Here is a 53,321-nt window from a genome sequence, read left to right on the forward strand (position 1 = left end):
CCATCATGCCTTGTTGCCACTGTGCAGGCTGGTGGTGGTGGTGGTGTAATGGTGTGGGGGATGTTTTCTTGGTACACTTGAGGCCCCTTAGTGCCAATTGGGCATCGTTTAAATGCCACGGCCTACCTGAGCATTGTTTCTGACCATGTCCATCCCTTTATGGCCACCATGTACCCATCCTCTGATGGCTACTTCCAGCAGGATAATGCACCATGTCACAAAGCTCGAATCATTTCAAATTGGTTTCTTGAACATGACAATGAGTTCACTGTACTAAAATGGCCCCCACAGTCACCAGATCTCAACCCAATAGAGCATCTTTGGGATGTGGTGGAACGGGAGCTTCGTGCCCTGGATGTGCATCCCACAAATCTCCATCAACTGCAAGATGCTATCCTATCAATATGGGTAATTTATTTATTTATTTATTATTATTTATATTTGTGTGTGCAAGTAGTATATTAGTGACATTTAGTGTGATTGTGTGAATTGTGATGGGTTCGTGAGATAAAACGTGACTTGTCGATAAAACTTTTCAAATTCTGTTTTCTTTCACGAAGCTACGGAGAGGCAGAGAAATATTTGAGATAATTAAGCCCTGTTAGACTATAGAGAACCCGAATCCAATGTCATAATTCCCATCACATCCCACTTCGGTGACAATATTTGCTCTTTAATAACATGTTGGTTGCCTATATATTAGAATCAGTTATCAACAGAATATCGTCTCCCTCAACCCAAAAACAATTCCAAGATTTACGCATTTCAACTTCATAGCAAACGTCAATAAAATTATATTGAGTCATCAATAAAATCAAATAAAAGCTCCTAAATATTTTCAATTGTATTAATGTAATTTTGTTGAAGAAATTTTGTTGTGAAATTGAAATGCGTAAATCTTAAATGTGTTCAAATGTTTTGTTTGGGTGTTATGCGCAGCTTCTGTTGCGCATTGACATTTCTGCATATAGGAGACTGTTTTAACACTTTAACTGTTTAATTTGCCATTCCTAAAGATCAGAGTGCGTTGAGGATGCTACAAGACAAATGTAAAAAAAAAAAAAAAAACATAGCTGATAGCTGATAAGCATATTCTGGACTGACGTGACTAAACCAACCCACAAACCTGTCACCCTGTAGCCTGTAAATGGGTGGGGTAGTGAAAAGCATTTAAAAGTTCCCCATTCAAACTCCCTGTTCACTGGACTCTTAAGCTTCTGTTTAAGACACTTAGTCTGAACAACACAAGCCTACAACATGGTTGAGTGGACAGAGTTTGAGCGGAACACCATCCAGGACATCTTCTCCAAGATGAACTACGATGTCACTGGCCAACAAGCTCTGGCAAGGTAGTGAATTCTGGCAATTACACGAACTTTAGTGAACATATGTTGCTTCGATACTTTGGTTTAAGAAAGTAACTCATTTCCTTCTCCTAGATGTCTTGTTGTGTACCCCTGGACCCAGCGGTACTTCGGTAAATTTGGAAACCTGTACAACGCCGCTGCTATCATGGGAAACCCCATGGTTGCGGCTCACGGTGCCGTTGTCCTTAACGGCCTCGACAGAGCTGTGAAGAACATGGACGACATCAAAGGCACCTATGCCGAGCTAAGTGTGCTGCACTCCGAGAAGCTCCATGTAGATCCTGACAACTTCAAGGTAATTTGACGCCCACATTTCATATCCTGCAAATAAGTTTTCTTAGTAAGTCCTGTTCTTTGAATTGGCTTCTCATATCTATAAAACATCTCACTCTGTCCTCCCTCAGCTTTTGGCTGACTGCTTAACCGTCGTTGTTGCTGCTCAAATGGGAGCCTCATTCACACCTGCAGTCCAGGCCGCTTTCCAGAAGTTCCTCGCTGTTGTGGTCTCCTCCCTGGGAAGACAGTACCACTAGAGGCTAAATATGCTTTGACTGATACACCACCTATCTTGTTTCAACAAAAGAATCTGTTCTTCAGAGTGAAAGCAAATAAATGTTTCAGTATTCAACATTCAGTGTATTTTGTGTTCTTTTCTATTGAAATGTCTTTATGGGGTTGTTGCAGCTGCAGACACTTTTTATTTGAAAACAAAACATTTGTATAAACTGTTGCTTACACATCAGTTATTAGTTGAAACATATACAAAGCTAACTATGAACTAATACGATCACCTCTTCGTCTAATCTTAAAATGATATTGATTTATGCCACAATAATACCAGGCTGGCTTAGAATAGGCTACAACTAAAATAACTTTATATGTCATTATTTCACATGCTTCTCAAACGAACAGACGAATGTGAGGCCAATGCGAAGGGTCGCTCTATCTTCCATTTCTATAGATAAAACACGTTCTTTATTAATTCATTTGTATCCACTTAATATATATATTAAATATATGCTGGAATACAACAATGCCTTTTTAGAGGGGTAACAAGGTTGATTTACAGGTCATGCCTTTAAGGCAAGTGACCTTGCAAGGTTTTTATTATAAACAGATACAAATGCATCAACACATATTCACATTTACATTTATGCATTTGGCAGACGCTTTTATCCAAAGCGACTTACAGTGCAATTATTACAGGGACAATTCCCCCAGAGCAACCTGGAGTTAGAACCAGTGACCATCTGATTAACAGCCCTGTGCTTTAGCCACTACACCACCACCAACCTATGGTAATACTGGTCGATACTTTAGGTTTGCATGCACGCTACTGACGTACATTACAAATTGTATAGGCCATAGATCAAAGAGGAGACATTCTTGAAACGATTATGACGTCAAGATGGCGTTCTTTGATGGTATAAGAGAGATGATTCATATAGTCTGAGCACACGATTTCTAAAAAAACATTAAGAGTAAGAAATAAAGATGACATTTCTCAAACTGGGAAGTCTCTAACAGGACTCAATGTCTGTAACTGTTTTGTTTTTGTCTTTTTTTCGTTATGAGTCTCTAATATGATAATATTATACATAGAAGATTCACATCTGCTACATATTAAATCATTTAAAATCTTCTATCACTAAACTGTGTAAGCTGATGTCAAGTACAACGATTTATTGGTGTAATCAAATCTAAATTTTCAAAATAATTGTCATAAAATAGTTTTATAAATTATTTTATATATTGTATATATTGTATTATTATTATTATTAATAATAATAATAATAATAATAATAATAATAATAATAATTTTGCCTATTTTTACGCATTTCACTTTCATTACAAAATTCCATCAAATTAAATTGTGTAATTTTTCTAACAATATGAATTCAAGTTATAACATTTACATTTTTTAAATTAAAGTTTATTAAAGATTACTCAATTCAATTTGATAGAATTTTGTTATGGAATTAAAAAAATGCGTGACTCTTGAAATAATTTTCCTGCAGTTGCTGCATTCACCAAATAGTATTTTCTTTTATATTAATTTTGTTTACTAATTTTGGACGTTCTACACCTCATTATTTTTACTAATTTATTCCGTTTTTTCTAATTTATTTAGATTATGTGCATTATTTAAAAATGAATCGTTTCAGATGGAAATGTCTTATGCAATTGCAGCAGCAATCCTTAAATCGTACAAATTCACTGAAATCATGTTAAGTGTGGCCTTTATCAAATTCAACAAGATAGTCTGCGAATTCACATGAGAGTACATGTTCTGCTGTTTAACGTTTAACATCAAAGCCAGACGTGACGTCAGTTATACTTTCTTGCCTCAAGATATTTTTGTCTTGGAAATGCTTTATATATTTTTTAAACAGACTTAGAACGTCTGCTGTCACCTCAAAGGGTGCTGGCTATATGTGATAGTGATTTCACCTATATACTTTGAACTTCTCTACGAATACAGACCACATAAATAAGAAGGGCAATGCAAAGACTGTACATTCTCAGAAAGCTGAATAGCCTTTATGTTAACAAAAATGTTCTTGAAATGGTCTATACAAGTCTTGTAGAGAGTATCGTGACCTGAGGTAAAACATTACATGTTGGTATGGAAATCTGGGGGCCAGTCACAAGAATGAACAAGAAGTGAATATAACAAGTCAAATCTTTGCAAACCCTCAAAGGAAGATGCATGAAATAAATAATTCAAAGACTAGGAAAGCAACACTGACAGTGAATGATCCGTTACACTCTCTATTTAACGAATTGAACAATTGCCAAAAGGAATGCTCTATAGAGCCACTAAGAGTATCTTTAAGAGATCTTTTATTCCATCTTCAAGCGTTTTATTGAATAATTGCCATTATTTTTATTATCTGTACTTTTTATGCTATTGTTATTTAATTAGCGGAATGTATTGCCCTTTAATGTATTTGGCATATTGAATCGTGTTTATTTTATTTGATATTTGGTGGTATGAGGTGGAGCAGGCTACTGAATGTGGGGGGCCAAAGACAAATTTCCATGACAGAGCAAAAAAGAGTCAATTCAGTTCTTTTTAACGACAGTTGCACAAATGCATGCTGTTTAAATAATATGCTATTTATTATGTATGATATTATTCATAGATTTGCAGACATCGCTTATGAAAGTGAAAGAATATCTTTAAAAGGCTTGAGAGAAAATGTTGCGATAGGGCCTATGCTTATTCATTGATTTATTCATTTTAAACACCAGACGTCAAATTATAGGCTCAGGCCCACAGTGTAGCATGTATTCAAATGTTGTATGGTATCTTGCTATAGAAGCCAAACATTGTGAAATAGAAATTGCAATTCCATGGAAGTGTGAACACCCCTGTTTAAATCATACTTCACTGACACCCATATGTTTTGCAAAAGGTATGCATCAAAGACATGAAGTCAAGTTCAGATTTTTCATGATCATTTTATTGCATCATCATAAGACATGATCTTGCTGGCATTCGACTGACGCATCTGAAGTGATCGCACTAGCGAGTGTTCATCGGTACTTCTCAGCCAGAGCCAAAGCCAAGGCAGAGAGGAACTTGTCCATAGACACATGAGCCTCTGGAGTGAATTCGTTGGGGAACATGATAGCCAGAACCACGAGTATGTTGTGGGACAAAATCTACAGAGGAAAAATAGAAAACAAATAAGGTTACCTCGGCCAAGAAAATATAACTGAAAAACAAAGACAGGATACACGTTCAGTTCACTTGCCTTGAAGTTGGCAGGGTCAACCCGCAGCTGGAAAGCATGCAGCTCGCTGAGGTTTAGGAGCCCACCAGTGAGGTCATCGATTTTGCCGACAGCCTCTCCAACGCCACCCATTACAACCGACCCGTGCTTCCTCACAGGGGCCGAGCCGGGGCTCAGGTCCTTCCAGTGAGAGAAGTAGGTTTTGGTCTGGGGATAGACCACCAACATCCTGGGCAGACACAATGAAATACATTTTAGATAGATGCCGGATAAAAATCATTAAATGAGAGACATTAGAAATGAACTTACCTAGAAAGAGCATCCTGACCAATATCATCAGCCTTTCCTGAGATCTTGGCCCAAAGAGCTTTGACGGCAGCTTTGTCTTTGGCAGTGAGACTCATTGTGGAAGGATGACTTTGCAGCAAACTTCTGTGAGCTAACAGCAAAAGGATTGGCTTTTTATACTGTGGCTAGGCATAAGATAAAGCCAAAGACCCTCCTTGAAACCCCAAAGTTGACTTATTCTGGGCCATTGCCAGTGATGCATCATGTTCCACCTTATCTCCTGATTTTTTTTTTTTTTTTTTTTTTTTTAAAGAAGGCTTAGCTGTTTTTATTGTTTCCTCTACATGAATATACTGACAAAAGTGGTAATTTGCAATTGTACCTCAAGGATCTACTTTATCTAACGCATTCAGGTTACTTTCGTTGGTGGGACCTCGTTTTTTGGGGTAAATTTAGTCCGAATAAATAACACTTTGGACTTTGATAAAGCTCGTTATGTTACCACGTAAAACACATTTTTGGTCTCTTGACAAAACCTTTGTTATAGTGAAGTAGTGAATCTATTGAACAGCATATAAAAACGCGGTATTACCAAAAACGACAGAAAATGACGTTGTTTACCTCCGCGTTCACCTAAAGAGACAAAAATGTATTTTTTGTTCTCAGAGGAAGTAAACACCTTTAAAGGTACACAATATGTCCTCACCTCATGATACAATGATGTACCCAAAACAAGTCATAATGTTTAACCAGAGGCACAAATGAAAAAGAAAAGAAAAAAAATGTCCTCTGTTAGTGTAAATTTGGAAAATAAGCACTGAACAAATGTCCTATATATATATATATATATATATATATATATATATATATATATATATATATATTTTTTTTTTTACTTTTTAGAAATGTATAAGGGTTCAATTAGAAATAGTTACAATTGCAGATTACCACTTTTTAAACTGTAAACCAGTGGTTCTCAACCAGGGTCCCGGGACCCCACTAGGGGGCCTCAGCACACCTCAGCACTTCCAAGGGGTCTCAAGATGACGTCAAATTAATTTAAAATCAGAATTATTAAAACAATTAAAATGCTAAATAATACTTTAAGATGTATGCCCACAAATTATAAACAGACTCTTTCTGAAACTTCTACAATCAAAAATGATCCACGATTATTTATCTTAATCAGACACGTCTAGTTTCGGGTGTAAACGACATTTAAGTAATTGTTTTAGAAAAATACAAAACACAAATATATAGCACTTAACACTCTTGATCAGTGTGTTTTGTTTAAACTTAAAATATTTGCTTGGTTTTGTTCGATGATCTTACATTTACTTTTACATTCGCTTGTTAATTCAACATGGTTTAATTCTGGCCACGCCTTGTTGAGGAAATGTGTGTTTTATCATTGCATTTGCCTGTTTGTAAAGAAGTTTCTTAGGCGGTGTCACTCACTGTATAGATTATTCTGGTACACAGCAGCTTTTTTGTGGCATACTAGTTGTGTCGAAAATAAATACAAATAAGCTTTTATCCATTATGCAACAACAGTCATGTTGCTAGGAGTATCTGGTCCAATTCCACTGGTTTATTTCTAACTTAGCCAAAAACAGCTGAACCCAGTCAAATAAACTCTGCAGATCTCCGGGAACTGGATCAAGCATGACAGCGTTACATGATGCTGTAGAACTGTTTGCTGGCGACAGACCAGATCAGTTGTTCAAGTCCGAGACATTATTGGCACAGTAAAGTTCCTCGTGTTAACACACTGATAAGTATAAAGTGCACAGCTAATTTACAGATTGGATGAACGTCATGATATCAAGAAAACCTCTATAACAGAGCGTGCTGCACTCCGAGAAGCTTCACGTGGATCCGGACAACTTCAGGGAGGGAAAGAGGCGGAGTTCATGTCACATGGTCTTTCTTTCAAATCTCAACAAGATACATTCCATGTTTAACACTATGTTTGTAATGCCATACTAACAAAGGCTACTAGGCCTACTCCCAACATAGGAATGCAGTATGCAGTACGCACTATTTAGTATGCAACAGACAGTACTTTAGTAGCTTATAACGAAGGAGACGCGAAAAACGTGCTTGTTCAACACTTGTTCTGACGTCCCCTTTTAAAATAAATTCTTGACCTTTTTTAGTTCTCTGTTCCATGTGCTGACCAGAGGAATCTGAATGTGTAAGCAATACTTTGCGTTTGGTAGAGATCTTAGATTACCAGAGTGATTAATGGATAAGAAATGGCCATTTGCTGTGTCTACGACCTGCCTGTTTCAGCACTGGACAGCTCCACACACAACCTGTTTGATGATCCCAAATACTCAGCAGTTAGCAACACAGACTGCCTGAATTAGGTAGACATACCTACGAGCCGAAGTGAGTGCTGTTACTCATTTGGATGACACTTATTTGAAACATTTTGGAAGTTTGCATAGCCATTTTTTCCATCTAACCTCTGATCTGATTTTACAGTGTACTGGATATGGACACCAAACAATGGACAATTAGTTTTGCATAGCTTCCAAACAAACATACCATATTTACCAATCACCACTGGCCTGCAGATGTTAATTTATAAAATGAAAAACAGACATTGAGGTAACACTTAAAAAGCATACTGTAAATTAAATGTTTTAAGAGATGCTGTCTTGTCATGTCATTAGCTATTTCTCTTTTTAATGTTATAAAAGACTTAATAACCTTATCATCTACCTCATTTGCTAAGAATGAGCCAATACAAGGTTCTGAAAACATGAAAGGTCATTGATACACCTTATTGTAATAGAAGATTAAAAGGGTTAATAGGTTTGAATACTAAGTAATTACATTGGGTTTGCAAAAGTTTTGAACACTTAACAGTAACGTCATCATCTTTAGTTTTAGAGCTGTTTGAACTGAATATTTAGTTAGAAGATTAGCAAATTTACCTGTCGTCTGGACGAACATGCTGTCAAGTTGTGGATTCTGCAAATATGCATTTTGCATGCAGTACAGTAAGACAATTTGTGCAAGTGGCGGTCGCGGAGAAGTAACTGCTATGTCAGCCTTTAAGAATGGTTAACCAGATAAGAAACCTCCTATCTGAAAATCTCTTACAATCTTGGCACAGTACAGTATGTCTAATTCTGCAAAGCAATCTTTCCCCACCCCTTTCTAATAAGTCAAGAAGATGGAAAAACAAGATAGTTTTGGGCTATTTGTGGATTCCTTGCAACTGTAAAGCAGGCTAATGTACACACAAAATATTGCAATACTATTTGAAGAATTAAAACATTCAAAACTAGCTTGGGTCCGTGCATGGACTTTCACTCCAAAAAATATTTTAGCCGTCTTTTTTTTAATTTGTTTTATTTTTTTTTTAGATTTACGCACTTCAATTTCATAACAAAAATTAATTGTGTAATGTTTCACAAAATTAAAATAGTATAACAAACTTATATTTAGTATAAAACATAATAAATTGGCATTTAATTCACAGACTGCCTGGGTGTGATAAAACATCTGACATTAGTATAATAGTTATAATACATTTTAATTTGAAAGATTATCCAATTGAAATTTTGTTATGAAAATGAAATGGGTAAATCTTAAGATTTACAGAGTGCATTCTTAGAAATAAAAATGGAATAACTAAAATAAGACAAGAACAGAATGTTATTGTTTTGTTATGTGAGCATGAGGAAAATGAACTAAATTGTCTGACTGAACTGATTGCATAATCTTATAAACTAAAGCAGCAGTTTTGAGCATCTGAAATGACTTTGGACCCTGCAATGATGTCACACTCTGTGGGCACTGTTTTTAATAAATAACACTAGTACAAATAACACAACAAACAGTAATATACAAATGCTAGAATGCAGCGTTTGTATGCGCACGAATGAAAGTGAATGGAGCGCAAGGTCTAGTGTGACCGCACTTTAATACATTTCTTTATTTACATTTAGACATACAGGAGAGAAACCTAATAGGTTGAGTATTTAACATAAGAAACTTAACAGCTAAATAATGCAAACAGTTGTAGCTAATTGTAGCACGTGGATCTATTGTGCAAAATAATAAATAAAGAGGAGAAATGTTTCCTCTAATATCAGCTGTGTCCTTCCTTTAATGAACTATTTTAACAGATGTAAACAACTGGGGTACTTAAGCCAAATCGGAGAAAACAAGCTCCATATTTTACATTTCAGTAATATCATGCTTTCTGCCAAGATTCAGCATTTGTGGAGGGGCTCTTTAGAAAAAAGATTTACTGATCGGACTAAAGATACAGTGCTATTAAAATACAGCATATACACCCTCCTGAAAGCAACACAATCACAGTCTGAAAATGTTTCATTCTCCAGCAGTTTAAGATAAAACTAAATCTGCAATGTATAATAAATGAATGCATTGCATTGCATTGCATTTCATGTCAGTACTGAGGACCACAGTTTGTTTTAACCCAGGAAACATTGCTTTTTTAACAGCATTGAGGAATTTTTGCATTTGAAAACGTTTACAAATGCAGTTTAGCGAGAATGGTAAATTACTGTCCTATCTGTCACATGTGTTTTGGTGCACAGACACAAAAAGGAGATTGCTTGATTTCATGTATATCATTTTATTATTTTCATCCTCTTAAGGCGAGTACAATGAATACAGAGTCCACTTTAGCGGTACTTCTCAGCGAGGGCCAGGCTGACCAGAGCGAGGAACTTGTCCACAGAAACATGCACTTCAGGAGTGAAGTCTTTAGGAAACATCATGGCGAGCACCACAAGGATATTGTGATTGATGATCTGACGACAAAACAAAAGTTCCCATTTTATGGTTGCAGTTCACACACGATATCTGATATCAAAACAATGTTTTTTTCTAAAGTCTAGACTATATGCAATGGTGTAAATAGATACAATTGTGTAAATTCAAATAAATGTATTTTCAACAAAACATACCTTGAAGTTAGCGGGGTCGACGCGCAGCATGTAGGCGTGCAGCTCGCTGAGGGTGAGCAGACCGGCCTTGAGATCATCAATCAGATCCACAGCGGTCAGGACCCCCTTCATTACTGTCAGCCCATGTTTTCTCACATTGGGTGAGCCAGCGCTCAGGTCTGCCCAGTGGGAGAAGTAAGTCTTCGTTTGAGGGTAAACTGACAGAGTCCTAAAAGGATTTGAAAAGGAGGAGATAGAAGTTACAAGATCCCCAAATGTCATAAATATCCATTATTGATCGAAACTTAAACAAATGTTACCTTGACAGGGCCTCGTTGCCAATGTCCTCAGCCTGAGGGGCAACTTTGCCAAAGAAGGTCTTCACCGTCTCTTTGTCTTTTGCAGAAAGACTCATGGTTAATGAGGTTGCTGTTGACAGTGTGCCAAAAAAAACTCAAGCAATCTGGTGTTTTGGCAGGGCTTTTTAAAGCTGAGCAAGACACTGTTTTGAATACAAAGTTTAACTCCACCTCCCCAAGTTGTGGACTACTGAAAAGAAAAAGTGGGGGGCAGGGCATTGGGAGGGGCCTTGTATCTAATAAGATAAGCAAAACACAGCTGACTGTTTCATTGTCAATCATAAGAGCATTTTAAGCATTTTTTATTCAAACTTTTTAGAACAAAACTATGAGACAAGCGTCCATTTGAGTGCACTTGTTAGAAGGCATGATTGCCAAGCCTTTTATGAAGCACATGGTTTCATTTATTCATTACTTTTATTTTGTAATTTTTTTGAGGGGTCTTTTCATTTGACTTATCTAAGAGATAAATTATTTAAGCTTTAACGCACTGCAAAAATCCATAAATTATCATAAGTATTAATACATCAAGTAATGAAATGGACTATATATTCTGTATGTTGTGTGTGTGTGTGTGTGCACCTTAAAGTTCAAGGCATCAACACATTAAGACAAGCTACTAAGAAAATTATTTTTTGTGTGTAAACCAAACTTGGGTTGAGTCTTTCAAATGAATGGAATAGTTTAATAGTTCAATAGTTACTGAACTAAAAAAAGAAGAAAAAAAACTAAACATAAAAACAACAACAACTGTAGATTATTCAAAAAGAAAATAATATTGAAAATTTGGGTCTTCGTAAATTTAGCGTATCAAGAATTTGGTCAGGATGATAATGCAATTATTAATACATTCATTCCAAGTCTTTGTTTCCCATGATAATCCCCAAATATGTGTTTACATAGTGTCTAGTATATAGCATTTCAGTCAAAGTCTTAATAAAAACCTTCACAAAAACCTGAATATTTGGACATGAAAAAAGATATGCTGTGCATGCATGATGAACGATTAATATACACTTCTTGTCTGCATAAAATATATACATAACAGAACAATATGTGTATGTTATTCAAGATAGCAAGGCTCTGCCTATTTGTGTGTGGAGATAGTTTGACCAAGAATAAATACAATGAAAAACACAACAGACCAAATCTAAACCACTAGACCTCCAAATAGACAGAAAATATTAGCATGAGAAAAGTCTTCACATTTACTCATATTTTATACCTGAGGTTTTGAAACTCTGCATTCAAATATGAGTCACATTACGGGTCACTCATGGGCATGTTTTCAGCTATAAGAGGCTTGAGATCTCTCGGACCTAAACAGAAAGACTGCTTGCACACACCCGATGGCACTAAAATCACTTATTTCAAGAATGATGCCGTGATTTGTAATCATAAATTGGCATTTAATTCACAGACTGCCTGGGTGCGATAAAACATCTGACATTAATATTTTTACCAAACAAGCCTTTATTTCTGTAGAGAAAAGGGCTGGATATCAAACCTTATCTACAGAAAACATGAACGGGGTTTATCAAGTTTAGCTGGAGTTCCCACCCATGGCTGGCACTGATCCTGTTTACAACGAATTTGACAAGGGTAGTACTTCCTGCTTTTTGCTGAACCATTTGGTAAATGGTTCTTCTGAGGACCCAAGATGTCAAGATGTTTGATGATAAATAGGGTGTGGCTTAGATCATATGTGTTGTGTTAAAGGCAAGCTGCACTTGTACATGTCATTATCCATGTTGGTTGTAAACTTGCTCTTTTTTTAGATAAATTAGTACTTGGCGTTAATGTTTGTAAACCGCAAACAATGTAAACTGTTTTCTTGAAAGTGTTCCATTATTTCCCACATGTCCTAATTATGTAAAGATCTGACCATGGTCTTGACCAACTTTCAAGTGTTCAGTACACTTTGTGTAATGTGAGATTTGTGGATTTTTGATATTGTATGTAATTAATTGACATTTTTCACAGTTTGGAGAAAAAGTTGGAATAAGCCAACTCTGAATATAAAGTCTAAAATACTGGTTATGTAATGACACAAATTAGCAACTCTCATGATGTAAAAGTCTTTAAATTCATTGCATTGGTCTTCAAACTATTTTATTATTACGCACTCTGGCATATTAAAAGGAAAGTCTGCAAGTTGGACCAATTTCTTTTCTAAATGGCCTCCAGTAATCCCATATTGCTTGCACGTTAAAGAAATACCATGTACCATGCGACACATTTCCACTTATATAAATTTATTTTCTTTTTCAAAACGAGGAAAAAACAAACCAATTTCAATGTGAGCACTTCACGTAAAAGGTACATAGCAGGCAAATGTGCCAAAAGATACACAAAGGCTGTGAACAGATATTACACATGTAAAGCTATTCAAAGAGTGTTAAATAAATCAAATACAAAAGAGAATAAAATTAATTAGTGACTAAACTGGTTATGAGAAAGCACGTGTACAATGTGGGTAAACAAAACAAGTCAAAACAGTCCTTCAAATTAAAACAAAGCTCTTCCATTTAAAATGTTAAAACCACCAACTCGTGTGGTTAAACACGTCTACAAAAAATTCTATAGTATTTGCACTAAAACTTTGGAGATGACATATATTATTCTCATTTTTGGAAAACATCTTACATTCATCAGAGACAATTATGAGCTTTCTCGCCACATTCTGGACCCTAAAACCACCAGCCACTGAGCAAAAACATACTAAATCAAATGTTTAATAGTGCTCAGTGAAAATGTGCCAGTACCAAACTATGTGCATTTTACTGATACCTGACTCAGTCCACTCGCTAGACTCCATCAGGTCTCATCCACCAAATCTAGAAACTTCTACATGTAAAACTTGCGTACCTTCATATTACCTTCACTGGCTAAGTATCATTGCAACTAGCAATCTTATACACAAAGATTCCTGTATAACCTTTTTGAGATCTCTCTGAATTTATCTATAGGTTCATGTCTTTGGAGAGCCATCAGTCAATAAAGTTTCAATACATGTCATTGTCGACACTGAAGCACACTATAATAACCGCTGCAGTCTTTATATTTTCACAATAGAAACACCTTGAGGTCCTCAGGCTAAACAAAGTACGTCCTCAAGAGACTACACACTTTTGTAATACTGCACTGGTTGTGAAAGAATGTATGGTCCGATGCTGTCCATGATTTACACAAAAACAAGCCTACAAACGCTACAGCAGGTGGAAGTCTCACACTGTGCATCTATTCAATAAAAACACTAAAATACTGTTTTACTGCTTGTAAAAGATATAGCTATACAAATCTCCTAGAAAAGTGACCTAACCTCTAGGTTTCTCTCCGTAGGATGAGACAACTGCACTGTATAATTAAAGTTAGTATCATCATCACAAACTATCACTATGTAAAAGCTTTCAAATTGTATGTTTTGAAAACAGCTGGTGTGAAAACAGATACCTCTTGTCAAACTCTTATTTTACTGAGGATTGTAAAAACTTTGAAAGGACACTTGATCAAGATACATGATTTTGTAATTGTTTACACTACACTTTTACAAGTTCAATCAGTTGCTGTTTGACTAAGACTGGATGATTTGAATGTTAAACATAGCTGGCTAGTTAAAAGTAAATGCAATTACATCATTTAACTCTATAATGTAACACTTGCTACATCACAACAAATTATATTGCTTTCACACTCATTTTTGGTAATTCATACTTGAATCACATCTATTTAAATGATCTTTTCTTCTGCAGCTACCTGTGACCTGTGATCTGATGACTGAAAACTAAGATGTCATGTGGAAAAAGAAAGTTTTATACTGTCAAATTTGAACAGAATTTTGAAAAAAAAAAAACAACAGAAAAAGGCCAATGGTATCAAGTGCTATTTTTCTAAAAGAGTCTTAAGAGAGTCTTTTCAAGACCTGTAGGGGGGCCTGGGTAGTTCAGTGGTAAAAACGCTGGCTACCACCACTGGAGTTCGCGAGTTCGAATCCCAGAGTGTGCTGAGTGACTCCAGCCAGGTCTCCTTAGCAACCAAATTGGCCCGGTTGCTAGGGAGGGTAGAGACACATGGGATAACCTCCTCGAGGTCGCTATAATGTGGTTTGCTCTTGTTGGGGGCGTAGTGAGTTGGCCGTGGATGCCGCGGTGGATGGCGTGGGCCTCCACATGCGCTATATCTCCGTGGTAATATGCTCAACGAGCCACAGGATAAGATGTGCGGGTTGACAGTCTCAGACGTGGAGGCAGCTGAGATTCATCCTCCGCCATCTGGATTGAGGCGAGTCACTACGCCACCCCATGGACTTAGAGCAAAATCGGGGAAAAGTGGAGAAAATTCCCCCTAAAATTTTTTTACATGTAGGTACCTATACTGTACACATCTATACAGATAGACACAAAAACTCACATACACACACAGTGGAATGGACGAGGAACTTCTGCTGGAAGAGTTGACATCAAATTCATGAAATCCATTTGATTAAGGGGTCACTTCATTTCAGAGGTGGGAGGAGAAGATCCCAAAATTGGAGACTTTGGTGACACCTGTTGAAAAGGAAAAACTTGTTGACTGCACCAAAAACAAATTGAAACATGCAACACTTTGTGCTGAAGTCTGCCATTTGGCGGTAATATTTTTAAAGAGCACTTACAGGGGAAGGCGGCTTTGCAAAATTAAGGTGTGCATAAAGAAGCACAGCGATGTCATTTTGACTGGCCTCCAGGGCAATGGAGAGAGCAGTGCTGCCATCCTGTGGAACAGCAACAGAAAATTGACAATATGGTCATCAACCATAACAAACCTTTTTGTGAGAGCTAAATATACAGTGGGGTCCAAAAGTCTGATTCATCATTTAAACTTTTGAATTTTTCAGATGTATTAAAATATAAAATAATATATTTGTATAACATATTTTTTGGGTATTGTTACAAATTAAACTGCCTGCCCAAATCGTGCATACTCTAAATATATAGTTGGACTGCCTTTAGCATTTAGAATGGCGCTCATTGCATTGCATAGCATTGTTTCGACAACCTTATGCAATGTCACATCATTTATTTCAGTGGCACTATGCATAATGGGTGCATCACTTCATGCACTTCCCTTCTTTCCCTGACGCACCCATCTCTTTTGGAATAGGGTAAATCTGAACTCATCAGACCACATGACCTTTTCCATTGCTCCACAGTCCAATCTTTATGCTCCCTAGCAAACTGAAGTTGTTTTTTTCCGATCAGCTTCACTAACAAGTGGCGTTCTTGTGGCCACACAGTTGATAAATGCAAATCCTGCAAGTTCTCGTCACATTGTGCATGTGGAAATGCTCTTACTTTCGCTATTAAATATAGCTGTGAGTTCTACTGTTGATTTTTTGAAATTTTACTTCAAGAGTTTTAGTGATCTCCGATAAAGATCATTCAAGATTTTTTTCTGACCACATTTCTTCCACAAATCTGACGGTTCACTACTATCCTTCCAGGTTTTAATAATGCATTGGACAGTTCTTAACCCAATTCCAGTGATTTCAGAAATCTGTTTATCTTTTGTTGTTTTCTTTGCTTGATGCAGGCCAATAATTTGAACCTTCTGAAACACAGTAACAATCTTTTCCACAACCACGGCATATATCTTCCTACATGGCTGTTAAGAAATTAGAAGCTACACACTTCATCAGTTGGGGGTTAAAAGAATTGTTGCCAGCTGAAACATATTAATGACTGCAATAATGTTCAAATCATAGCCTCTTAAGTATCTGCTTATTTAAATCCAAATGGAGACTTTTTTCTTTTGGCCAGGCAGTGTATATTATCAGACAAATTAACCTGAATTTCTGCATTTCTTAGTAATAGGTATGACCCTCCTTCACTTTAATTACAACATGCACTAAAGCTGGCATGGACTCAAAATTGTTGAAAACCAGATGATTCATGTTATCCAGCATTCATCCTCATGCATTTGAGAATGTTATAAAGAGTGGATGTTAACATGATCAATGCCACAAATTTGCTTATTGATGACTGACCAAGAAATAGTGCTGAAACTTAAGTATTTATTATTCATTTTAAGTTACAAGTTTTCTTTTCAAAATGCTTTTTTTATTTCAACGTTTGAATCAGATTTAGCATCCTATATTTTCACTGTGGTCTCAGACTTCTGGACCTCACTGTATTTCAGTCAATGCACACAGTATAACCTCCTAACATGCACAATTGGCTGACATAGAAAAAAAGACAGAATTTAACAGATGCAATAACAATTATGGAATCAGGCTTGAGAAATGGAAAAATACACACATTGTCAGTAAGCGTAGCATCACAGCCTGGCACGGACAGCAGCTGGCGCACAATGTCCACATGCCCATGCTCACAGGCACACATGAGTGCTGTGGATCCATCATCATCACGCAGGTTGACCTGGGCTCCACAGGACAGTAGAGCTTTCACCATGTCCCCTCTGCCATGACTGACTGCCAGCATCAGCGCTGTCTGCCCTGCCTGCAACCCACAAATGCATAAGTGTAATGCAGATTAACATACAGATCTTATATTGACTGCTAGAAGAGTAATGCTCATTCAGACTGAGAGTATGAGCCCCTTCTGATTCCTGTGAAAAAAGGTCAGAGCTTCTCTTTTCCATATACTGCATCAATGTAGTTGTTTTACATAATTACATACAATGTATTGGGATTTTAAACCTGGTCCTCTTTAATGCTAAACAAAAACTGTACCATTGATTAGACCATCCCATCTTACACATAGTTGTCCAATTTGTGTTTTTTTCCCCTTAATTTTGGTCATGTCTTATCTTGCTTAGGGTACAAAGTGAGTCAGGAAAGGCACAGATAAAAAAAATATTTCATGATGTCCCTGATTACTGCCACATTTTGGATTTTTTTTCATAGTGAAGTATACTAGTTGACCAGAAGGAGGCACACCTGGCTGGCCTTGGCATTGACGTCGCCAGTGCGGAGCAGCTGTAGGACGGTTTGAAGGTCACATTCAGAATTGAAGGCAGCCAGAGCAGTCAACATGATCGCTGTGTAACCAGCCTTGTTCTGCTTGTCAGCATTACAAAGACCTGCGGAACAAGGACACAGCTGATAAAGGTACAGATATAGCTTTGTCTCATGCTAAAAATAAGTTACAGACATATTTTTGACACAGATACGTGCATGAAACACAAGAACACAAATACACTTCCAAATCACAAGCACTATTAAAATGGCTATATATATATATATAAAAACAATTGTAATATTAAAGGCAGACACTATAATTTTTTACTCTAAAATATGTTTTTCCCCAAATGAAATGAATGGTTCTTTTGAAAAACACTTAAAAAGTCTTGTCTGAAAGTTTAAACTAATTTTAAAAGTTTTAAAGCGATATGACATGAGGAATCATGTCATCATCTTTTGACATATAAGATGTCATTGTACTATAAAAACATACTGTAAGTTTCAGAACAGAAAACTTCCTCCAGAAACAGCTCGTTTGGAATTTGTGGAATTTGTGATGTCACAAGGGCCAAATCCATCTGCATATGACTGCCTCCAGCAAGACATCAATGGCTATTTTTCATTATTGCACCCTTGGCCCCACCCACTGGTGCTCAGTCTGTCACAGACGAAGAGGAGAGATCGGCCTGTCATGTAAGATTTATCTACAACAAAGGGGACTTACACAGAACATGAACTGGATGAACTGCTTTGACCGTTATCATGCATTTTGTGCCTTTTTAAAAGACGCAATGCTCAAGTTCTCTTTCATCATCTCGAGTTCTAGATCCACCTATGGAAGGGCATATGCACCTGACCTCTGCAGAGGCATCCAATTACACCAAGTCTGGCTCGACACAGGAGTGCATGTCCAATGTTCCCATAAGGCCGCCTCTTTACCTCAGGGCATAAAAGAACCTATACGAACTACTTTCCATAGTTGACATTCACTTTTCTCGACCTCTATACGGAATACTCACAGCTCGACTGGTTTTCACATTTGGCTCTCTCTTAACAGTCTGTAGAAGGACACATCTTTGTGCCAGGCGTGACTGCCAAAGGAGTTTTAGCTGAGTTTTCTGTTTTATTCAGCCTGCAAGCCACCCACGATCGCTGGCCTTCGTGTTTCTTTATGGTCCTGCCTTTCCTCGTAGCCATTTTCCCTGCATCCGACTGTGATTTCGGAGGATTACTGCTCAGAATATTTCTGCATTGTTACCACACACCATCCATCTCGAGGTGTGTGAGAAAGCGGCCCTCCAAAATGCTGCTGATCAGGAGAGGGATGTTTATGACGGGAAACTGCTGGGGCCGCTGCCTGGCCTGAGAAAACATCTCCTGCCCATCCTTCCTGCATGCGTGAAGCACATGAAGCACTATTGACCTTAAGCACGGTCTCGCCAGTTTGGAGGTGAAGGATATGGCCGCGCTCGGTATGGGTGACCCTCCCACCATCGATCCGTCAATAGCCAGACACCTAAACCCCTCACAGAGAGGTTTGCTTTCTTTTCATCCTCCCTAACAAAATGGACTGCTTCTCTGCCTCCATTTTTCAGCTCTCGCTGTTCAAGCTCTGAATGTGTCCTCCCTTCTTTCAGCCTACCAGGCTGAACTCAAGGAAGATATGGTTAAACATTTCGGAGAAGGGCTCCCCTTCACCGATGTTGTGCAAGGAATTTGTCATGGTCAAAGGCCTCATTCTTCATAATGCCCGTCAGGCTGTCCAAGCCTCTGGCCATGCTCTGGCTCTATCTGTCGCGGGTGAACGCGCACTGTAGCTGAATCTCCGGTCTGTTGACATTGAGAAGAGGCACACTGTGGGAGACCCAGTGGAAACTGGACAAGCTCTTTTTGGTCCGGCTGTGGTCCTAATGGAGTAGTGCTGTGATGACAAAAAGGAGGATGAGGCTTTTAAATTGTGCCTTTTCAGAAAATCTGCACCCCACCAGGCACCTGCTGTACGACCTGCGCAGTCTCCGACTACTGGGTGTTTTTACCACAACATTGCCTGACCTAAACCCCGGTAAAATGTCCTTTTCTGCTGCCACATCCAAGAAACCCCATCTGACTCCAAAAGAAAGTGGCTTGCCAAATGTACAGGTTCAGGGGGTTTTGAATCCTGGTTCCCAGGTTGTCAGCCCCATGGATACAAGTTCGGATTTTCCCATCCTTACTCCCAAAAGGAGGAAACTCTCATTCGGTGCTTAGAGGTCTGCACGGGCCTTAAAATGAAACCCGAACTGTACCAGAGACCATGTGGCCAGACAGTACCTGGTCCGAACGATACTTTCAGATTTTAAGACCAAACCCGGAATAATATCTGGAATAATATAAAACAATACAACGGTCCTCTTTATGCAACTTGTTTAGAATGTTGAATCTTTGAGACAACTGCGCTAAAAACAATCTAGATGCAGCGGAAAGAATGAAACAGAGCGCAGGCATCTCAACATGCATTTTTGAAAATGTTAAGTTCTTCTTAACTTGACATGGTGTTTACAATATGCCGGTCCTGCATGAGACGCTGAAGAAAAAGCGAGACGTGGTGCAAATGTCAAAGACATTTGTCCAGCATGTGTTTAAACAATGATAAAACAGAATAGACGCCTGCAAAAACACATTTGGTATAAATGGCCCCTAGCTCATCCGTTAACGTGTGTCTATCAGAGTGCGTGCGCAAAACAAGTTTGGTAAGCCTGTTTATTTTTTCATTAATTAAAAACACGAATCCAAAGTCCTACTTGAAAAACTGACCTAAACCCGGCCCGAAATCTGTCGGTTTCTTGAGTCCCATTGGGCCCGATCAGTTCCAGATCTCTAGGTCCTGACACAAAGGTTCCCATCCTTTGTTTAGTAGCATAGCTCCAGTTCAATGAGAATTTACACTGGAAAGAGACTCAATAGACACAACGTATGCACAACACCATTTCCATACTCTCAATAAAGGCTTCGGACAAAGTGTTTGAAAATATAAATTTTAAAGAATCGAGAAAATCAACTGATGAGAGTGAACAATTCTCAGCAGTCCCACATTCTGCCCCCAAGCTGTCCGCTAGATGGCACCATTGCATCAAAAATGAGCATGCTGCCCATGATTGCAGCCAAGTGCAATGCCCCAGTTCAGGTGGCAGGTGGGAACACTCACAAATCACATACAAGCTTGGCACACTGTGTCGGCTCCCGAGTGGGGGAGAGGCTTCAGTTTGCCACGAAACCCCGTTTTGGTGGTGTTATTTTTTCGTCGACAAATGAGATCTCTACTCAGTTTCTGGAAGAGGTCATTTCCTCTCTCTCAGAGAAAGGGGCAATTTGGGTAGTTCCCCCCAGACCAATGACAACAGTATTTCCATTATTTTCTCTTTCCAAAGAAGGGTGGTTCCCTGCACCCTATTTTGGATCTTGGAGTGTTAAACAGACATTTAAGAAAATACAATTTAAAAATGTTAACATACAACACTCTCTCTTGTTCAATAATACATCAATGCGATTGGTTCACATCAGTCGATCTGAAAGATGCTGTTTTTGAGGGGCTGCATGATCTAAGCCAATCAGAACATGGGGTGATTTCATTGCAGTCTTAAAGGGCCAGTTAGCTTAAATCCGATAATTTTAGACAGAGGGCCAGAGACAGAGTTGAGAGTTTGAGTCCACTTGTGAAAATGTTTAATTTTTCTAATTTAAATGTTTATTTTTCATTACATATGATATTATCAGCATAACAGTTTGAGTGAAAAATGTGTACAAAACACGATGATATATTCATGATCCTGCATCTTGAGAAAGTGATTTAATGAAAGAAATCCTGTCCTTTTGGACAAAATGAGTTAACACAGTTAATGTCACAAATTTGCTTATTTGATTACTGATCACAAAATTGTGTGGAATCTTAAATATTTCTTATATTTCTTATATCATTGCAATGATGTAATCACTAGTACGAAGCAACTGTGAGACAGGAGCAGGCTATATTTATTTATATTAAGTTTTTCGCACCTGTATTCCAATCTAAATCTTGATGTAATTCCTTCGTCATTATCAAGCAGCTTGTTTTCATCAACTGAATGGGAGACTAAAGTGTAGTCAAGGGCATATGCCGGTATATGCCGTATGCCGACCTAAAATAAGTGATGATACGTATGGCTGCCAGAACAACAAGTAGGCTTTTGACCCAGAACTTTCCATCTACTATAATGATTCTGCAGCACTAATGAGTGAAAAGAGTACAGAGAGTAACGCGCACAGAGCTGCGGATGCGGAGAGCAACTGATGGCACTGGCAAGACAGACAGTCTGACTAATCTGATCCACCAATCAGAACATTAATTTCAGACATGATTGGATATTTGATAAGCAATAATATTTTCCATTTCAGTAAGGGGCGGGATATTTCCAGCATCTGATACTGATGCACAAGCATCCCTGGAGTAACCATAATTTGTGCTGTTAATTTATTTAGCTGCTAAACATAAATACACTGGCGGCCAAAAGTTTGGAATAAATGTACAGATTTTGCTGTTTCAGAAGGGAATTGGTACTTTAATTCACCAAAGTGGCATTCAACTGATCACAAAGTAAAGTCAGGACATTTCTGATGTAAAAAACAGCCCATCACTATTTGAAAAAAGTCATTTTTTATCAAATGTAGACAGGCCCCATTTCCATAAACCATCACTCAAACACCTTATCCTTGAGTAAACATGCTAAATGTATAATTTGCAACTAGAACATCACTTGCCATTATATCAAACACAGTTGAAAGTTATTTGGTTCATTAAATGAAGCTTAACATTGTCTTTGTTTTTGAGTTGCCACAGTATGCAATAGACTGGCATGTCTGAAGGTCAATATTAGGTCAAAAATGGCAAAAAAGAAACAGCTTTCTCTAAAAACTCATCAGTCAATCATTGCTTTTAGGAATGAAGGCTATACAATGCTTGAAATTGCCAAAAAACTGAAGATTTCATACAAAGGTGCACACTACAATCTTCAAAGACAAAGGACAACTGACTCTAACAAGGACAGAAAGAGATGTGGAAGACCAGATGTAAAACTAAACAAGAGGATAAGTACATCAGAGACTCTAGTTTGATAAATAGACACCTCACATGTCCTCAGCTGACAGCTTCATTGAATTCTACCCGCTCAACACCAGTTTCATGTACAACAGTAAAGAGAAGACTCAGGGGTGCAGAAAAGAAAAAGCCACTTTTCTTACAGAAAAACAAAAAGAAAAGGTTAGAGTGGGCAAAGAAACAGACACTGGACAACAGATAATTGGAAAAGAGTGTTATGGATCTTAACCCCATTGAGCTTTTGTGGGATCCGCTAGACTGTAAGGTGTGTGTGAAGTGCCCGACAAGACGTGTGGGGTGAAATATCACCTGAGTATCTGGACAAATTGACAGCTAGAATAACAAGATCTGCAAAGCTGTCATTGATGCACGTGGAGGATTTTTTGGTTGAGAACTCTTTGTAGTTGTTTAAGAAGTTCTGAATTTTAAATTTTAATAGTAATTGTTCAAGTTATTAATGTCCTGACTTTACATTGTGATCAGTTGAATGCCCTTTGGTGAATAAAGTACCCATTTCTTTCCATAAGAGCAAAATCTGTACATTATTTCAAACTTTGTCCTTCAGTGTACATTTAAATGTAATGTATGCTATTAAACTTTGTGAAAATACTGCATGTTTTTGTGCAAGTGCTAGGTTTTGATGCTCTTCACAGATGCTGGACAACTGTGTCCCATAATTACATTTTTATTTATTTTTTTACTGCTGTCAGTTGCACCTTTTTCTCGTAATATCAGATAATTTCAATTATATTTCTAACTGAGAAAACAATTTCTCTGTACACAGAAAAGCACAGTATAGTACACATATAAAACAAATAACCATTCATTCTTATGTAGTCTATATGTGTTAATACAAGATAATATTTTAACGTGAACATTACTACACTCATATTAGCTATACAATTCTTAACAGTTTATTGCATATTATATATATGCATTAGTTTATTAATTAGAGTAATTATAAAGTAATAGCAATTCATAGTAGCCTAATAAAAGGAATAATAATGACACCTATTAATTTAAATACATATTTAACATCAAGTTACCATACCATGGTTCTTAGTAGTGTACTCTACACTATGTAGTAAGAAACTTACCCTGATATACATGTTCATGTGAGAATATAATTACAGCAGCTAATATTCTTTTTTTATGGAAAAAAAATATTTCTTACACATTTTACATATGTATTGTATATACAGTAAATGTAAATATAGACTGGGTGCATAATTTATGCCATTCATAAATTCACAGTATGCCAAACTCTTCAGACATTACTACACTATACGAGACTCGTGCTGCGTGAGCAAGCAATTCGCGCGTCACAAGCAGATCAACTATTTAGCCCTCGTTGGTGAATCGCACCTGCAAAATCCTAAAACTTTATTTCAAGGTTTAAATTATATTTTGAATAGATTTTTTAACCCCATGATCTGGAGTTGTTTTCGTTTTTAATCGTTTAATGTAATTTTGAGTGTGACGATGGTTTAAGGAGGGTGTACCTGTATGCTGGGTTGGAAATCTCAAGGATTAATAGTGGTGTTTTCTTTGTCAAACCAACATAGTTATGTATGTTCACATGAGATAAAGCCTCTAGTCAAATTAGTAAACTTACAAAAGCTTTTATTTTACATGGAGTGGGTCGCCTCATGGTGGTCGACATGTTGAAATCACATGACAATCCAAATAACTTATACTGTCATTCTCAGTAACCTCCTAATTATCAGACACTTTCGCTCATGGAATAAATTATTAATGGCTGACTACGAATAGCATATTTCTCCAATGTGTAACTGAAAACTATTGATGCTGCTCCACACTGCTAGGTGTCAGTTTAAGTCCAAGACGCCAGCTAGACATCGCAAAAATTGAATTGGGAAATGTCACAGGCCAGACTCGTGGCACCCACATAAGTGCCACCATGCAATATGCCAGAGCATGTGCACAACCAACCAGGCCACATCTCCTTCCATTGGTGTAAAGTTTTAACAGAACCTACAAAGATAATGTTCCAGCATTGAGTGTTTTGATATGTAGGTCACTAACCAGTATCCAGCAGCAGTTTGACAACAGGGAAGTTTGAGTGAGAGACGGTATAGTGCAGAGCTGTGTTTCCGTTGCCATCAGCCATGTTGATGACAAACTCCAGTAGCTGAGGGGAAATGGAGGCAAAGGTGTCCATGTACGCCTTGACTACTGCAGTGTCAGCAGCCTTGTGACAGGACACTCGAAGCCACTCCTGCAATACTGTGGTGTAGGCTGTCCTCTGTGAACAGACAGAGAAATGGAAGTGTATTCTTAGCTGAAATGTAAAATGAACAGATCATGTTCAATTACAAGCGGATCATTAAAAGGAATATTCTGGGTTCAATACAAGCTCAATTGAAAGCATTTGTGGCTAATGTTGATTTCCACAAAAATGTATTTAGATTAATTTCTCCTTTTCTTTAAAAAAAAGCAAAAATCAATGTTACTATGAGTCACTTACAATGGAAGTGTAAGCAGTAAGTGCCTCATAGTAACATTGATTTTTGCCTCATAGTAAGTGTTTTTTTGGAGGGTTAAAAAGGCAGTAATGTGAGGCTTATACATTTATAAAAGCACTTACATTAATTCTTTTGTTGAAATGTATGTATTATTTGAGCTTTAAAGCTGTTTAAATCAGAATTTTGGGGTTTACAGCATTCTGTTGATATTGTATACATCTTTACACAGAAAAGGTTAATGAGCGATTTTATCAGGGGCCTGGTTAGCTAAGCGAGTATTGATGCTGACTATCACCCCTGGAGTTGCGAGTTTGAATCCAGGGCATGCTGAGTGACTCCAGCCAGGTCTCCTAAGTAACCAAATTGGCCCGATTGCTAGGGAGGGTAGAGTCACATGTCACCTTGTGATCACGATTAGTGGTTCTTGCTCTCAATGGGGCGTGTGGTAAATTGTCCATGGATCGCGGAGAGTAGCATGAGCCTCCACATGCTGTGAGTCTCACAGCGAGCCACATGATAAGATGCACAGAATTACTGTCTCAGAAGTGGAGGCAACTGAGACTTGTCCTACCGTAGTGGGAATTGGGCATTCCAAATTGGGGAGAAAAAGGGAATAAAATAATATATATATATATATATATAAAAAAAGATTTCATCACACTAAAATCATGTTAACACGCATTTTGTTTACGTCTTGAGGCTATACTTTTGAAACTGAGTATACGGATTGGCCACATTCACTTCCATTGTAAGTGCCTCACTGTAACTCCGATTTTTGCTTTTTTTTTTTTTTTAAAGAAAGGGACGAGTCAAAATAAATTTTTGTGGTAATCACAAATGTAAGCCACAAAGGCTGTCGATTAAGCGCAACTTGTATTGAACCCAGATCCTTATTATGATTGAATAACTTAATTATTTTAAAGGTAAAGTGTGTAATATTGGTGCTTCCAATGGCACCAGGTGAACTCACAAAATGAACTACATTTTTATTTTTTATTTTTTTTACATTTTCAGAATATAAGTTGATCTTGCTCATGCAAAACTTGCCACCCCAATGCTGGAGTTGGCATGACAACTTTCCCAGGATTTGCTAAGAAATGGTTTCAACACATTGGGTATTCTGGGTGTTTTCTGTGATGTTGATAGACAATTGCTAAAGTGTTCAGAGTGGTTGCCAGGGCATTTTGCTGGGTGGTTTCTTACAAGCATTTCAAGCCAACAGAGCTCACCCTTAAAGGGATGGTTCCCCCAAAAATGAAATTCTCTCATCATTTACTCACCATACGTCCATACAATACAAGCGAAAGGGTGCCAACATTTTGACACTTCAAAAATTACATAAAGGCAGCATAAAAGTAATCCATGTGACTCCAGTCGTTAAATTCATGACTTCAGAATTGATATGATAGGTGTTTCTCACCCACATGTATCATATCACCTCTGGAGAGATTGATTCATCCACTGGAGTCTTATGGAGTACTTTTATGCTGCCTTATTTTATATTTGGAGCTTTAACATTATGATACCCATCCACTTGCATTATGAGGACCTATAGAGATAAATAAATATTCTTCTTAAAATCTCTGTGTTCTGCTGACGAATGAATGTCATACACATCTGGGATTGCATGAGGGTGATTAAATGATGAGAATTTTAATTTTTGGGTGAACCATTCCTTTAAATCTCTATGATTTTCTGATCTTTAGAAATGTAAGGGGCCCCTTTTCAATGCAAGTCTATTGGGGTGGTAGAAAAAAAAAATATTTTTTGAGAATTCATATAGTTGGAGAATCATTGAATCGATTATCAAAAAATCAATTCAGAATCTTTGGAAAAAAAATCACGTTGAATCGCTGAATCAATTTTTTTCTCCCACCCCTAAAGTCTGGGAGTATGGGAGTACTCCTTGTATGGGAGTTTTTAGCCAGTTTTTTTTTTTTTTATTCGGCATATGAAAACTGTAGGTCTGATAGCTTAGAAAAGTAAAATGGACAGTCTTGCCCCAAACTCCTCGCATTGATTGAGCCATAATTTAACATGTTAGACTGCTTTAATAAACAGAGCAATATTTCGAAGGTGCCACAGTGTTTACCCCTTATTTAAACTGACAGCAACTTGCAACAGCAAAATGAGTGTAACTCATACATTTTCATACGGTGACATGACGCTGTCAGTGTTAACGCCTCTGTACTGGTGGAACACGAGAAAGTATTTAAAGCAAAATAATTACACACTTAACCTTTAAAGCACTCTTATAAAACTATCTATCATTTATAAAACATACTGGCTTTTTTTTTTATAACTAATATACATACCGCTTCTTGATTGCTAAATGCATTTGGTTCGTTGACTGCCCTTTGCAAGGTATGGAGAGCAGCCACAAGACTGCCACTTAATTCCAGTCTGAAAAAATATATAAAAGTCCTTGTCAGTCAGCATTTATCATTTTGATAAAGCTTGTCACTGATTTGTTTTAGTCAACTTACTTGCTTTCTTGTTTATTAGTTGGGATGGCGCTTGGGGTTGAAGCTGGATTGTTGTTGAAGGATATGGCTATGTCATGTTTTGCTGAGGCATCAGTAGATTGTGACTGCATAGCTCCTTGTTGGGCTGTGAGGTCAGTGGTTTTTGATTGACTTTCATCTTGCTGAGATTTGGCATGAGTGGACTGTGACTGAGTGGTTGTCTGCTGAGCATCGAGGCCTGACACCTCTGGCTGGGTTGGATTTTGCTGGACTTTTGAATCAGTGGCCTTAATTTGAACAACAGCTTGTTGTACAACAGAGCTGGTGGCCGATAACTGGACAGCGTTTTGTTCTGTGGCAGTGCTTTGAGAGGTATGCGTTTGAAGAACAAGTTTTGCCTCTGTGTATTGAACAACACTTCCCGAATGTGCAGTGGTTGCATGTGATGATTGGCTGGCACAGTGATGTATGTCTGCCTCTGCTGCTGGTGATTGGGTAACCTGCTGCTGGGTAGCTGCATCCATGGCTTGTGATTGGCTGGTGATTTGCTGTGTTTCAGTATCATTGGCTGGTGACTGGGCAGTGCTATGCTGAGGTGTAAGGGCATCTGATGTCTCACTGGATGTAGGAGAAGCAGGGCTGCATGGGGTAACCAGGAGCTGCTGTGCTGCAGATTCCGGTAATTTCTCAGTAGCCTCGTGGTATTCGCTTGCATCACTCTCATCCTCTGAACTTTCCAAGCTGCTCTCCTCTGAGGATGTAGACCCATACCTGCAGAAAAAAATTGAAGATCAGTGCATATTATACAGTTAAAACACTTCACATTGTTAATATAATTCAGTATAATTCAGAATTCTGCATTTACCCTCCATTGACTCCAATGAACTGCAGGTTCTTTTTAGTGTAAGGAGAACCAGGTTCCCCATCAGCCTTTCGCTTCATGATTGACCTCAGGGTGTATTGAAGGGAGGCTTAAAAAATAAAGAAAAAATGGCAGAGTATCACTGGTTAAAAAATGAATGTTTGAAGATGTATGGGATACAGTATCACCAGATACTCAAAGAAAACAAAAGGACTAACCTGGTTTTATGGCATCTATTTGGATGGCTTCTTCTGATGATTGCTGGCTAATCTCTCCCTCTTTTAGCCGCTGGCAGACAGGAGTCACCTGGCTGCATTTTGTGTCCATGGCGGTTGCCTTGTTGGTCACTGGCACTGACTTGGATACTTCGCTCCTCAAGACTTCTCGCACCTGCTTGGAGCTTATTGCAATGGGAAACTCGCGTGGTGATTCTGAAAGCCAAAAAGAAAGAGAACGGTCTAAATTATCCCTATTGCTAAAATTGAATGGTCTATCTAAATATTTTAAAAGTAGTTCTCCCTAAAATCTAAATTCTGTCATCATTAACTCAACCGTATGTTGCTACAAATCCATATGATTTACTTCTGTGTAGCACGAAAGGTGTGTGAGAAAATCTAGTCATTTACGTTGTATGAAAAAGAGGACTGTGTATATTCTGCCAACGTCTCCTTTTTTGTGTTTTACAAAGGAAACAAAGTCAAACAGGTTTGGAACGATAAGGTAGTGATTAGCGATGTCCCGATCCAAAGATCCCTGCAAGTATCGGAGCCGATATGGGCATTTTTTAACTGATCGGGGATCGGCAGACAGCCTGATCACCTTACTCTGATCATTTACATCAGCAGAGCACAATTTGTGGCAGAGCGTAAACTGACAAGTAACTTAGCATTAGCAACCCCTTGCCTAAGATGTCAGCAGTGTGGAAATATTTTAAACAAGAAAGCGAAAACTGTCCAGTACCCACTTCGAATATCTGCAATCTGATCGTTTTGCAAGGTGGTAGCAATAGAGATGCGTTCAATATGACCAATTTGATACGACATCTTAAACTAAGCATGCAACGGAATATGGCGAGTTCACTAATACAACACAGGAAAAGGCTGCTGTGCAGAAGCAACAAACACTGGACAAAACTTTTAAAAAGAAGGGAAAATATCATCGAAAGAGTGAAAAGGCCAAAAAGATTACAGAGAAAGTGGTCGAATCATATCTTTGGACAACCAGCCCATCTCTGTGGTAGAGAATGCAGGTTTTTGCCGTCTTTTGGATCCACGTTACGCCCTGCTGTCTCGACACTACATTTCAGACACCGCCTTACCAGAGCTGTACAGTAAGGTTCGTGACAACATACAAGGTGATTTAAAACATAATGTGACTACTGTTAGTTTTACAACAGACATTTGGAGCTCTGACATTTTCCCCATGTCATTGCTCAGCCTCACTGCACACTGGATTGATTCCTTCACTTTCGAGTTTAAGAGTGAAGTATTGCATGCACACCAGTTTCGTGGGTCTCATACAGCAGAGCATGTAAAACAGGCCATCGAGGAGATGCTGAACACATCAGAAATAAATAAGTAATTGTTATTTTCCATGACAACGCAAGGAATATGTTTTGAATTAGTTTTATTGAATTCATTATTGTTGAATTAGGGCCTGTTCAAGTGTATCTGTTTATGCCACTTTTAAGAGTAATTGCGAAATTTTTAATTAGTTTTTATAGAATACATTTTTTGTGACTGTTCAAGTCAAGCTTTTTACACCATTTGTAAATGTATGTAAGATTATATTCATCCATACATAACTCTGTGGATTTGTGATTTATTTTTGTACCTGAACATTAAAGTTAAAATAAGCGATTACACAATTCTAAGTAGAAGTCGATTTTATATGTGAGTTTTATAAAAATGTTAGCTGCACTAAGTTAAATGCATTATTCTGAAGACATCTTTTAGTTACTTTGTTTACTTAGTTATTTTTCTAAACAAACAAAAAAAAACATTCTGCACCTCTATTATCTAGGCAAATACAAGTATCAGATCAGGACTCGGTATCGGCAGATATTTCATGTTTAAATATCGGATCGGGGCCAAAAAATCTGATCGGGACAGCTCTAGTAGTGATTACAGAATTTTCACTTTTGTGTTAACCAATCCTTGTATCATTTGTTTTATAGTTTATGTTTCCACATATTTCACATGCTGAAAACAACAAGAACCTACCAAACCATAACAAACCCTGCAAGTTGAAATGCTGCAGGAACTGTTAATCACGGTGCTCAAAACTGTTTGGCACAATGGTGGCAAAGTGCTTTTTAATGCGGTTTCATACACACCCTGAGTTCCTAGGGACTCTGCATGTCTTCTATGGGGCCCCTCCAGTGTGCCTGCAGATACGGGCTGAGCAGGAGAACTGCAACCCTGGGGTCTCAGCAGTGTCCCCACACCCACCACTGTGGGCTGCTCCAATGTGTACACTTGGATACCCACGGTCCTCTGCTGCTGGGGCTGCTGGGTGAAACTGACAACAGTGTGCAGGCCCACACCAGCCTGCCCCTGCTCCTCCTGCCAGCCTAGACTTGTGGCCTTTACCGCATGGTCCACCTGAGGAGGAAGAACCTGCTTCTCTCTCTGAGCTGCTTCCACTTGCTGCTGAGCACTCTGCAGTTCCTGCATAGTCTTCCTTAGCTGAACCTCCAAAAGCCCTACCTTAGTCTTCAGGGCTTCAGCGTCAGGCAGCAGCCCCAAGTCCTCCTCTCGCACCCCTACACCCACTTGATGATAGCTCCTTTCCTCTACCTCTGGCCCCACACCTACCGTTCGCACCTCTTTCCTTGCACCTGGACGGTCTCCACCGACAATTACCGTGTCTTCAATCTCACAGCCTGAGTCCTGGAGGGAGCCAGGAGTGGTAGGAGAAAGGCTTCCTGCAGCTCGGTTTCTGGCTCCTGCCCCATTTCCCACCTCCTCCTCGGGTATGTCGATGTAAAGCTCTCCACGTGGACGGCTCCGACTGAACCCCAGCGTGTGGCCCAGGAACTTCTGGCTCTTGAGTTGCACACTGAGCTGCCTTTTCTCCTCCTGGAGCACGGAGATCTTCACTTGCAGCACTGGAATGGTCTTCACCTGCTCTTCAAGCTCCCTAATTTTCCGTAGAGCGATAGCCATCTGCTCCCGTACGTGCTGCAAATGGGCGGGTGTAGGTGACATGGGTGTGGACAAGCCAGAGCTTATTGGTGTAAAGGACCCACCTCCCTGGGTACGATTGAAGCTATGCGCACTGGAAAGGGAGGTGTTGGAGCCGGCAACGCTGCTGTGCATTCTGCTCAGATTGGATAAGTGACGGCCATCCTTTTCTTCCTCCAGCTTGAGACGGGCGTCCAACAAGGTCTTCTCCACACGTGCCGTACTGAAGTTGGGCCGCTGTGAGCTGTGGAAGCCTGGCGCACAGTAGGAGTATGATGAGTGACGGCTGTCCATGCTGGCATTGGAGCACAGTGACTCAGTGGAGGTCCACCAGGAGCCTGTATAGCCATAGCCACGTGGAAGTGAGCCATAACGTGGGCGCCGTTGCACAGGCACCTTTTTTATGGTGTTGCCTTTCTCAATATCATTGACGTACTTGAGGAAGTCCAGGTCCAGACGATAGCCATAGGGGGTCTCAACTGAATATGGAGCCTCTTGATTCTTTCCGTGCAAGGAGGGGGGAGCCGGGGGTTAATCTTCCCTAACGATAGAGGAAACAACTTTAAACTGAAGGAAATCTTAGTCTAATCTCTGAATCAGACAAAAGAGAGAAATAATTACCTTCAGGCTATGACCAGCTCAATGTTTTGTTTACTAGCTAGTCTCTTCAGTTTTCTCTAAATAAATATTTAAGTAGAGATAAACCGGGGAAAGGATAACAGAATCACAGTACGTAAACAATAAAGTTGGGACAGTACCTGGAAAACTGGTGTCCATATGTAGCACCTGAGCCATGATTGTCATTCACCAACCACTTTCTCCTAGACAAGAGAGATACTGTAAGTGATCATACACACAAACCCTCTTACATTTTCACATTGATCTCCTGAGATCTATGGCCAGCTACCAAACCTATAATGAACAGTCCTCATTCAATAATCTTTAAATTAGAACTCAAGAATCTGCATGCACAGACATAATCCTCAAACAGCAAAGGAAAGGGCTCTTATCAGGGCGAAGGTTCAAAAATGACAGTACTGGCATTGGATTTACAGCAAGAACGTAGCACACTCAAATTTATTTAGTTACATGTATGTAATATAGGCATGTTGTGTTGTCGCTTTACTCTAAAGCTGATGCTATCTTAAGTGCAGTCTGTTGCACAAGCTTTATCCCAGCGAATTATATAATTACCTTTTTTAAAAGGAATTCCTATGGGTAATTTTCAGGCACAATCCGCTGAGGTTAATTTCATAAACTGTCAAATTGTCTTTTAGTGCCCCTTGCACAGTTAGACCAACAGCAAAAGTGTACATACTATCGGATACTGATCCTAAAACGGAAAACGCTTTGCAGCCAAAAATATGCACTCTGACTTACTTTTGTAGTATTATAAAACTGATTTGAATACAAACTTTGAAACTTTGACGCCCAAAGGAAGTTATGTTTTGACTTCCGTTGGGAGTTCAAACCTTAATTAGGAGGTCAATTAGGGGGATCCTGAGTTAGGGTCAAACCCCCCTGTTATTTGTACTCTGCTTTATCCTCTACTAGAGCTTGGCTGTTTCGTTTGGTTTATTTGTGGTCCTCTTGTTTGAAGGAGAGAGTAAAAAAGAGCAGAACATTTTCTGGCAGTCCACTTCAGGAGCAAGAGCATCTAGTTACAGCCTTATTAGGAATCATCTGAATACACTCTCTGTGTTTCTCAGAATTGAGATGCTGTAAAAAACACACAGGCACTAGCTCTTTCTCTTCTCTCCCACACCGTTTCCATGCTTTCAATCTCCCTTTTTCTCCTTTATTTTTCCCCACTCTGTCAGCTGATGATCAGGAGATAGCAGCTGACTGCTCTTCCTTCTTCCACTCTCTCAGTTACCCTTTTCAAATGAAGCAAAGCACTCCAACCTTAAATCAATTAGGTAAAATTAAACCAGCCATTCAACATATATGGGCCTTACTCTAACAATCTGTCTCTCTATTCATCAGTCGCTCTGTATGTCTTTTGCTTTCAGGCTGCTCTCTTTTTCCAATCTGCATTGCATTTTTCTCAGCTAGTGTGCCTTTCTAGGTTATTAGCTAGTGAGAAGGGGGGTTGCTGTATGCTTTAGCAATCTCAATGAGGTTTTTCTGTTGGGCTTGAAGTTTACAGAGAGCCCAAAGATAACTACTCTGGTAATTTCGCTTCATAATCGGAAATGTCTTTTCCCTTGCTGCCTCACACGAAAACATTTCCCCCCCTGTCTAATCTCAAGACCCTCTCAGTCTGTATATGTTCTTGCCAGTTTGAGGGAAAGTAGGGCATATGGAAACACTGACTGAACTGATTTGGCATTTTATTGACCTTAAGTTGAAAAAATTAGCTCTCTCACCCGTGTTTTTTGCTCACTTTCTCAAACTTGAGTCTCACTTAAATTAACCCTTATGGTCTGTTGAGATTGACTGTACTGCTTTTATGTTTGGGGTCTCTCAGACCCTGAACAGAGACAATGAGGCCAAACAACATTATAGAACAGACCAAGTTACTAAAGTCAAAATCAGTTTAATTACATTAGTGTTGTTCTTATTCCTCTGCCACAGCCCAAAGATTGAAGAATGTCTTGAGCACTTGAGAAAATTTTTGTGTGTGTGAATATGAATATGTACGCACAGACTTATGCGTGTACGTGTGAAAAAGTCGGCGTCAGTGTCGAGTGTTGACAGGGGGACAGTTGATGAGCCATAATTAGAGCCTTCAGGAAAGGCACACAGCGTGACAAACATCCCAGCCCTCAGTAATAACACTCCAACTGTTCTCTCTCTTTCTCTATTTCCATCTCATAAAGACCCTCATAAAGTATTAACTTTGGCATATAACTTTTCCTGCATGTTTGTGCTACAGACATGAATGATGGGCCACTGACAAATAAGGTTGTCCAAGGAGATAAAAATTAGAAATCTTTTAAGAATCCAGTTCAAAGCACGTGTCAAGTTAATAGAAATATGATCTTTGTGCCCATGTTGTTTTTTTCTAAATTAAATATATTCTTTTTAATAGCATTTTCTACAAATTACATTTATTTAATGAATTTTAAAATGTCATGTGGTGTAAAGATCAATTATTAGATATTAAAATACTTTTATTTCACTTTGAATATACGAGATTGTGAACAAATGAATCATTAAAGTTTTCAAACATATATATATATATATATATATATATATATATATATATTTGAGTCAAGAATATCAAGATGTTTTCTCAGGGTTACACCATATGTAATGGTCCAAAATCTAGCTTTTCATAAAAATGTCAAAATATTGATATTTAATGATATGACAAAATAATGTTGTTGTTTATTGTTTTTTTTTTGTCTGATGTTTTGTAGGTTTTATGTTAACAAAATGGCTGCCTACATGTTGGTTACACTACCTGACTTTGTTTTAATGTATTTCACATTTCACATTTTCAAATAAAATGGTTTGTAAAAGATAATAATTAAAAAGATTATTCTACACAGCTAATGTCAACAGTTGGTTTTCTACAATATCCATTTTAACTGGGACTTTATTTAAAAAATTTTGTCTTCGGATTTACCCCAAATTACATTTTTTACTATAAGTATATATATTAAAATAACTTAAATAACATATTCATCATAGAAGAGTAATTCATCATTGAAGTAATTGTCTTGTCATGCATTTGCAATGTATTTAAAAATAATAATATATTATTATTATTTTTATTTTTTATTTATTCAGCAGAAGAAAGTCAGTCATGCACATCTGGGATGGCATGAGGGTGAGTAAATGATGAGAGAATTTTAAATTTTGGTTGAACTATGTCTTAAATAGTTTTCTCCGCAAAGATTAGTTTAGTAAAGATTTATAATAATTTAAGACATACAAATGGATACAACGTGGAACAAGCTTAAATTATCGTTGTCATTTTACCCATATTCACCATACATTACAACATTTACAATCCACATTAAACATGAAAACACCACTAGATAGTAACACAAGACTGCCCTGAGAATTGAAATGATATTAGACTTTAAATTACACAAGTAAACACTCAGCAGCCATAAAAACACACTAAAATGAACTAAACTGAAACTACAAAACACTGAGAAAATGAAAACTAACAAACTGTGAAAAATAATGCAAACTAAACAAAATGATGGAAAATTGAATATAAAATAGAAATAAAAACTAAATTAAAAATCCAAAACTATAGCAACACTGGTGTGGCGTTGACCTTTCTCCCTCTTTGTCTGCTCATAAACAGTGTTCCATTGAGATGACAGTGAACAGAGCACAGTGTGCCCCCCTCCCCGCCAGCGGTCTGCCCTTTCTCAGTGGCATGCCTGCAGACATTTCTCCAGCACAGCCAGTCTCTACCCTCCTCCAGCAGGAATGCGTGGCCCTAAACTCATATGCCGCTCTCGTCGTACCTCTCTCCCAACTTCATCGCTTTACATTCCAGAACAGCGGAAGTTGACATCTCTTGCCCTCTTGGGTGTCCCCCACCCACCGGCAAATTATTAAGATTAGCAATCAACGTGAAAGAGGATGTAGAGAATCTTATATTGCTGGAATGGCATGGTAAATTTGGTAGTTTGTAGTGGCATAATCATTTCGCCACAAAAGGTATTTTGAGCAGCCTGGATTACAATGTGAAAAAAGAAAAGAGAATTCCTTTCATTTTGTTTCATATTATGAAACCATGTCGAGGTTGACTCCAATGAGCTTTCTGAGGGGCTGTTAAATGTTAAGGGGTGGTCAGTTTTGAAACATGGTCATGTTCAAAGGTCACGTTATCAGTGTGTGAAATTCAAGGTCTATTCGCAACAAGCGGTTTCATTTTTCTTGGCTTTGATGTGGAATTTGGGTCCTTATCTATAAACAAGAAATAAACTGACTCCTTAAACACAGGGGAACCGATACTGTAATTTGTGTCTTGTCTAAAGATAGCAGTCAGGCTTTTTGCTTCAATAATGACTTGTAACTCACTGAGCTGCAAGGTCTCTCTTCCCCGACCTCCTTGCTCAGGGTTCTCCTCTCTCCTCTTCCGATTCCTTCGCCTCTCTTTTAAGGGTGCCACCTAAATCCTGAGGGAAAGAAAATATAACTCTTCATTTACAGGACTGAACTCCTATTATGACTAAAATTGGCAGATTCTTTGTATGATTTTGGCCACAACCTTTTATTTTAGATGCTCGTCCTCATCTCAATCATCAGAGAAGTCACTCCTAACGACAGACTTTTCTGTGAGAGACTAATTCGTCTTGGCTCTCTATCATCATTGCTTACCACCACAACACACCCCTCTTCTCCCTCAACCACAACAACATCAAATCCACTTGAGCCTGGGAAAGCGCTGCACTGTGTGCAATGTTTTCAGTTTCAGAGTTCTTCTGAGTCACCCGCATAAACCCGGAGAGACAGACTTACCCCTGATGGACACCAACGATCGTTGCAAGAAAATCCTTAATATTTGTAAGGTTGTCCCCACTAACAATTTCTTTATTTTAAAGGAAAAGTTCACACAAAAATGGAACTTATGGTGTAATTTACTCACACTTATATCATTCCAAACCCATATGGACTTACTTTCTCGTTTTGAAAACGCAAGAAGATATATTTTGAACGTTGACCACACTCTTTTTAGCAGTATTGGGATAGCAACAATTGTTGTGTGAGCTACAAGCTACTAATAACTTAAAGTATTTAAATTACAGTAAATCTGCTCTTGATAAAAAAGTAGTAAGCTACACTACAAGCTACAAAGAAAAACTGAACTGAAGCAATTTAAAGAAAATATTTTTAGATATATTTATGTATCTATATATTATATGTATATATTATATCCTGTATATCAAACCTCCTAAGAGATTCTCCAGAATTCAGTAATATCATCTGATCGTTATACTGTATATTTAATTAGGGTGACATTCCCTTTATCCATGGTTTTAGAAAATTAACCATATTTTAACCATGGTATTTGTAATAGTAAACACAAAATCATCAATGGTCACAACTGTCGTTGTTACTACATTATTACTATAGTAAAACCATGGTTTATTTTGTAACAGTTAAACAAATAGGCTGACAACAATAAACAGTAGACACACTAACTGAGTTTAAGTCTAGACAATAGACTCATCTATTAAGCCAGACGCACACCTAATTTATCCATCAACTCACAATTAGGCTGCTTTAGTTAGGTCTGCCAGAACCAGAAACATCCATTATGATCTATAACTCTGCATAAAATTTTATGGAATCTACGCAAGTTTGAATTTTTTTGTTTCCATGTCTCAACCTTGGGATTCATATCCTGAGGTTAACAGAGCCAAATCCAGCTCCTTTTATACTTGGAATCGGACTTCACTGCTACGTGTCTCTGAGTGATGATTACTAAATGCAGCAGATGCGAGACAGACATCACTTCAGTCTTTCACGATGGACTTCAGAGAATGAACTGATGCCAACTCCAACTGTACGATATGGGATACGTCATATGCCACTGCCTGAACCTTGGATTTAGGATGGACCCCACCGAACCTCACCGAAATGACCTGCTGGTTAAACTGTGATGCACCTCATCACTGATCTCTGCCTGCATCACCTCTGTCTATTGATGGTCTACACTCTTATAATGGAATACATAGACTATTAATTCATTGCAAACAAAACCTCCACAAAGATCTCCACAAGCACTCCTAATACTCCAATCAAAACCAGGGCTAACTTGACTAGCCAGAGTTCTTTAAGCATTTGTTCTGGGTTACAAATCTGCATGATGAGAAATGTATCCTCAAAAACTCACACAGAAATATCACAGAATTCCATCCATGGTCATCAAAGGTACCATCTAAACTTACCATCTACCCTCTGAAGTGTCAAGTGCACAATCTTCTATAGTGCCATATCCAAAATGCATTTCTGCCGTCCTTGTGGTGACTTAATATGCTTTTATTGCGTAACAATGTCATAGTGGGAACATTAGGATACATTGTTCTAACGCTTTTATAATGCCAATATCTAGAGCGAGAAAGAAACAGAGTTTTATACAGGAGTGACAGCCAAATCACAAAGAGCCATTCATTCAGACCCAAACTCCACAGCTGGTTCTAATACAGAGCTGGGAGGAGCAGAGAGAAGAGAGAGAGAAAGTTAGTTGCCAAACACATGTAATGGTTCACCCACTGCTGAGAAAGTTCTATTCTTTCTAGAAAAAAAGGTTTACCATAATCATAAACTGGTTAATAGTGTTGTTCCTATTAGGGCTGGGCGATACATCGAATACCTACGATATAATCGAGATGATTTTAATGAGCCTTTTATTTGGCAATTAAATTTCATAGAGTGCATCAGTAAACTAATTTCACGATCCTTCAGGGCTGTATATTTGATCAAAATTGCATCAAAATGGAGATATACTCATATGTGATTATATGCTATTAAAGACAGATAAAAACGGTCTGTGTGTGCTTCAGAATGAACCAGTGACACGCTGATCTGAGTGTAAGCACGGGGGCGGCTGGGCTCATGGGCTCGTGTTTTTACTGTGAAGTACTGCAGGCAGGGGCGGACTGGCCATAGGGAGCACCGGGCGTTTTTCCGGTGGGTCGCTGGGTAATTTGGGCCGGTACTGCTCAAGTACCAACCCGTCCTACAGGCGATATAGGCAGCCACCCAGGGCTTCAACATCACTGTGTGTAACTCATAACAGAGCGAAAATGTTATAAACTACACAAGACAAGCCAACACAATGGCTTTTAATTTAAAATAAAGTAATGGCTTTTATTTTGAAAAAAATAAAAACATTTAAATGGCAAAACTATGAGCAGTACAGTCATTTGCATAATTTATTTATACCACAATGCATTTCTGGGAGCAGAAGTGCGGCTTGCTGAATAATGCTCACGCCTGATACAAATGCAGAAAATAAGTCATGAAAAATATTACTTTGTAACAATTTGAGTCTTTGAGTCTTACTTTGTTTAAAGGATAGCAGAAACAGTGCTTGTCAAAGCATTGGGCTTTTCACATTTCCTTAAGAATAATCTGGGGAAGGAATTAAAACACTGCAGATATAAAGATGCAACAAACTCACATAGAGTGAAAATATGAGCAATTAATTGCAAAATATCTGCAAAAAGCTACACTTTAAAAGGTATGTTTATTTATTTGCACATATTTATATATGTACACATTCTGGCCAAATTTGTTTTTAAAATAAACATTTACAAATAGTTATGCGAGTAAATGACATGAAATTTTAAGCACTGTCATCAGTATCCTGCTGTGTGACACTTTCTTCATCTATATTAAGCCACATTTTATGATCTTGTATAGCTATATATATATATATATATATATATATATATATATAAAATATATTTTTGTTGTTTCGACAACCTTATATTAACTAAGAACATAGTTTATTTGCATTTATAGAAAAAATGTAAAGGGTGATTAAGAGCTTTAGAAACTTTGAAGCTGACTTGCCACAGCACCTAAAATACACACTTTCCCTTGTACTTTCATGTACATTTTAACCTAACAACTGTATGTTGAGAAAAGCGTTTTCTGACATGTTATTTGTCTGATCTATAAAGTAATTTGTGACGAGAAGGGGGGCGTGGCCGGGCTGTAATGTAGCATGGCCGGTGCTGAATCAGCTGATCAGCTGAGCGAGAAAAGGGGTAGCTGGAGGCTCCGATTCAAGAGAGAGAGACCCACGTGTCCGCGTTGTATGCGTGTCTGTTTATGTTTGTTTGAGTTCATTTATGCATTAAAAGTTTATGTTGATTGTTCAGCCAGTTTTTGCCTCCTCCTTGCTCATCCTTTACCTATTACATGCTTATTTTTTTGTGCTTTCTCTAAAATATCCACTGTAGTTAAAATATCCACAGTGGGTTTTATAAGTTTTAAAGTTATGTACATTTTTGCACTGGTGGGGCCTGTTGTCATGACTAGCAGTCAATGGAAATGTATTTTTTGGGGGGCCTGGGTAGCTAAGCAAGTATTGACGCTGACTACCACCCCTGGAGTCACGAGTTCAAATCCAGGACGTGCTGAGTGACTCCAGCCAGGTCTTCTAAGCAACCAAATTGGGGGGATTATAAAATTTTTTTTAAAAATAAATTGAGCAAGAAAAATAAATCAACGAGATGGTGTGGTGTGTTGCGGGCCGGGTTTTGATGGGCTGTTATTATTATATATATATGTGTATATATATCTATATATATACACGCACATATATATATACACACACACACAAATACAGTTATTATACAAATCTACAAATGTGAGACAGTAAAGGAGACAGCGGTTCATAAGATGTGGAACTCATAACTGTCAAACAAACATCGCACTTCTCGTTTCATAATAAAAGCTCCTGGTGAAGGTGAAAGAAAAACGACTTCACTTGCAGTGTCAAAATAAGCAAGTAATAAATACGTAAACAGGACAGAAACATACCAATTAATCTTTAACTACTCTTATCATGAAAATAATAATATTTCAGTATTATATTATAATAATAAACTTGACTGAGTTCCACAGTAATCATTTAGTATGATGCAATATTCATCTGGTTTCCAAAAAGTAAGTGAAGTAGTTTTTGCACACCTTGTTCATTCTCAAATAAAAATGTAAAAATATATGAAGGTATATAAGATTTTTATCAATGACTGTATGTTAAATATAAGTATAAACGTGCAAATCAATGAAATTGATTCAAATGAAGACAAGGGAGAGTAAAATGTAATAATTTTCATTGATTTGCACGTTTATACTTATATTTAACATACAGTCATATATGAAAGCTTCATTTTTAAATAGATTTTTATTTAATGCCTTTGAAATATTAATTCTACATGGCTACAATGGCATCATTACATAAAATGATGGTTCCTCTGAAATAGCATGTGCTTTTTTTTTCTCAGATCAAAATAATTATAATATCGAGATATATATTGAATATCGTCAATTTGCTGAAATATATCATGATATAATTTCTGAATACATATCCCCCAGTTCCTATCCCATTTGTGGATGCATGCACCATTTTTTTTAGGAGTGAGCATGCAGCGTGTAGTTGATATCTCATTTATTTTCATGACATAGTATAACATTACATGAATATATCATGCACTACACATCACATCCTCTAATTTATGAAAATGTTTGGCATAAATAGTACGTGGATGGTGATAAAATTAGAATAGGTTAAAGCAGGCACATTAAAAAAAAAACAATAGCTAACTTCTTACTAATGCCCAAAAATAGACTCCCCTCCAGAGACAGGACTTAACTTTACAGAATGAAGGGGAAAAAACACAAATGTCCCCTTCCAACTACACATGGACCTAGAGGTCAACCGATAGTGGATACAATAACTGAGGTGGAGGAAAAGGCCAATACAGTTTTAAATGATTAATTGAACGTTAAAACATTTTGTGGTTTTTGCTTACTTTGACAGACACAGAGGCTACAAAATCTCAGATGCGTGTATTTTGTGCAACCAAAATCCCAATAATAACAAGAAAAAAAATTACGATTTGGTGCATATTACAAAACTTTTCATTACACATTAGCCTGAAATACAACGGGGACTCTTAATTTGAAATGTCTGTGCTTTCAGCTCGGGAAACAAACATGCGCTGATATGGCAGAAATAGAGTTGTATGGTAGTATGCAATTCCGAACTCAGCCATGCACTTACAATCATCTACAATGCGTTACAATAAAATCACTTTAAAGTAAACATTTTCATACGGGCTAATAATTACTGTATTAGCAGTAATTAATCCACAATAGATCATCAATAGTGGATCATCAGCGATTGCTTGTATATAGCCATATTGTCTGTGTCTCTTTCACATTAATAATCATGAATTAGTCCATAAACAGTGAAGGTGATGTCGTCTTGGCTCTGTTACAATGATCTATTTGTACTAATATTCACCAAAAAGCTTTTTGTGGCCTATATTTTCACCAGATGAAGGGTTTTGGCCACAGAGGAATATGGAAAAAACGATCAGCAACTATGAGTGTCAATTTATCGATAACTGATAAGATCCAAAATGTAACTTATAGGCACCGATTAATCGGTAAAACCGATATTACATTTACATTTACATTTGGCAGACCCTTGTATCCAAAGCGACTTACAGTGCAATTATTACAGGGACAGTCCCCCTGGAGCAACCTGGAGTTAAGTGCCTTACTCAAGGACACAATGGTGGTGGCCATGGTGTTAGAACCAGTGACCATCTGATTAACAGCCCTGTGCTTTAGCCACTACGTCACCACCACTCGTCGGTCAGCCTCTACATGGTCATATTTTGTCCAGCAAACAATCAAAAAATGTTCAAGACTTTCTGAGCTGGGGATGATACTAGGGATGGGCATTCATCAATAATTTGGTATTCGAATGATTAAGCTCATAAATACGAACATTCAAATATTCTATTATTCAAATGGAGGTAATTAATGAGAAAGAGAAGTTGTAAAATAATTTTAGTCAAAGGTTGCGTCACCATAAAAAAAAAACAAGCTTCTAATTATAATAAAAATAAGCTTATATTAATATATATATATATATATATATATATATATATATATATATATATATATATATATATATATATATATTTAAACAATCAATGCGTGAAAACCAAATGAATAGAACGAAAGCCCGCTAATGAAGTTAACTGCGTCAGTCTACTTACAGGATGACTATAAACACTCGCCATATAATAGTTATCATGTTTATATTGTATCTCATGTCATGTTTTTGATGAGAAAAAAAAAGCACATCCACGTGCTCGGTAAACTATACTCATTTTTACACACCAGTTTAAATGATGGGATCTCCCTTACCTCCCCTAGCATAGCCTTTCTCGCGTCGCAAGGATTACATTTCTATGGGGACGCTGCTTTCTGATGAGCTGCACATATAAGAGAGTAAAGTGTTCACCGCTTATCCAGTACATTTAAACAGGAACCCAGCTTTCTCACAGTAAGCCACATTCTCACAATAACCCACTTTTCTGGTGTCCATCTGAACGTACTGACAGAACCATTTGCTCAACAAATGTGATCAACTTGTGTCCACACTCAACAGCGCCACCCAGTGCATTCGGTTATAACTAGCCAGCAAAGCAAAACTTTGCGTAATTCGAATAGTATTTTTACTATTCAAATAATTATTGCAGAATGACTATTCGAATATTCAACTACTCGTGCACATCCCTAAATGATACTGTGCTCTTAACTACATGAGGGCAGTTATGAGGGTCATGGTCCATTGAAAACAAGTGTGTGCATTTCTACTGTATGTACAGTGTATGAGTTCCGAGTTCAGAAGGAGTTACAAGAAAGGGAGCTGCAGCTCCTCAAAGACCCAGAAACTGGTTGGTCACTTCCTCCCAGCCGGGGAGAAGGGGAGACTTAAAAATAAGGGAGGGATTAGAGAGGAAGGGAGAGAGACAAAGAGAGAAAAAAATAACAGAAAGACAAAAAAATCTGGCAAATTTAGCAGGAAGGAGAGCAAAAAGAGACAAAAGGGTGTAGGTTTAGAAACTATAAGGAAGGAGAGGCAAAAATAGCAGAGGGTGGTATTTAAATGGAAACTGTCTAGCGCAAAAATACTTCTGCAGCAAAACAGGCCGTAGACTGCTTTTAGATTAAGAAAGCCCTATGTGTGAGTCATTGCAAATACCACTGGCTTTACATTTTGCTGACCATAAGCTGCAAAATAAGCACAGCGGGACCAGATTAGGCTTAAGGAAAATGTAGTTAAATCTTTGGACTATGGGGTGAGTAAAACTGTGAACACGACAGACTTTGTACAGATTAAAAGGGCTTGCCCGTCAAGATTGTGATCATATTCTGTGCATTCCTCTGAGCACTCAAGAAAACAGACAGACAAAGAGGGAACTGTGCCGTGACTGTGAACTAAGGGAGTTTATGAATTTAAATTTCTCCTGATGGTTGAAATAATGTATATGGGCCTAATATATATATTATATAATTTTGCATACATTGTCTTTACAATATATACATCCAATGTGGAAATAAAAATCTGACATTTGATGGGTGAAGAATATCCCAAAGTAAGAGGAACATATTCAGGTTGGAATTCTTCTCTGTTGGTGGCCCAAAGCCATTGCAGTGATAGCAGATCAATATCCAAACAAGAGAGAATGATTGATCTATAAACAGCAAACGTATGCTGTTGTGCAAGGGTTAAATTGAGTTATGACCAAAATCGGGTATCTCAGACAAGGGTTTTCAAACATTTTGATGCCAAGGAGCCTCTTTGCAAGGGACTCATTGTGTGAGAAAAGTAGCAAACATGATATTATAAAGACTTCTTATTTGCAAAATGTACTTATTGGCTTTTATATTGTCACTGTACTATAATATTAAAAAGCTGGAGTAATGTTACATGTATATACCCAAGATAAACATTTTCAATATAAATGTATATATACAAAATGTATATACTGTATGTAAAAATGTATAACTTGAATGCACTGAACGTTGGATAAAAGCATCTGCCAAATTTATAAATTCAATTGAAAAAATTATATAATAAACATATTTCATTAAAAATATATATACAGTGTATTGTGAAAAGTGCTATATTTGTTTTAATATATACAATAAAATAATAAAGCAGCTTTACAAAAATAGTGATTTTTTAGACTATTATATAGACTATTTTTTTCATGATATATAAAAAGTACATGCCAATTTATTTTTCTTTCTATTACTCTCTTACCATTTCTGTCAATACAATAAACTATTCATGAATAATCTACAGAATGAAACCGTAATAGTGTCATATAATGTCAAAATGTTACACCTTTTTTCTCTGAACATTTTCTCTGACCCCTTTTGGCCCCCTGTGGGTCCCCCTGTCTAAGACAATGATGTTTCCTGTGATGAATTTGACTCAACTGTACGGAGGGGGTAATACAAGGGCAAACTAAAGTGTCTGCAGTATTGGGTGTCCTTTTAAAGTCAACTCATTGTCATTTTTCTCAGTTTAACTGATCCCGTTCACATGCACACAAATACGGTAATAACTAGCAAAAATCAGTTTATCAACAAAATCTGACAACTGAAGAAAACCATGTTTAGATGAGCCTTGTAATGATTGGATTATTTTCTGCTTTGATGTCAAAACATCTTTGATTGGTTTATACTTAAACCATTCAAGACCTTACCCCCAATAAAGTAAAGACGTTTACATGACCTCACACATTGACGGCTTATTAAGCATACAGTAACAGGTGTAAGACCGTGCATGTAAACAAGCTCAGTGTTTGTATAGTTTCTGCATTTTGCCTTTATATGGCACAGAACAGTAATTGAAATAAAGTTATTTTTTATCTGCTGACCATTTGGGCCTCAAGTACTTCTACGGAAAGTTCTGCTAATGACTGTACTTCTGAGTAAGATACTATGCAAAAGACCTGTTAGCTTATTTTCAGCTGTTGAAATGTTTCAGACAAGACCTTACAAAATTATGACAAGTGCTAGAAACTGTCCTGCTCTGAAGTCAGCATGGCCTGCACATATGGTGCTGTTTTTTACATTAGGGAGTGGTATGGAGAAAAAGACGGCATCTACAGAAACCGTATGGGCTGAAGTCAAAGCTCAAGGCCCAGGGAGGGGCCTCTCGCTACTCACGTTACCACCCGAGCAGGAGAAGAACAAACACACACCGCGACGCCATTGGTCATTGTGCTGACCTCCGGCCTACAGGGTGGAGCTGGGCAACAGGAATCACCAAAGACATCAAAATGTACCACTTCAAAACAGAATTTAGAATCCTGAAAAAAAACATTTGGATTACTGGGATGGTTTGCCCAATAATAAAAATGCAGTCATCACCATCCACTTTCATTGCATCTTTTTTCCATACAATGAAAGTGAATGGTGACTGAGGCTAACATTCTGCCTTAAATCTCTTTTTGTTTCCCACAGAAGAAAGATAAGTAATTTGGGTTTGAGGGTGAGTGAATTTAAGGTGATGAACAGCACAGAGTGGCTGAGTGGGGATATACTGTAAACGCTCAGAAGAGCAGATAGAGAAACAAAAGAGACATGTTGTAAGTGTAGTGTCATGCAGCAACGAAAAGGTCACGAGTGTGTAAGGGGTGCCAATGCATCACTGCGGTCAGAGCAGCTGTGGAGGGGAGACTTTAGGCTTTAGTCAGACTTTGCTTGGTAATGTAAACAAAAAGTAAGGAAAGCAGATTGCATGGCTGCAGCAGGGGAACATTCACAGCCGTGGCCATTTCCAGGTTTCAACCCTCTCCTGTGGAAACCAAAACTTTTCCAGAGTAAAGTGCAACTATCATACAAGCTTTCTAAAATATCCTGACAGAGCAGAGTATAAAGTTACTAGAAAACTATGACCATGCGTACTGCCCTGCAAAGGCTATATGCAATAACTACGGCAAGAATGAAACTTAAAATGGCTTCAAGGTTTTAGTCTGGAGTTTGTGGTTACTGCAATTTCCACACTCTGTTTTCTCTGAATCTGTGAATGGTTGGGCCAAACCTGTTCGTGTCATAATCAAAGGGACGAAATTTCGGTCATACATGACAGAATACAGCTCAGTCTCATGACAAGTCATAATAATTAGCACAAGACAGCAAAATTGTACAAAACTGTACAAGTTGCCTCATACAAAATTACAAATACGTACGACTTTTAGTCCCATAGAGAAAAATGACCAAACCAATTTGACTAGAAACAGCTCAAGGACTGAAAATGAAGAACAATTTCCAAAACAAAACTGAAAACAAGAACAAATGTATTTGTTCCAGAGTGAAAACTTGAATATTTTTTTCTGCTAACTTTTTTACTTTTAATTTTGGAATTTTGGTGAGGCAAGTCGCTTATTTTTGGGTTTGTTTTTCCAGATCTGGTAACACTGCAACTAGTATTTCACCCACCCGTAGCACACAGTACTGTCATATTAAAAAGAACGTTATTAACCATTCTTAGATTTAGAAAGGAGGCAGTGGATCATTTTGTGCCAGAAACGAAAAAATAAATAAAATATAAATGTTTCTGATGAGAACAAACCAAAATGAAAAAAACATTTCGAAACTGTGAACCAACAATCTATGTTTTTACGATTTGTCCTAAGAGCTATCCATAAAGTTTAACCTCTTAACCAAACCCTAAACCTAACCATGATATTAATTGGAAAATGTATTTAGTGTATCACTAAAGAAAATAAAACATTGGGTTTGGAACGAGATGAGGGCCTATCGACATACATCTGTCATTTGTATTGCATAACTAAGCACCAAATTTGTCCACTGATGTTTCCTTTCTTAAAGATTTGATGGCTATATTGAATCGATTTGAACTTATGTTTGATGATTGGTTGGACATACAAGTTGATATCTTTCGATTTTGCAATCTCGTATGAATTATTACCAGTTGACTATGTTAGAAGCATGCCTGAACACACAAGAACAGTGTTCAAGTTTTCAGACACAACATTTGCTAATAAGCTCATTGAGCAGTTCAAGACTAGACGTGCATCACACACCCCAGAACACATGTGCAGCACATGGAGCAGACAAACACTGAAGAGACACACCTTCACTCAGGGGACTTGGGTCTGTTCTAAAATATCCAACCTCCCTTTCATATTAATGCCATTTCCGGATTAGATGGGATTGGCAGAAGATAACAACTCTCTACATTCTGGTCCACCAAATGGCAAAATAAGGCAAATACAGCAAGCAGGAATGCAGTAATGGCAAGCCCCTTCAAATGTCAAAAGCATAAGACTTGCAGAGTATTAATTGATTTTATACTTGTTTAGTGTGCCCATCAAACTGACACCTATGTGCACTGAAACTAAACCAGTTCGTAACTATAGCTGAAAGAGGAGGATGATGGGGAATCTCTGTGTCCTTAATTATTGTTGGCATTTTGTAACCTGCATGGAACATCACATTTCAACATGAAAGGCATATTTACATGCCTATCAAGCAGAATAATGCTCACTGAACACAAGTTAAAGTGAACATGACATTCCATAAAATTGCTGAGTGTGATTTTTTTTTTGACGAAAGACAGCCCACTGTCAAACATTGCTCAGAGGGTGCTCTTTCCTTGCCCAGGAGACTTAATCTTTTGTTTGTTTCTTACTCAAAACCGATTGTATCACTTCATAAGACTTAAAGAATTAACAACTTGAGTCGTATGGATTACCTTTATGCTGCCTTTATGTCCTTTTTGGAGCTTAAAAGTGTTGAACCCCATTGACTTACATTGTATAGGCATAAACACATCATACATCTATCAAAATATCTTTGTTTGCATTTCACTGAAGATAGTTGGCATAAGGGTGAGGGTGAGTAAATGATGAGTGAGTTATCTTTTTGGGTTCCTTTATATGGTTCTCAGTTATGATATATATTACTGTAGACTCAACATTTCACAAATGTTTCTCCCAAAGTGCCTTAGGAGATACAAATGAGATACATTTTGACATACAGTAAGAGTATTGAGCTATACAATTTATGTGGATGGCATAAATTGGTCTTGGGAGAATTTTATGAAAAATCTTTATATTGAAATCTCAGACTTCTCATTTGATTTTCATTGGAATCTTATTAAATCTGAACACAGTTTGAGGCATTGTTGAGATCACTTCTGAAACTCTACTCTAGAAAATGCACATGTGAGATTACTGGGTTTTTTATTATTTTAGAGAAGACAAAAGCAGAATCAGAAAAGCAGAAGACTTAAAGGATAGTTCACCAAAAAATGAAAATTCTCTCATCATTTACTCACCTTCATACCATCCCAGATGTGAATGACTTTCTTCTTCTGCAGAACACAAATTAAGATTTTTAGAAGAATATTTCAGCTCTGTAGGTCCATACAATGCAAGTGAATGGTGGCCAAACATTTAAAGCTCCAAAAAAAAATTAAAGTAATAAATTCGACTCCAGTGATTTAATCCATATCTTCAGAAGCTATATTATATTTAATTCCTTTTTTTTTTTTTTTACTATAAATCTCCATTTCCACATTATTTTATATTTGATGATTCACATTATTTGTGCATATTGCCACCTAGTGGGCAGGGAGGAAATGTTATATTAAAAAAGGACTTAAATATTGTTATTTTTCTCACCCACACCAGTCACATCACTTCAGAAGACAGAGATTTAACCACTAGAATCATGGATTACTTACATGCATCCTTTATGTGCTTTTTGGAGTTTCAAAGTTCTGATCATCATTAACTTGCATTGTATGGACCTGCAGAGCTGTATGTGTTCAGCAGAAGTAAGTCACACACATCTGGGATGGCATGAGGGTGAGTAAATTATGAGAGACTTTCCATTTTTGTGTGAACTAACCCTTTAAGCAGAAGTGCCCATTTTCTCTCCATTTAATCTCATTGCTGTCTAGGAGAAACAATGGGACTATTAAAGAACTATTGTGTTTTAGGGTTATCCTAAGAGGAAGTCGGTAATTAAGTGACACACTGAGAAATATCAACAAGTAAAACTAATTAAAAGCATTTGAGACAGACTCGGGTAGCCCTTTAACTTAATTTATATTAGCCTGGCAAACAACATTGAGATGCCCAGCGTGTGTCCGACAGTACAAATGGAGTTTATAGCCACGCATTCCAGCGCGAGGAATTCCACGACTTCTCCCCACGACCGATGCGCACGAGAGTCAGAACTACGATAATGTGAGAATGTTGACACTTTACACACCTAGACTGGCTGTTTGGTAGCCTACATACCGATAGGCGAGAAAATAAACAAAAGTACACCCCCCAAACAAAATAAAATTGCGCGCGTGTTTACTAACACGTTGAAACTGAGTCTAACAGGCAAGGCACAAATTCAAGCAAGAGGAAAGGGGAAAGTAAATAAGCAAAACAACCAAAACAGTAAATCTATCTGAATATTTATCATTCTTTTCTACTTTCCTTCTCTCACGTGTTCTCTATAACATTTGAGAAGATGTTTCATGATCAATAACACAATTACAAACAAACTTGCACAAACGTTATAAGAAAACAATCAAGAGCACGTGTTAAACCCAACAATTACTAACCAGCGAAATCAAGGCAGGACGAAGCCAATGAATTCAAAGCCACTGCAACAAAAGTGATGAACATCTGGAAGTCATGAAAAATTCCAGCGGTCAGTCCCACCCTCTCCCAAGAGTCGAAGCAGTCACGGGAGTTTTAATTCATGAAGAATTTAACCCAACACGCCATTAGCACTCATTTCACCATCATTTCCGAGCCAGTTTATAAATATGATACAATTACAATAGCAATACTCACTGATAAAATACATTAAAAGGCGTTTTCTTCCCTGACTGGATTCTCCCAAGAAGAGCGCGCGCCAATTTTCCGCGCGTCTGCAAATTAACACAGATTTTCATTAAAAAATATAACTCGCTTTTCTTTATTAACAACTGGCGATATTAATAATGAATTAAATTCTACACGCCTGTATTTGAACTCTCAGTATCGCACTTGCGCAACACCAGCTATTAAAGGCATTGTGCGCGCCTCCCATGAACGATGCCAAATAATTACCAAATGGCAAAGACAGCCATACATAAGCTATTAAATAACGAACATTGCTTTTCAAACGAATGCATTTTACCTCCGGAAATAAGTCACATAAAAGCAAGAGTGCAATAAGTCCGCTTTAATTGGTAAAATTCCCATTGTGGTCCCGTTACTTTGCAACTCCATGTAAAATCGAGCAGCACAAAGACTGAAGCACCACAACCACGTTAAGTAAACGGAAAAACAACAATACATATGTCTAATGCATAACTGCATGCGTTATTTTCATAAAAAATAAAAACAGATGGCTGACCATAGAGTAGCCTATGTTTATTCTCACCTACTCCCTTCCAGTCCCTCAGTCGACGAGGCCAGCAGTCTCACTGACAGCGAGACAAAAACACCGCAGCCAAATCATGAACCGCCCCCTCCCTCTGCGCTTAAAGGAACAGTTCACCCAAAAACGAAAATTCTTGCATCATTTACTCGCTCTCATGCCATCCCAGAAGTGTGTGACTTTTTTCATGTTATACACAAATTAAGATATTTAGAAGAAAACTTCAGCTCTGTAGGTCCATACAAATCAAGTGAATGGTGGCCAGAACTTTGAATCTATAAAAAGCACATGAAGGCTCCATAAGTACTCCATAAATCTACAGTGGTTAAATCTATATCAGAGGTGATATAATAGGTGTGGGGTGAAACAGATAGATATTTAATTACTTTTTTAAAATACATTTTTTAAATATCATATACTTTTGTACTGAAAATTGTCCTCCCCGACCAATAGGTTGTGATTTTCAGTAAGAATGTGAAATTGGAGATTTATAGTAAAAACAAGATTTAAATATTGATCTGTTTCTCACCCACACCAATCATATCACTTCAGAAGACATACTGTAGATTCTTCACGATGCAGCTTCAATGCTTCGCTGTCACAGGTCACAAAGAGCTAACAAAACATATCGAAACATCAAAAGCCACAACATGTATGTTAGATCCAATAGCAACTAAGCTCTTATGGGGCAGTGGTGGCTCAGTGGTTGAGGCTCAGTGTTACTGACCAGTAGGTCGGGGGTTCAAGCCCCAGCACCACAAAGATGCCACTGTTGGGCCCTTGAGCAAGGCACTTAACTCCAGGTTGCTCCGGGGGGATTGTCCCTGTAATAAGTGCACTGTAAGTCGCTTTGGATAAAAGCGTCTGCCAAAATGCATAAATGTAAATGTAAATGTCTTATAAGAGGTATTCCCTGTAATCTCAGAACCTCTTCTTAATATTTTTAACTCCTTGCTATCCTTAGGACATGTCCCAAGAAACTTTAAAATGGCAGTAATCAAACCGCTTAGGAGCCACATCTTGATCCTGGAGAACTGGCAAACTATAGACCGATTTCAAATCTCGCATTTATGTCCAAAAAAAAAAAAAAAAAAGATAGTGTCCTTCGAACTATGCTCATTTCTACAGAAATGGAGTATATGAAAAATTTCAGTCAGGATTAAGGCAACCACCACAGTACAGAGACTGCACTTATCAGAGTTGCAAAAGACTTGCTCTAATCATCTGATTGCGGCTGCATTTCTCTTCTAGTACTTTTAGATCTCAGTGCTGCCTGAGCACTGAGATTTGACAATGAGAAATTCCCAACATTTTTTTACAATATGTTAACATCTAGCAGGATCATGGAAATTGGATGGTAAGGCTTACACATAATAGGAGAATTTTTTTGAATCAGACTGATCATGGTTGGCGGAAGCTTTCCAATCTTTAATGATTTCTAACAAAATTGGAGCCATTTCTGTAGCATAAGATCTAAAAAAAATTCAGCGGCAAAACCATCTGGCCCCAGAGCTGTGCTGTAGGCAAGGCCTTAATTACCTCGTCAAGTTCCTCCAAGGTTATCTCAGAATCAAGAGAATGTTTTTGCTCAGTCATCAGTTTAGGGAGTTCTACAGATTCCACAAAGTTTCTAAT

General features: G+C 37.8%; 4 protein-coding genes across 4 annotated transcripts; 1 reads left to right on the forward strand and 3 right to left on the reverse strand.

Moving 5' to 3' along the window:
• The first annotated feature begins 1,219 nt into the window (after positions 1 to 1,219).
• LOC127648054 (hemoglobin subunit beta-like) lies at positions 1,220 to 1,919 on the forward strand. Its single transcript, XM_052132645.1, has 3 exons — positions 1,220 to 1,349; positions 1,440 to 1,662; positions 1,772 to 1,919. The coding sequence occupies exons 1-3, from the start codon at positions 1,258 to 1,260 to the stop codon at positions 1,898 to 1,900; spliced, it is 444 nt and encodes a 147-aa protein (XP_051988605.1). The 5' UTR covers positions 1,220 to 1,257; the 3' UTR covers positions 1,901 to 1,919.
• A 2,917-nt stretch (positions 1,920 to 4,836) lies between these two features.
• LOC127648057 (hemoglobin embryonic subunit alpha) lies at positions 4,837 to 5,633 on the reverse strand. The gene is made up of 3 exons (XM_052132648.1): positions 5,417 to 5,633; positions 5,129 to 5,336; positions 4,837 to 5,036 (listed from the first exon to the last, which is right to left on the reverse strand). The coding sequence occupies exons 1-3, from the start codon at positions 5,509 to 5,511 to the stop codon at positions 4,908 to 4,910; spliced, it is 432 nt and encodes a 143-aa protein (XP_051988608.1). The 5' UTR covers positions 5,512 to 5,633; the 3' UTR covers positions 4,837 to 4,907.
• Positions 5,634 to 10,019: 4,386 nt separating this feature from the next.
• Positions 10,020 to 11,268, reverse strand: LOC127648056 (hemoglobin subunit alpha-2-like). Its single transcript, XM_052132647.1, has 3 exons — positions 10,650 to 11,268; positions 10,351 to 10,558; positions 10,020 to 10,194 (listed from the first exon to the last, which is right to left on the reverse strand). The coding sequence occupies exons 1-3, from the start codon at positions 10,742 to 10,744 to the stop codon at positions 10,066 to 10,068; spliced, it is 432 nt and encodes a 143-aa protein (XP_051988607.1). The 5' UTR covers positions 10,745 to 11,268; the 3' UTR covers positions 10,020 to 10,065.
• A 1,654-nt stretch (positions 11,269 to 12,922) lies between these two features.
• Positions 12,923 to 51,740, reverse strand: LOC127648058 (KN motif and ankyrin repeat domain-containing protein 2-like). The gene is given in 13 exon segments (XM_052132649.1): positions 12,923 to 15,235; positions 15,343 to 15,441; positions 16,985 to 17,185; positions 17,626 to 17,768; positions 24,806 to 25,025; positions 27,561 to 27,648; positions 27,732 to 28,481; positions 28,576 to 28,681; positions 28,791 to 29,003; positions 30,908 to 32,298; positions 32,497 to 32,578; positions 36,750 to 36,847; positions 51,690 to 51,740. Coding segments are annotated over 11 exon segments (3,333 nt in total). The 5' UTR covers positions 32,562 to 32,578; positions 36,750 to 36,847; positions 51,690 to 51,740; the 3' UTR covers positions 12,923 to 15,178.
• Positions 51,741 to 53,321: the final 1,581 nt, after the last annotated feature.

Source organism: Xyrauchen texanus, chromosome 8 (genome assembly GCF_025860055.1).
Source record: "Xyrauchen texanus isolate HMW12.3.18 chromosome 8, RBS_HiC_50CHRs, whole genome shotgun sequence".
Classification (NCBI taxonomy): domain Eukaryota; kingdom Metazoa; phylum Chordata; class Actinopteri; order Cypriniformes; family Catostomidae; genus Xyrauchen; species Xyrauchen texanus.

Coding starts and splice junctions, on each gene's coding strand:
- LOC127648054 (XM_052132645.1), top strand. CDS start 1,258: ATGGTTGAGTGGACAGAGTTTGAGCGGAACACCATCCAGGACATCTTC. Junction 1,350..1,439: donor GGCCAACAAGCTCTGGCAAG/GTAGTGAATTCT, acceptor TCCTTCTCCTAG/ATGTCTTGTTGTGTACCCCT. Junction 1,663..1,771: donor TAGATCCTGACAACTTCAAG/GTAATTTGACGC, acceptor GTCCTCCCTCAG/CTTTTGGCTGACTGCTTAAC.
- LOC127648056 (XM_052132647.1), bottom strand. CDS start 10,744: ATGAGTCTTTCTGCAAAAGACAAAGAGACGGTGAAGACCTTCTTTGGC. Junction 10,559..10,649: donor GGCAACGAGGCCCTGTCAAG/GTAACATTTGTT, acceptor AAATCCTTTTAG/GACTCTGTCAGTTTACCCTC. Junction 10,195..10,350: donor TCGACCCCGCTAACTTCAAG/GTATGTTTTGTT, acceptor TTTTGTCGTCAG/ATCATCAATCACAATATCCT.
- LOC127648057 (XM_052132648.1), bottom strand. CDS start 5,511: ATGAGTCTCACTGCCAAAGACAAAGCTGCCGTCAAAGCTCTTTGGGCC. Junction 5,337..5,416: donor GGTCAGGATGCTCTTTCTAG/GTAAGTTCATTT, acceptor GTGTCTGCCCAG/GATGTTGGTGGTCTATCCCC. Junction 5,037..5,128: donor TTGACCCTGCCAACTTCAAG/GCAAGTGAACTG, acceptor TTTCCTCTGTAG/ATTTTGTCCCACAACATACT.